Source organism: Amblyomma maculatum, chromosome 1, assembly GCF_055883805.1.
Source record: "Amblyomma maculatum isolate TAMU_Amacu chromosome 1, ASM5588380v1, whole genome shotgun sequence".
NCBI lineage: Eukaryota > Metazoa > Arthropoda > Arachnida > Ixodida > Ixodidae > Amblyomma > Amblyomma maculatum.
In genome coordinates, this window is record NC_139344.1 from 109,730,046 (window position 1) to 109,802,134 (window position 72,089).

The 72,089-nt window shown below is 43.8% G+C and overlaps 1 protein-coding gene across 1 annotated transcript; it reads right to left on the bottom strand.

Moving 5' to 3' along the window:
- Positions 1 to 3,609: 3,609 nt before the first annotated feature.
- LOC146203481 (cytochrome P450 4V2-like) lies at positions 3,610 to 43,007 on the bottom strand. The gene is made up of 11 exons (XM_084585704.1): positions 42,761 to 43,007; positions 42,178 to 42,290; positions 29,578 to 29,663; positions 26,843 to 27,030; positions 24,283 to 24,352; positions 24,074 to 24,200; positions 22,354 to 22,506; positions 20,519 to 20,692; positions 9,641 to 9,707; positions 4,608 to 4,781; positions 3,610 to 3,785 (listed from the first exon to the last, which is right to left on the bottom strand). Exons 1-11 carry the CDS (start codon positions 43,005 to 43,007, stop codon positions 3,610 to 3,612), a joined length of 1,575 nt encoding a protein of 524 aa, XP_084441830.1.
- Between the last annotated feature and the right edge of the window lie 29,082 nt (positions 43,008 to 72,089).

The window sequence follows — 72,089 nt, forward strand, 5'->3', positions numbered from 1 at the left end:
CATCTTTTTGCGTGATCAAGCTGAATGTATTCACCTAACGTCGGTAGGTACGGCTGAACAGCCATGCAGTTTTCCACAGCCTGCAAAGGCGTGCCTGCATGAACAAAAGTGCATTGTTAATTTTGCAATGAATGAAGAGTTAGTTCCAAACCTGCAGAATTAGTATTATTCAAAGAAAATCCTATTTTTCAGTATTCAGATCGTTCGCTGGACACTAAAAGATCTCATATGCTGATACTTAATGCATGTTCCCGGCAGTCACAGACACAGTACACTGATACGGCTGATAAGGTGAAAAATGCAGAACGGAAACTTTGCACTTCATAATTTTCATGCACGACACATTTATTGCGTGATTAAGCTGAATGTATTCACCTAACGTCGCTGGGGATGGCTCAACAGCGATACTTTTTTCCAATACCTGCATGCTGCTTCCCAGTGCCTGCAAAGGCGTGCCTGCAGGAACAAGAGTACATTATTGATATTCCAATGAATGGAGAGTTAAGAGCAATGCAAGCTTGGAAATTCCAAATGGTTAGCTCACCAGAAAAGATTGTAGGCACAGCATCTGGCCTAAGGCGTTTTCTTCCTCTGTAGTAGACCACTCAACCTGGTCTGCTGTGAAATGTTCCTGCATAGGATTATATGCAGAAGAAAAACATGAGCATGTACGAACACTACTGACTGATTTTGTATTTAAAAAAGGTCCATGTGCAACAGGTGATGCACAATGCAATCATGGTTGGTTTGTGGGGTTTAACGTCCCATAGCGACTCAGGTTACGAGAGACGCCAGAGTGCAATCATGAATTCAGATGACTGCATTCATGACCAATTTCTTATGATACCGCGCGATTTTCCACTGCTCTCGCAGGTGAATTTACGACCAGAACTTCACCCGCAGCTTCGCGGTGACGTTAACTGTAGCATACAGTGGCGAATCAGCGGCACCAACGACACACAACTGAATCGCAAGAAAGAAAATCGAGACATACAAATTACGGCAAAGGATGTAGTTTGTACCTGTGAAAACCATGGTCGACCAGAGAAAAAGCCGGCACAACAGGTAGTTTTCGTGCAAGTTATGAACCGAGTGGTTTAGTTACCTTCAGACGTACATTAGCTTCACGTTAAATTCTGCACTTCACTGTCGTTCGTGACCCCCTTCATTAAACGGGAATTCCAGAGTGAAAACAGTCGTACATCAGCGGAAAGTTCGGGGGAAATATAAGGAAGGGCAGTAAAATATTGCACGGGAAGTGGCTCACGAAACGATGAGGCTACAGTCAGTAAAAGGAGGAGATGCAGCATTATATAGCGCCAGCATATTATACTGCAAGAGCTGGTGACTTCTCAAGTGCGCCACAAGCAATTCGAACGAAGAGGTCGGCAGGGGCGCAAGCAAATTAACGTGTCTGTGAATCGCCCAAAAGTTAATAAACACAGAGATTTTACAGAAAACAAGCGCAAAAATGCATTGAGATGAAATGAAGAGAACTTACCTCGCATATTCGCGCTCCTTTCGGGGCTGCTTTTACGCGGCCCATGCGTAAACGCTATTGCAGTCGCAGACGTAAGACTAATCTTCCGCAGGACACTGAATAAAACGCTTTGTTTGTGCAGTTTGGCGCACTGCACCCCGTCATATTTGTAAATATCATGCTTCACTGCACACCCATGCAACTAGAGCGCACAAAAAAGGTGCGAGCACACTGGGGAAAAAACCGACGCGACGACAGCTGACGGCACTGCAAGCGGCGAGAAAAATGTTGCGCCTGTAAAGTTGGCTGCTGCTGTTGCGTTGTCAAGTTGACTCCTGCCGTTGTCAGATGGGAAGGGGGTTTGCACCCGTAAGTGCCGTGCCCCAGAGTCACACATAACTCATCAGCCCATCATCATCCACTTCCTCCGAATGGGACGTTTGATGTCATCGCCAAGAGCTGCGCAGGGATGTCAGTCGCGCAACTCTGCTCCCTAGGGGGCATATACAGGAACATTACGGTGCACGAGTGTGCGGGGCCATCTGTAGAACGCATGCGGTACTAGGTGCAGGAATAAAGTGCGATAGCGCGAAACTCGCGAATGAACGCAGTGGAGCTAACGCTCAAAAAACGGAGGCGGACGTGTAACAAGTTTGAGAACCAGGAATGAACCATTGCTCAAATTTTATGTAATAATGTGCAATATGTGCAATCAGTGCCGGTATATTACTAGTGCATTTTTCTCAATGCTTGCCTGCGTGACGCCCCCCCCCCCCCCCCCATGTAATGCTCACATGACCCTTTAGCATAGAAAAATTAAAACAAAAAACACAAGGCCCTTTTCCGCGAAAGGCACTGAGGCATAGCCCTTGAAGCCAGAAAAGTGAGTTGGGCTTGTTGGTTCACTTGTAATTTTGGAAACAGCCCTGAGATAGGACAAAAAAAAAGGAATATAATACAGACGCTGACAAGCAACTGCCATTTTATTTCAGAAAGGCGGAAATATATACAGCATCCCCTAAAAAAACAAGGATTCAATATCTCCACCGAATAATATTACGAGATCAGAGGCCGATGATCAGTTAAGAAATAAAACTTAACAATGGATGAATCCTGTTTCCCTTCGTTCATCCTATTTCATCGGGACATCACTTGTTAAATTTTATTTGTTCTGAGCAGAACACGTGCTTTTCATTTCGCTATATTTTTTTTTTTTTTGCAGTAACTGGGATCTTTTTTATTTTTCGAATGCAGTATATATTTGTGTATATTTCCCTGTTTCTAAAATGCCAGTTGCTAGAGAGTGCGCGTGTTTTAGTCCCTCCTTTTTTACGGCCTCATCGCTGTTTCTAAATGGTCGTCAACATCTCCGTTGTCGATTTGAAAGGCTTTGATAATATCTGGGCTAGATTTGTTCATATGCTTCTCAGGGATGCTAGTTTAGCAAATATTTGTCCCGCAACAGTAACTTAGTATTCATTTGTACACTCGTCTGCTGCAGTCGCAACAAATGTCAAGAACCGGTGCACAGAGGCACTCCTATGCCCTTATAAAAACGTCAAACACTGAAACGAAAGTTGAACTTGATTTCAGAAAAGTTGTAGCTTTTCTCAATTTGGAGCTTTCCTCTTTGCGGAAGGAGTCAGGGATATAAAATGATTCGATTTCAAATTCTCGGACAGCTAAACAAGTTTCTCTTAGACTTACTAGCACGATGGTATGGATTTTTCTCTCATCCTGACTTACGGCATGTACCCTTGGTAGCAATTAACCTAAAAACTCGCGGATGTTTTTAAAATTATCCATAAACCTATCAACTATTTCTTAGTTTAAAGCCCTAAGTTTATTATACCACCGTTGAGAAATTCAAGGATATCTCATGCGCAGTGGCTTTACAGAGATCCAGCGTCGACTCGTGCCGGCTGCTTGGCTTTCCTTCTGCACCTATGTTCAAGACTGGAATGAGGTTAAAAAAGGGTTGAAAGAAAGAGTTTCACAAAAAGAATTTAAAGAAAAAATATTAAGAGTTTTATTTCTGAGTTTAAATGCCCATAAAATTGACTTCATTAAAGGGTGATGGTGAAGGTTATACAAATGGAGAAGCTAATGTCTCCTATTATCGGTCGGGCTCAGCTTGAAGAACGATGTTTCCTTGGTGTTAGCTTGATATGAAGCCCTTGCATGGGTTTCAGAACAAGCTCCATAGCCAGCTGAAGTTCTTCGATGGGAACTTTCGAGGTAACTTGAAACCGGCGTAGTATGTGCGTGAGCAGGATTTTCTCTTCTCTCATTGCGAAATTTTGACCTGGAAGATAGACAAAAAGCATTTATAGATAAAACAACGGAGCCGTGCTCATTTCCAAATGCCTGGTTGGTTTGTGGGGTTTAACGTCCCAAAGCGACTCAGGCTATGAGAGACGCCGTAGTGGAGGGCGCCGGAAATTTCGACCACCTGGGGTTCTTTAACGTGCACTGGCATCGCACAGCACAAGAGCGCCTTGCTTTTCGCCGCCATCGAAAAGCGGCCGACGAGGCGGGGATTCGATCCCGCATCCTTGGGAACAGTAGTCGAGCGCCGTAACCACTGCGCCACCCCGGCGGGGTGTTTCCAAATACCTCTTAAGGGTGTCTATAAGTAGACATAAACGTACAAGTGGTTCGTCGACGGTTGCAAGGGTGCCATGAGTTTATTTACGTAATAGTGAGGATTTTTGACAGTAAGCTTTAAAGATTACCTTACTTCGTTAACATTAGAGTAACAGCAATGTGATGCTTTCAATGTAGTGTTTTTGAACAAAGCTTAAGGTACGTCACCGCATTTGCTCCATTGAGCACACTATGGGAAACATACATGCTACGTTTTAGTCATTACATATATTCAAGCTCCTCGCTAGTATAACCATCGCTTTGACGTGGATATGTAACAGCACTTGGTCTTTGGTCTTTCGCATCAAAAAGCGGCCGCAGAAAATTCTACTTGCCGTGAAAGTACACGTATCACTTCAGCGATAGGAGGCTACCAGTTTCAAATTTACAGCTCAAAAAGTTCACCGATCTGTGTCTGCGCTTGTGCTCAGTACAGTGCTATCACTCAGAGACCCAGTAACGGTATAGATAATTAACTCACCGATACAGTTTCGGGGTCCAGCAGAGAATGGAGCAAACGCGTAGGCCTGCATGTTTTTTGCATCCATAAACCTTTCGGGTTTAAAACTTTCGGGGTCCTTGTGATACCTTGGATGTCTCTGGAGGAAGTAGAGAGCAGCAACCGCCACGGTTCCTCGAGGTATTGTGTACTTTCCTGCCGAAAAAGAAAAAAAGAAGGCAATGTCGCCAGAGGTTTGCGGAATCACTGAATTGTTTCTCTTTCAGGGAAATTTGGTGAGCTTCAGGTATGCTAACTGAGACGAACAGGCAGCTTATTTACTTACTTTTATAAGTGAATCTCTCAGGGCTTCTCAGAATAAGCATTTATTGAGAGGTGGGCAAATGAAAGACGTATGAAATTCATCAGGTTATTTTCGAGAAAAGAGACGAGCGCAAAGGGAAATACTTTAAGAACTAGAGTAATGACACAGTAACGAAGACGTAAAGGGCTGCAGTCAGAGTCGAGCGCGAAGTTTTTGCCCAGGACCAACGGGAGGGCTTTGCGATTATTAAGCCCAAATGTGCAGATTATGCCTTTAAATGCGGCTTGCTCTGAAGGTTCAAATTTTCAGTTAAATATTTTTTTGACGTTTGCACTGTAACCTTTACACTCGTTTTATGTTCGCATCTGAAGCTCTATTATTTGAGCTGGAGCTACACCTAGATTAGAACTATTATCTACCTCTGAAAAATGGCCATTTTAGGCAAGCCGTTCACAAGCTATTTGATTTGCACTCTAGCGCCTTCCGGAATATTTGCAACACAATTGCTTGATGTTGGGCCTTCATGTAGTTTCTATGCGCTGGGTCTATTATGGAAGATATATATATATTATATATATAGTATAGTATAGTTGTATTACTGCATATATATATATATATATATATATATATATATATATATATATATATATATATATATATATATATATATAATAGTATAGTTATATTACTGCTTTTCGGTGACGAAAAGAAATCATGATCTTGATCGAAGAAATTTTCTACACGATTAAAGCGGCGCATGATCCGAAGATATCATGCTTAACGTTAGTGTTCTTTCTAGAGGTTGACAGGAAGATTCTTACTGCGTGTAATGGGCTAACCTCGCTGTATTTCATTCACGTCAAACGCAGCATGGCTAATCCAATATGGCAATCATCATAGGTGGAATAGTTTTATATGGGAAGTAATTATTCATTAACTTCTACAGAAGCAGAGCGATGCGGCAAGAAGGGAGTGAGTGAGTAATAAGTTTATTTTATTTAGCGTCCGGCAGAGTTTGACGCGACCGGGCCTAGGTCTCCCACATGTGTGAACGTGGATGCCGTGTCTCTTTGTCACCTCGAGGGCCTGCTGGACGGCCTAGAGTTGGTCGTTGAGGCTGGAGCTGCGCAGAGGAGCGGACCATCTAGGCGAGAGGTTATTGGGATTAACAAGAATCAGTTGCGTATTACAGTCCTAGGTTCTGTCTTTAATTGCCGCTATGTTTGTTTTGTAGACCTTGCACACGTGTTGGTGTTATATATTTCGCGAATAATCCGGTTATATTGCAGCGGATTTGGGCATGTGGTTGTTTGGAATTGCCTCCAGGCGACTGACTGCCTGAGCTCTGCATAGTTTGCTGGTAGTAGGCAAGAGAGGAGAGTTGAAGAAAATCCTCTTCCGGGGTTTAAATTTGGAGCCACCTCTTCGTGGAAGTCGCTGCATCATTTGAGCTATGATGGCTAGCAATGGTTTGGCGAGAGCCAATTATTGACAATCTTGAAATAAAAACTGGTTATCCGGTGTTTTAGCGTACTTCCTGAAGATGCAAAAAAAAAAAAAAACAATGGCAGTGGCTTAATTCAGCTATGTCAGGATATACGTAGCGAGAGGTACGTTTCTCTGGCTGAGCTTGTTGTGATCATGAATATTCAGCAATGAGAGTCAGATCCTCTTCTTTTGGTTCCCGTTGACTGAACTCTTTCATAGGCCCTATCTCGGCGGTTATGCTCCGTCTATTACGCTCGCCAGCCTGGCATCACTGTTTAGCAAGCCGTTGCTTTCTTTCCTCGGGTGTCTCCGCTGTTCTCTTCGCCTTCTTACTCTCATATTCACTTTGCTGCTGCTATGCGCCGCTTTTTACGCTCTGTCGGCGGCTGCGTTTCGATGGAGGCGAAACGGAGAGAGGTCCATCTGCTATGCGATGTCAGTGCACGGTAAAGATTCCCAGGTGGTTTAAATTACTCCGTAGCCATCCATTATGGCTCCTCTTTCACTCTTTCCACTTTCTCTCTCAACTTCCTTCCTTCCATTACAGCGCGGGTTAGGTGTCCACAGAGCGTGTGACAAATACTGCGCCTCTTCTTTCCTTTCAACCAATTTATTATTATTATTGCACTCTGCATACCTAGGCGTCGCCGCTTGCAAGGTGTTGTTCTGTTTGTGTTTCTTCACGTTGTGCTGCCTCGTATCATCTTCGACCCGCTGTGAGGCCAGGGCACGGCGCTCCGCTTCCTGACGACGTCTCTTGACTAGTCGTTCCTCTCTTTGCTCCGGTGTTCCCCCGCACGCTTAGCATTCTTCTGTTCGTTTTTCTTACGTTCAACGGCCAATTGCCAGGCGACAACCTCGGCGTCCGGCCAGTTGAGATTGCCCAATCTCTTATATCTCTGTCACACGGGTAGTTTCAATGTCCACTGAGTCGATGGAGATCGAACTCAATGGGGTTCGGCCACTGCCACACGGCGGATTTCAATGACAATTGTACTCGATCGGCATTGACTCAATGAGGTTCGCGAATGGCCATTGGAATGCCAGGGAACATTGAGAGCAGTCCCACATTCACCCTAAAGTGAAACACAAGATATCAACTTAAAAGAAACAAGCGATGTTCTGGATTAAATTATTTATACTACATTAAACAGCTCGTCAACTAGTTTTTCAGGAGTCAGAATGATCACTCTAGGGAATGTACGGTGTTCAGATGTAAACAAACTGACGCTCTTCTGGTGGTGTTCTGTAGCCGTGTGGCATGCTGCAGTATTTCGCTCATGTTCGCCTTTTACTACGCTTTGCGACAACTGAGACCAAGAAGAGCTCCACATGTGCTGATAACGATAGTAGCTATACGAACGCAGCGAAGAAAATGAATGCGGCGATTGCACATCATTCGTCGTTGTTCCGCCATTGCTTGCCTGTGGTGTTTGTGGGTTATGCTGAGCTGTGAGGTATTTGAATACCCTTCTCTGAGCGAATTCATTTAAATATAGCATTTAGTGCGATATCCGCCTCGTATTATCCTGCTTCATTTCATATTTTTACTCGACGCCATTAAGCCCGAGTCCTTTTCGGCGCAGTGTAAATTTTGTGGACAGAAGGCAAACTTATGCCATATGGTATGTTCTTGTCAATAAAATACCAGTATTGACATAAGAAATCAGCCAACGTGGGAAGACTGGGAGGCGGCCCTGTCCAGCTCGGACCTCAGGGAACAACGAGCCCTCGTCGAAAGAGCACGGGCAGCGGCTTTTACCTACGGTGTGCTGGACTAGGGACCCGATCAGCCTTCCTTTAATCTAAGCAAATGTGGCTTTCAATAAACGTTTTCATCATCATCATCATCATCATCATCATCATCATCATCATCATCGATGTTGTTACCCGTGGCGCCATCTGTCAGATCACACGCTAACTATTCAATGGTCATTGACATTTGCCGTGTGGCAGTGGTGTATCTCGATGACCATCAAAAACTTCAATGGACATCCCCTCAATGGGCATTCAGATTGCCCGTGCGACAGAAGTATTACACCGCTTAGCAGAGGCCTGACTTTCTTTATCATCGTTTCTGCAGCGCATAGCCGGACAAGGAAAAAGAACAGAGGAACGTACGCACGTACAGGCGCTTTAACATCGCTCTCTATGGAGAACTCCGGGCTAAGCTACGTTCACCGCCCCAAATTTATACGCGGGACGCTATTTCCTCGCACATGCGCAGTAGCGCGCGCTGCGTCTGCTCCAGAAGTGGCGGCCCCGATGGAGTGATGTTACCCGACTCCTGACATCACCCTGCTCCTGGCAGCTGCGACGAGCGGCCGCGGCGGCGTCGACGACGAAGCTCGCCAGCTGTGAGCAGTGACGTCCCTCGCTCGTCGAATATGCGCAGCACGGTCGCCCCAGAACCACCCTATAACCACGCGAAGCCAGCGAGAGTACGGCTAATCTAGCTCACGCTACAGTATGTACTATGAAATTAATTACTCATGGGCGTTAACAAATAATTACTGCGCGATTGACGTACGACCTATGTAACTCTATTCGTAAGCGATACTGGCTGAGTTTTTACGTTCATTTACCTATTATTATTAGATTGATTTGTGGCGACGACTCGCATCGTCCCCTTTAAAGTCGTCTTTCTCACGAGGTCATCGTGGTAGTTACCCTAATTGTAGTATCAGGGGACGGAGCCAATGCCGCCGCACCATGAGTGGCACTGTCGGCTTCATGACGGCGCACACGGGGAGGGGGAAGGATGGCTCCCTCTTTGGAAACGGGAACTGGACGCGCACGGTCGAATCCCCGTGGACTATGCTCTTACGAGCGAGGCCTTATCCACGAGGTAACTTATACCGCCAATTCGCTCGTCCGGCCTCAGGGCGAATGCCTGCACCAGCGTGAACGGACTTAGGCTCGTTATCTAGCTAGTGAGTCGGACAACTTCGATTCGTTAGCGAATCGCTTGCTATCTGGCTATCTGGCGTTGCTATCTTCTATCTTGCTAACTTGCTACCTGGCGTTGTTGTTATTGCAGCATTAAATGCATGTTTGGTGTTAGCACGTGTTGTTCTCCTGTTCCAAGTAACCAGGCCCGCCGTGGTCCGCGTGCGTTCGGTAGCGCGCTCGATCACGTTAAGTCGGCGGTTTGGTCTCTCAGTCAGGAATAAGCTTGCAGAAGCGCATCGATCTCCTTACTGAAACCTTATAGATATTTAGACATCTTTGCTAGCTGACTATAGAAGACAAACTCACTTACCAACTTTTATGTCTGTATCCAGACCCCGAGCAATTATTGATGCGGCTGGATAGAGCCTCAAGGACTCCTGGAGGGTAAAAAAAAGACATCGTAAAACGGGCCGGTTTTGCGGGAAGGTATGCTATAATACGTAGATTGAAAAAAAATATATATATACACGACCAATCTAAATGCCTTAACAGATTTTGAGAGCTCTTGCCAAGATAAGTTTCCTCTGATATTATAAACCGAGTTGTTTACCGCTTTCAATTTAAAGCACAACGGCCATCGCACCAGCGGCGACTAGTGGAGAGTGGAACTTGCGCTCCAACAGATAGTGCTGGTGGCTGTTTAAAAGCCGGTCATAAGATGCCCTGAGCAGAACCCTGAATTCTGAATGACTGGAACATGGTAAGCCATGCGAACAGTTTTCGAATTAGTAGACTTGAATTCAAATGCCATCAAAGAATAACCAAACATAATTTTATGAATACAGGCGACACATCGCTCGTAACATGAGGTTGTGTTCGTCTATTGTAGAATGAAGACTAATCCATATAAAAAAAAAAACCTCATAGTCGCCGAGAAATCTTTCCTTGGCGCAATACTGCGTCATTACGAGAGAGACGGCACCCGGTGGTTTAACGAAGCATAGTGTGTTATGCCAAGAAAATGCAGCAGAACCCATTTTACGTCATTTTGTCAGGCTTGCACGTTTTTTTTTTTTTACTTAAAGATTGCGGTATGACTGCGGCCCGCATATCCCAGAACTTCCCTGGCGATGATTTTTTCTAACTCTCACCGCGTAATTTCCAAGTATAGGGATCGTGACAACATTGATACAAATTTTTCGAGATCACTGCAGAATCTGCACTGGAGAAATGCGTAAGCCTGAGTGTTGCTGTGTTGTCCGCGAGATGTCTGAGTGGGATTCCGTGAGTGACAGATACTGCAGCTTCCCTTTCCTGTAAACCAATTATAGAACGCCTGAGGACATTGATGCGTTCAACAGATTGCTGGTTCTGTTCGGCAAGGGGCGAGCGATGTACCGTGTGCAGCAGCAACGCTCAGGCTTTCGCATTTCTGCACAGAATATTCTGCAGTTCTCTCAGAACTTTTCAGACTGCAGTTGATTGATTACCTCTCCTAACACACTTTCCAACCATTCCCACCCATTTGTGCACTCAAATCATGTCCTTTTCCGCTTGTTCATTTTCAAGCATTTAAAATTTCCCGCGACTGGAAGTTAGGCATACATGACTAGAAGTCTAGTACCACGTGACCCCCGTTGGACGTTGAGATCACCCCTCCTGGCTATTTTGATATCTGATTGATTTAATTGACTCTAATTACTTAACGAATTAGTTTACATCAGCCATTTTGCCATTTGCGCACACTTTCCTTGACTCTCTATCCGATGATACTATTCTTTTTCCATATAAAAATAGCTTCTTTTTTACTGATTCGAAAAGCTCATCCTCACGCTAAACCGACCTGCATGGTCATGCAATTCTTACGCATTAAAAATTTCGAATATATCATTCTGTTCAGCGGCAGGCTCCTTTTGGGTCAGCCACATTTCTGCACAAAATATTGCAGGCTCTTTACAACTTCTAGTTGACAAAATCAAATGAACGCCCTGTAATCTATGTAGTGAACATGCAATGAAAAAAGGAAGCTCGTATAATAAATTTAAAGCACATGATTAAATGATAGCTTCTTTTGGAATGCATTAAAAGAGCACATGCAAGGGCGTCTCTTGCTGGAGGTCAGGTATTTCACATTGTCTGATATTTTAACGGGCAGAGTTTAAAACGTCTGAGCACCTGACACGCGGATGCTTTCTTCTAGTGCTCAAAGGCCACACCCTTATAGAGGTTGTCCAGCACTTTTGGGCCAATGTTTTAAAATTGAAAGAAACTGTTGGATGCGAATGGAACCGAGTGCATAATGTTGGCACTAGCCTAGAGTTATTCTGGCTATAGTTATTTATTCCCAAATGATTGTTTATGTTTAATTGCTTAACTTTTTAAGTACTGACCGCAGACCTAGACTACGATACGCAAAGTTGGAGAGCACCTACGGAAACCTCTGAGTAAACTGTTTTCTGCACGAAATACTTCAGCTGGACCTTTTTCAGCGTTTCAAAGAATGCCCACGAAATTAAAAAAAAAAAGTATTCGTGACAGGGCGCTGGCACACCACTGTTGTGCTGCTCTAAAGCGTGCATTGGATGATCAAGGCGAGTAGCAGCGCGACTGTGACCCCGGGAAAGCGAAAGGGCTTTACTCCCCTGGTAAGTGCCTCGGCCTCAGCGTTTCGTCGCATGGCGGCGTAAACGCATGCTGCTTCGTGAGCAGTTCCTTCTTTGAAGTAGACTAAAAAAGCTGCTCTCTTCATTTCTTTCACGAAACTTTTGCAGAGCGGTTTTACGGCCTGCGGAGTGGAATGTACGAGCAAGGATGCCGCTGCGCTCGAAAGAAAGGCTCAGTCCAACAGCGGGTTTTTAGGGCGGTCCGCACGTCCCCCGCTTGTCTGGTTACCCCAGCGAGCTTCGTCAAAGCGTAACATGGCGGCCGCCACAAACAAAATTCCAAATTTTGTTTTTGTAAGACCACGTATATACTGTTAAAATAAAGAAACCAGTAATGTGAAACAATGCACTAGAAATCCAAATAATGTTCTTATTCATTAGTTTTAGTATAATAAAAGCAAGCGTTATTCACATTAGTTTTCGCGTAACTCCGCTATTCATCAGTAGGTGCGGCAGCTGAGTACTGCGCTCTACTACGCTCAATCGAGCGTTGTAGACGCTCCTTGGATGCTGCGCTTAAACTCGCTACGCACCGCTGCCGGTCTGCTGATGGGCTCTCAGAGGAGCGGAATATAAACCCACTCCGCTAAAAGTCTCGACAACCTTGGATCCTCTATCGCCCAGCCAGCAACATGCGTTTGTGTTGTCATGCGACATGAAGCGGAGGCCAAACTACCTACGACTGGCAAAACGCGCCGCCTCTTCACCGTCTTGTCACACCGCAGCCAAACTTGTTCATCTACAGCACGTTTGAGAGAAGCACAATGGCGGTGCGCAAGCTCCCCACAGATGGCTTTTTAGAGCGCAGCTCTCTGGCGCCCATTCTTGGGTTGTCGGCGTTGTCCCTCATAACCAGCTTCACTTTCATTCCCACTGTTCTTCCCTCCCTTACGGTGCGGTTTAGGTCTCCACAGAAACAAGTGTGACAGATGCTGCGCCTTTCCATTTCTGCGAACAAATTATCAAAGGCACGCTTCAGAGCTCAAGTTGAGTTCTACTTCCACCTTCCTTCCTCCTTTGGGGCGCAATTCATGTGTCCACAGAAACAAGTGTGACAGATGCTGCGCCTTTCCATTCCTGGGAACGAATTATGAAAGGCACGCTTCAGAGCTCAAGTTGAGTTCTACTTCCACCTTCCTTCCTCCTTTGGGGCGCAATTCATGTGTGCACAGAAACAGGTGTGACAGATGCTAGATGCTGCGCCTTTCCATTCCTGTGAACGAATCATGAAAGGCACGCTTCAGAGCTCAAGTTGAGTTCTACTTCCACCTTCCTTCCTCCTTTGGGGCACAATTCATGTGTCCACAGAAACAGGTGTGACAGATGCTGCGCCTTTCCATTCCTGGGAACGAATTATGAAAGGCACGCTTCAGAGCTCAAGTTGAGTTCTACTTCCACCTTCCTTCCTCCTTTGGGGCGCAATTCATGTGTCCACAGAAACAGGTGTGACAGATGCTGCGCCTTTCCATTCCTGGGAACCAATTATAAAAGGCACGCTTCAGAGCTCAAGTTGAGTTCTACTTCCACCTTCCTTCCTCCTTTGGGGCGCAATTCATGTGTCCACAGAAACAGGTGTGACAGATGCTGCGCCTTTCCATTCCTGGGAACCAATTATAAAAGGCACGCTTCAGAGCTCAAGTTGAGTTCTACTTCCACCTTCCTTCCTCCTTTGGGGCGCAATTCATGTGTCCACAGAAACAAGTGTGACAGATGCTGCGCCTTTCCATGCCTGGGAACCAATTATAAAAGGCACGCTTCAGAGCTCAAGTTGAGTTCTACTTCCACCCTCCTTCCTCCTTTGGGGCACAATTCATGTGTCCACAGAAACAGGTGTGACAGATGCTGCGCCTTTCCATTCCTGGGAACGAATTATGAAAGGCACGCTTCAGAGCTCAAGTTGAGTTCTACTTCCACCTTCCTCCTTTGGGGCGCAATTCATGTGTCCACAGAAACTAGTGTGAAAGATGCTGCGCCTTTCCATTCCTGGGAACCAATTATAAAAGGCACGCTTCAGAGCTCAAGTTGAGGTCTACTTCCACCTTCCTTCCTCCTTTGGGGCGCAATTCATGTGTGCACAGAAACAGGTGTGACAGATGCTAGATGCTGCGCCTTTCCATTCCTGTGAACGAATCATGAAAGGCACGCTTCAGAGCTCAAGTTGAGTTCTACTTCCACCTTCCTTCCTCCTTTGGGGCGCAATTCATGTGTCCTCAGAAACAAGTGTGACAGATGCTGCGCCTTTCCATTCCTGGGAAGGAATTATGAAAGGCACGCTTCAGATCTCAAGTTAAGTTCTACTTCCACCTTCCTTCCTTCTTTGGGGCGCAATTCATGTGTCCACAGAAACAAGTGTGACAGATGCTGCGCCTTTCCATTCCTGGGAACGAATTATGAAAGGCACGCTTCAGAGCTCAAGTTGAGTTCTACTTCCACCTTCCTTCCTCCTTTGGGGCGCAATTCATGTGTCCACAGAAACAAGTGTGACAGATGCTGCGCCTTTCCATTCCTGGGAACCAATTATAAAAGGCACGCTTCAGAGCTCAAGTTGAGTTCTACTTCCACCTTCCTTCCTCCTTTGGGGCGCAATTCATGTGTCCACAGAAACAGGTGTGACAGATGCTGCGCCTTTCCATTCCTGGGAACCAATTATAAAAGGCATGCTTCAGAGCTCAAGTTGAGTTCTACTTCCACCTTCCTTCCTCCTTTGGGGCGCAATTCATGTGTCCACAGAAACAGGTGTGACCGATGCTGCGCCTTTCCATTCCTGGGAACGAATTATGAAAGGCACGCTACAGAGCTCAAGTTGAGTTCTACTTCCACCTTCCTCGTTGGGGCGCAATTCATGTGTCCACAGAAACTAGTGTGACAGATGCTGCGCCTTTCCATTCCTGGGAAGAAATTATAAAAGGCACACTTCAGAGCTCAAGTTGAGGTCTACTTCCACCTTCCTTCCTCCTTTGGGGCGCCATTCATGTGTGCACAGAAACAGGTGTGACAGATGCTAGATGCTGCGCCTTTCCATTCCTGTGAACGAATTATGAAAGGCACGCTTCAGAGCTCAAGTTGAGTTCTACTTCCACCTTCCTTCCTCCTTTGGGGCGCAATTCATGTGTCCACAGAAACAAGTGTGACAGATGCTGCGCCTTTCCATTCCTGGGAAGGAATTATGAAAGGCATGCTTCAGATCTCAAGTTGAGTTCTACTTCCACCTTCCTTCCTCCTTTGGGGCGCAATTCATGTGTCCACAGAAACAACTGTGACAGATGCTGCGCCTTTCCATTCCTGGGAACCAATTATAAAAGGCACGCTTCAGAGCTCAAGTTGAGTTCTACTTCCACCTTCCTTCCTCCTTTGGGGCGCAATTCATGTGTCCACAGAAACAAGTGTGGCAGATGCTGCGCCTTTCCATTCCTGGGAACCAATTATAAAAGGCACGCTTCAGAGCTCGAGTTCTACTTCCACCTTCCTTCCTCCTTTGGGGTGCAATCCATGTGTCCACAGAAACAGTTGTGACAGATGCTGCGCCTTTCCATTCCTGGGAACCAATTATAAAACGCATGTTCAGAGCTCAAGTTGAGTTCTACTTCCACCTTCCTTCTTCCTTTGGGGCGCAATTCTTGTGTCCACAGAAACAAGTGTGACAGATGCTGCGCCTTTCCATTGCTGGGAACGAATTATGAAAGGCATGCTTCAGAGCTCAAGTTGAGTTCTACTTCCACCTTCCTTCCTCCTTTGGGGCGCAATTCATGTGTCCACAGAAACAGGTGTGACAGATGCTGCGCCCTTCCATTCCTGGGAACGAATTATGAAAGGCACGCTTCAGAGCTCAAGTTGACTTCTACTTCCACCTTCCTTCCTCCTTTAGGGCGCAATTCATGTGTCCACAGAAACAAGTGTGGCAGATGCTGCGCCTTTCCATTCCTGGGAACGAATTATGAAAGGCATGCTTCAGAGCTCAAGTTGAGTTCTACTTCCACCTTCCTTCCTCCTTTGGGGCGCAATTCATGTGTCCACAGAAACAAGTGTGACAGATGCTGCGCCTTTCCATTCCTGGGAACCAATTATAAAAGGCACGCTTCAGAGCTCAAGTTGAGTTCTACTTCCACCTTCCTTCCTCCTTTGGGGCGCAATTCATGTGTCCACAGAAACAAGTGTGACAGATGCTGCGCCTTTCCATTCCTGGGAACCAATTATAAAAGGCACGCTTCAGAGCTCAAGTTGAGTTCTACTTCCACCTTCCTTCCTCCTTTGAGGCGCAATTCATGTGTCCACAGAAACAGGTGTGACAGATGCTGCACCTTTCCATTCCTGTGAACGAATTATGAAAGGCACGCTTCAGAGCTCAAGTTGAGTTCTACTTCCACCTTCCTTCCTCCTTTGGGGCGCAATTCATGTGTCCACAGAAACATGTGTGACAGATGCTGCGCCTTTCCATTCCTGGGAACCAATTATAAAAGGCACGCTTCAGAGCTCAAGTTGAGTTCTACTTCCACCTTCCTTCCTCCTTTGGGGCGCAATTCATGTGTCCACAGAAACAGGTGTGACAGATGCTGCGCCTTTCCATTCCTGGGAACGAATTATGAAAGGCACGCTTCAGAGCTCAAGTTGAGTTCGACTTCCACCTTCCTTCCTCCTTTGGGGCGCAATTCATGTGTCCACAGAAACAGGTGTGACAGATGCTGCGCCTTTCCATTCCTGGGAACGAATTATGAAAGGCACGCTTCAGAGTTCAAGTTGAGTTCTACTTACACCTTCCTTCCTCCTTTGGGGCGCAATTCATGTGTCCACAGAAACAAGTGTGACAGATGCTGCGCCTTTCCATTCCTGGGAACCAATTATAAAACGCACGCTTCAGAACTCAAGTTGAGTTCTACTTCCACCTTCCTTCCTCCTTTGGGGTGCAATCCATGTGTCCACAGAAACAGTTGTGACAGATGCTGCGCCTTTCCATTCCTGGGAACCAATTATAAAACGCATGTTCAGAGCTCAAGTTGAGTTCTACTTCCACCTTCCTTCCTCCTTTGGGGCGCAATTCATGTGTCCACAGAAACAAGTGTGACAGATGCTGCGCCTTTCCATTCCTGGGAACCAATTATAAAAGGCACGCTTCAGAGCTCAAGTTGAGTTCTACTTCCACCTTCCTTCCTCCTTTGGGGCGCAATTCATGTGTCCACAGAAACAAGTGTGACAGATGCTGCGCCTTTCCATTCCTGGGAACCAATTATAAAAGGCACGCTTCAGAGCTCAAGTTGAGTTCTACTTCCACCTTCCTTCCTCCTTTGGGGCGCAATTCATGTGTCCACAGAAACAGGTGTGACAGATGCTGCGCCTTTCCATTCCTGGGAACGAATTATGAAAGGCATGCTTCGGAGCTCAAGTTGAGTTCTACTTCTACCTTCCTTCCTCCTTTGGGGCGCAATTCATGTGTCCACAGAAACAAGTGTGACAGATGCTGCGCCTTTCCATTCCTGTGAACGAATTATGAAAGGCACGCTTCAGAGCTCAAGTTGAGTTCTACTTCCACCTTCCTTCCTCCTTTGGGGCGCAATTCACGTGTCCACAGAAACAGGTGTGACAGATGCTGCGCCTTTCCATTCCTGGGAACCAATTATAAAAGGCACGCTTCAGAGCTCAAGTTGAGTTCTACTTCCACCTTCCTTCCTCCTTTGGGGCGCAATTCATGTGTCCACAGAAACAGGTGTGACAGATGCTGCGCCTTTCCATTCCTGGGAACGAATTATGAAAGGCACGCTTCAGAGCTCAAGTTGAGTTCGACTTCCACCTTCCTTCCTCCTTTGGGGCGCAATTCATGTGTCCACAGAAACAGGTGTGACAGATGCTGCGCCTTTCCATTCCTGGGAACGAATTATGAAAGGCATGCTTCAGAGCTCAAGTTGAGTTCTACTTCCACCTTCCTTCCTCCTTTGGGGCGCAATTCATGTGTCCACAGAAACAGGTGTGACAGATGCTGCGCCCTTCCATTCCTGGGAACGAATTATGAAAGGCACGCTTCAGAGCTCAAGTTGACTTCTACTTCCACCTTCCTTCCTCCTTTAGGGCGCAATTCATGTGTCCACAGAAACAAGTGTGGCAGATGCTGCGCCTTTCCATTCCTGGGAACGAATTATGAAAGGCATGCTTCAGAGCTCAAGTTGAGTTCTACTTCCACCTTCCTTCCTCCTTTGGGGCGCAATTCATGTGTCCACAGAAACAAGTGTGACAGATGCTGCGCCTTTCCATTCCTGGGAACCAATTATAAAAGGCACGCTTCAGAGCTCAAGTTGAGTTCTACTTCCACCTTCCTTCCTCCTTTGGGGCGCAATTCATGTGTCCACAGAAACAAGTGTGACAGATGCTGCGCCTTTCCATTCCTGGGAACCAATTATAAAAGGCACGCTTCAGAGCTCAAGTTGAGTTCTACTTCCACCTTCCTTCCTCCTTTGGGGCGCAATTCATGTGTCCACAGAAACAGGTGTGACAGATGCTGCGCCTTTCCATTCCTGGGAACGAATTATGAAAGGCACGCTTCAGAGCTCAAGTTGAGTTCGACTTCCACCTTCCTTCCTCCTTTGGGGCGCAATTCATGTGTCCACAGAAACAGGTGTGACAGATGCTGCGCCTTTCCATTCCTGGGAACGAATTATGAAAGGCATGCTTCAGAGCTCAAGTTGAGTTCTACTTCCACCTTCCTTCCTCCTTTGGGGCGCAATTCATGTGTCCACAGAAACAGGTGTGACAGATGCTGCGCCCTTCCATTCCTGGGAACGAATTATGAAAGGCACGCTTCAGAGCTCAAGTTGACTTCTACTTCCACCTTCCTTCCTCCTTTAGGGCGCAATTCATGTGTCCACAGAAACAAGTGTGGCAGATGCTGCGCCTTTCCATTCCTGGGAACGAATTATGAAAGGCATGCTTCAGAGCTCAAGTTGAGTTCTACTTCCACCTTCCTTCCTCCTTTGGGGCGCAATTCATGTGTCCACAGAAACAAGTGTGACAGATGCTGCGCCTTTCCATTCCTGGGAACCAATTATAAAAGGCACGCTTCAGAGCTCAAGTTGAGTTCTACTTCCACCTTCCTTCCTCCTTTGGGGCGCAATTCATGTGTCCACAGAAACAAGTGTGACAGATGCTGCGCCTTTCCATTCCTGGGAACCAATTATAAAAGGCACGCTTCAGAGCTCAAGTTGAGTTCTACTTCCACCTTCCTTCCTCCTTTGGGGCGCAATTCATGTGTCCACAGAAACAGGTGTGACAGATGCTGCGCCTTTCCATTCCTGGGAACGAATTATGAAAGGCATGCTTCGGAGCTCAAGTTGAGTTCTACTTCTACCTTCCTTCCTCCTTTGGGGCGCAATTCATGTGTCCACAGAAACAAGTGTGACAGATGCTGCGCCTTTCCATTCCTGTGAACGAATTATGAAAGGCACGCTTCAGAGCTCAAGTTGAGTTCTACTTCCACCTTCCTTCCTCCTTTGGGGCGCAATTCACGTGTCCACAGAAACAGGTGTGACAGATGCTGCGCCTTTCCATTCCTGTGAACGAATTATGAAAGGCACACTTCAGAGCTCAAGTTGAGTTCTACTTCCACCTTCCTTCCTCCTTTGGGGCGCAATTCATGTGTCCACAGAAACAGGTGTGACAGATGCTGCGCCTTTCCATTCCTGTGAACGAATTATGAAAGGCACGCTTCAGAGCTCAAGTTGAGTTCTACTTCCACCTTCCTTCCTCCTTTGGGGCGCAATTCATGTGTCCACAGAAACAGGTGTGACAGATGCTGCGCCTTTCCATTCCTGGGAACCAATTATAAAAGGCACGCTTCAGAGCTTAAGTGAAAGACGTGACCACACATGGTGCACGCTGCAAAGATATTTATTCATGAATATTGCTAGCGCCCACACCGAACTGCAGGGTAACATGTGCAGTAACCGAGAATACGCCCTCACAGAGAAAATGATGATATTTTGATGTAGTTTGCGTATATACAGCTGGTTCACCATGATAAAAAAAGAAACCTTCGCTTTTGAAAAATGTGTCGAATGAAATTGTTTCAGCATTAAGCCCTTTGGTACACGTGCCTGGGTTTCGCGTCCTAGCCGCCGTTGGCGCCGCCATCGCAGTTGTCCCTCGTAACCAGTTGTCTGTAATTGTACATAAGTTTCTTTCTCGAGTTCTTTGCCTCAATCTATCAAAAAGCTGAAAGAAGTGATGATCTGCTCTCAAATTTCGCATTAGGAAGTATAGTAATCGTCGCCAATTGTTTTTAATATTTCGTAGAATATCTTTTGAACGTAGAAAAAGGGACCACGTTAGACATTACCTATCGAAAGCAGGCTATTGAAAGGTTTCTAATGGTGCTATACAATTTGCCTATCAGAATCGGGGTCTACAGCCAATACACTTAAAATTAAGTGAGCAACCGCAATTAATCAACTAGTCAGGGGAAAACAAATATATTTTTTGAAGTGCCTTTCATTTTTTAAACCTTGGCTTAAGTTACGTGAGGCGTCCTGTATAGGCAAGCACCGTTAATATAATTAGTTGATCAACATTCATAAGACAACCCCTCCAACATTGCCATTACGCACCTTTACCACGCATTCAGTGTAGGTGAGATTTTTTAGGTCTTCAATGGTGATTGGCTTATCCCAGTCGTCTCCGCACACCAAGTCAATCTCGTCGTGAAGCTTAGCCTGGATTTCAGGATGATTTCCCAGCAGGTAGAGAGTATAAGCTAGAGATGTTGCCGTTGTGTCGAAGCCCTAGGCGTGAGAAATGGCAATAGTCATGGGTTGCAGTTATCAGAAAGTGACATCGGATGCATGATTCTCGGTTGATACTCGACGTACATTTAAAACGACGTACATTGGTCGAAATTGAAGCAACAAGATCGGTTTTGAGCCGTGAGTGCTTCTTTCAGTGGTAAATTTCTACAAAATTGGCGACAAAGCTGCCAGATTACGAAAACGTGTAACCGATTCATCCTTGTAAAATCTAGATACATCATGTACTCAAGAATAAAAAAAAAAAATGGTTCGGAAGGCGGGGAGAAGTGATAATTAATGGAGTTTCGCTTGTTTGTTTGACGTGACTAATTTTAATGCGGCCATATCGAATCTGCACTGTCTGTGGTAGAAAGGTCAATTGCTAATCGCACAGAAGAGATTTGAAGACAATGCTAAGCCCTTCGGTTTGGAAATGCCGACATAGTTTTACTCTTCCGTATTTGAACGTGACCCCCCCCCCCCCCCAGCGCGCAATTTTTGTTTTACAATATGTCAAGGATTGATGTGCGTTCCTACTAGTTAACTGTAAAAACAAAAGTTATTATCAACTGATATCAACTGAACTGTAGCATGTAGGGTTCGCCTTTCCGAAGGTGTACTCAGGATATGCAAGAGCGCATAGTGGAATGATACGGATTGATTTCGACATCATTAAGTCTTTAACGTTCACTGACATCCTACAGCATGCGGGCGCTTTCGCATTTTCTCTTCAATAAAATATTGTTACCGGAATTCGAACCCTTGACGTCCTATTAAAAACGCAAACGCTTTCGCTACAGTGGCGGGAATTATTCGCGAACGATATAAGAGTGTGTCAAATACAATGTAGGAACTGACAGCGAGAATTTTTTTATTTAATTTGTTTTTATTTTAAGCACTTATTTCCCCGTATTAAATGCGGACTGCTGGTGAAAAACCGCGTGAAATTCCCGTGCACCGTGCATCACCATGTGCACTGGGAACGGGCCGCTACCCCCGACATAAACTCGATAATTTAGAAAATAAAACCTCGGTAAAGGATTGCTGAGTTTAACGTGTGTACAATTTTCTGCACGCAGCATGTTCAGCGAAGAGCTACCGGTTGGTGACCACTGCCTGCAGGGTTCGGTATGGCCGGGCAACGACACGTCATTCCGTCCAGACTTGTGCTCGAAAAGCCGTTCTTCGTAGGCTTCGCCTCCAAGCAGCAGGGCTTGTACACTTCTGTGCTCATCTGATGTTCATCGGTGTTCGTACTACCACCTATAAAGACTTATTACAATGTTCTCCGACCGCGCTTCTAGCCATTGAAAGGTGGTTTGGACCAAGAGGTTACCTATCATAAACATGCTAACCATGTCAACAGTTTTGCAGCCCCACTATTACCTTAATTGAAGCAAAATACCGTGGTTGATTTCCGCTCCGATTTCGGCAAGAAAGCGAGCGGAAAAGTCGACAAGGTGCGAGCTGCCGCGCACCGAAGGAGGAGGACCTACGTGAATAACTTGTGCTCATCTAGAAATCCTGTTTAATCCGGGCAATTAGAGAAGCAGCGAAAAACGGCCCCATGAATTATTCGAGCGTGTTTGATGGGCACGAAACCATGCTCCATTTAATCGTCCTGTTCGTAACGTCGGCACTGCTACTAAAAGGCTTACCCCAATCAGTGCTGCGAGTAACTCGTCCCGTACTTCGGTTTCGCTGATAACGCCCTCATCGACGCACATTCTTATCAAAATTTCCAGGAAAGAGTTTTTCGAGATTGGGTCCCGAATGCCTTTCCGATAATCGGCGAACCTCTTTTTTAAGATCTGCAAAGAAACGAAAAGCTTATGTCAAAGGGCGCACTGGATTAGTAGAGCTATTACAATAGCGCAAGGGTGCTTAGCGAAAGTTAGCTCTTTACGCGCCGACTAATTTATGTTTATCTTCATCCTTACCTTCGATCACTCACACTATCAAGTACTGTGTCATGTCATATGGCAGAGGGACATTTTTTCAACCTCTGATTACCGTTCATGCTTCTTCTTCTTCTTGCAGCTGCTTATTTTGCGACCTGCACAGTATCGGCCACGAAGTATTGGCAAAACGTGCAAAAATTGGTACTCGCGAAAATCTGGCGTTAGGATATTTTATCAATTCAGGGACATTGTTTTGTTTCTTTTTGCCTTTGAAACTGTTTTGTAGAAAAAAAAAAAAACATGGCATTAAGATCTTGCGCTTCCAGTACCGTTTTCTGCTCTAATAGAGTGGTATAAAAGTGTGCGACTGCACGTCACCTTTCTTTTTGCTTCGGCAATAGCACCTTACAGTTTTGATCCAGAGAAATTACAGGGTCAGAAAAAAACTTGGCAAGCTGTAGAGGCTGCTCATTATTTGGAAGCCGCATTGTCCTTCCTCCATTTTTTTCAAGTGTTCACTCTTCATCTCGGCATCTCTCGCATCTTCACCTCGGGCATCTCTCAAGCTACCGCTGTAGCTTTTCGCCCGAGGCCCATTTCCTGTATATTACTGGAAATAAATTTTTTTTTCAATTCAATTCCCTTTTGCATAGCTATTGGGAGAGTGAAGCGTGGCTTCCTTACCTCGAGACACCGATTTGATGCCTCTGTATTACCAGGCTTCTGTGAGATTGCGCCTATAATGCCAGCAACTAGCACATCAAAGGAGGTGCTTAAAATCGGCATAGCGGGGCAAAAATTCAGGATAGAAGATATGATGGACCCAGAAATTTTGGACATTTTCTGGGAAAGAGCTTTAGAACTTTTTTCTTTACATATGGTTTGCCTTCACGATAACAATCAATAAATCTGCAAATCTTTCTTGATAGTCGTTTAGTTACTTTTAATTTTCAAAGCTCCCAATTGGTTTTAAGTTGCGCGCTTAGATACTCTTTGTCATAATTTAAAGATCAATATTTTTCACGCAGCGATCTTAGGCCATTTCTATCAAGATGTTCATAAAAAGCGTCTGGTAATTTCCCACAGACACCCCACCATTACTTTTAACATGAACCCCATCGCTTTGGAAAGCCTTAATTACTCGTTGTGGGTGCAGAACTAACTTCTGAAGCAACATTTTTCTGCGTATCGAAAGCTTACACCATTTATATCAATGTTCACATAAAAGGTATTTCATAGGGATCTACTGCCGCCTAAAAGAAGTTTTTGAAAAACGTGTCCAGTTGGTTATAAATGAGAGCTTTAACTAGATTCTGCGAGCGCAGGAAATCTTGAACAGCAAACGTTTTGTCGCGAATCGGAAGGTTAGACCATTCCCATCAACAAGTGTATAGCAGTATCTTAATATCCCACAGTTGCCTCACAACAGAAAGGTATACTCACAAGCCTGTACACTGTTAAGTATCGCGATACTTACGCCCGCGGCGAACTGCTGAGCCGCTCCCACGTGTTTCATCATCTCCTTGCGCTCGTTGCTGAACGCATAGATGATGTCGAACCAGTGGTGAAAGTGTACGAAGCGGTTCACTATGCTGTCGGAGATCCTGAATTCACAAAAGAAAATAAATGAGGGATTATAACATCTTCCAAACGCGATAGGATGGACGGGAAGATTATGTAACTTACGCGTCGTGAATTTTCAAGTAACCCACTCGCTCTATATCTTTTTCATCGTAATCAATGCCCATCGACGTTCCTGTGGAAGCAGAAGCAAAAGCAGAATTTTAATTATGTACATTGAAACATTTCATTTCAGCTAATTTTGACATTTTAAAGATAAACGGCTGCTTACTTTAGCTCTCTCAGCTCAAAAAGAAAAAAACAATATATGAAGGTAAATTAGTGTTCGTAATCATATTTAAAATCCTAGCTATGCGCAATTTTGCGAAGAATGCAATGATATAGTTCGAATAGTATATATAAATGGGATTTCTAGCTACGGCTCGTCACACTGAATATTCATGCGTCCATATATGCACTTCAATTTGAAAATGTATTACGCGATGTTCGGCCGAAAAGATGTCGCCGCTGCCATAATCTAGGATATAGGAGAACATGCCGGAAAGAATACGCACGTGAATTGGTATCAAAACTTCGACGGAACCCTTCTTTTGCAGCGTTCAAATTGTTGCCTCACCATGCAGTTCGATTCATATTTGCCATCCTTCTACTAGTCAAGTTCCATGCTAGTTGGCGGTTGGAATTCAAACTGGCACGATATGGGCTTTCAGTTGCATGATATTGATTTATGTGTAGTTGTTCACTCAGAAGTGACCAATACTGTGCCTTCATTTGTCTTCCAAAACAAACCAAATGAAGAGTGCTGTGCGATGTCAGTGCATATTGAAGATCCCCAGGTGGTCGAAATTATTAGTCCATTGAGCTCCAATACCCAGCACCTCTTTCTGTCTTTGTTTTTTCAGTCCATCGTTACAGTGTGTTTTGGGTTCCCACCGGACAGTGCGACAGATACTGCGCCTTTAAGTTCCTAGAAAGCAATCTGCATATATTTCTTTTTACTGAAGATATTTCAATTTCAAACACTGTGACAATATTTTAATGCAGAAAATTGGCGGAATCAAAAGACGATGTTAAAGGCGCTATCATGTTAGCTCTTAAGGCAAAGCTTAAGCGTCCTAATTCTTGAAACGGTAGTTGGCACAGATATATCACAAATATGTGAATCACACACAGAAAATGTAATGAAATGTAGACTAACACCGTGTTTATAAACAAAGGTGGCGCTCACGGACGCCGCGGAAGACTGGGTGTGAAAAGCGGGCTTTATTACCCACAAAAATACATGAAGCCAACGTTTTCAAAGCAGGCTTCTGATTTCACAGGGCTAAATTATACCGTCATTTTGTGCAGAGCAGCCATAAACGTCTTAGAAGAGATTTAAAGAGCATGAAACGTCATTTAAAAGGCGGACTATTTTCAAAACACCGCGAAATGTGCGAGGGTTCCAGTCGCGAGTACGACGAATATATAAATGCATATAACCAACACCTACCGTAATATTTTTTCTCATTTCGCAAAGCACCAATGTAGGCGACCGGTGCTTAAAGATTAGCGAGTGATTTGAAGAATTCTACAGCAAATATTCTATGTGATTTCTAAGGCAGTCTACTTTTAAAGCTCAGCTATAATTGTGGTTTTGTGATACCAGACATTCCGCCGAAAGGCTTAATATACGCTCTTCTGTTTCTCCGAATCGCAAAAGCCTCTCGTATAGCCAGATATGTGCTAAAATTTTACAGTAATACTGCAGTTCAATCTTTAAAGTCTAGACAAAGCTGCATTGAAAAAGCACTTCTCAAACGCCATGGCTAGAAAACGAAATGGAACGGTGCATTGCAGCAGGCAGGGGCGCAGACGACGCTCGATTTCAGCGCAGATGGCTCCTACGTTTTAAAGCGCAATCTGTATGTGTAAGTATGGTTTTGGTCGTGTGCTGCTGTACGCGGATTGTTTATTGTGCTGTTTGAGGAGTGTCTTCAGAGTAACGGTCATATTGTTTGAGCGGTAGTATTTAAAAGGGAATGCGCATCTCTGCGTGGCAGTGTATCGGCTTACACGAGAAGAAATATACCTTTGGGAGAAGCATGACGGACGATAATAAGCCTATCGGGGTTATCGCATGTCCGGCTAACAACAAACCTATATCGTACGATCTTAAATATAGACTGACTTCGAAAGGAGAATATTTCTCCAGAGCACTTGCAAACATTTGCCACTGGCCACGGTTATATCTGCTCTCTGACCTCGGAAAGATACGCCGGTAGGTTTTGCTTACATGTATTTCAATGAGTCGCGATACTGAGTCTCACGCTCTATCTTTGGCGCTTTTTAAAGAATACTTCGCCTTTGTAAAGAGTCTTCATACTTTTCCAAACTCCTCTAGGCTGCGCATGGCTATTCTTCACCGAGGAATGACATCATAGAAGCCGCGTGAACTCAGAAAACTGTTTTAAACTCTTTTGGTTTTGTATGATTACGGCGGCGCTAAAGCCTTTTTTATCACCCCAGTCAGTCCAGCCTGGTGACATCAGCGCCACCGATCTTGCTTGCGTCACAGATTGCTGTTGGTCTACAGCGAGCGTCCAAAGCGCTTCAACACCGGGTAATTCGCTTCATTCGGGCGCACTCAACACCGGTAAAGCATTGCAGCAACTGAGTGCCTTACCAAGCAACACGCCGAGGGCCGCTGTCCGAGCTATAGGCAGGACGTCGAAAAATTGCCCGTCATTGCAGGCCACTTTGCGCATGAGTCTCTCTCCTGCTTTGTTCATTACGGGAACGTAATCGTCGAGAGTACCGCTGTGGAAGGCGGGGTTTATGATCCTCCGACGGGCTTTCCATTTCTCGTTGGTCCTGTTGGTGAACGTGGAAAGAAAGAACAATCACTTATCCTTGCGAATCGTTGGCACGAGTGCGTCATGCTCTTGTTCAGCTGCTCTGATTCTTCACCTATACTCTGCAGCGCAACATTTTCACAGTAGAAACTTTTTGCTTTAATTGTACAACTGATATATGCGGGCAAATTGTGCGGCCACAGCACGGAAGCGTAAGATGGTAGCGATGCGCTACAGCGTGCGGCGCGCGCTGGATTGCCCACTGCCGGCAGTGGTCTTCGTGCTCCCTACGCAATGCTCTACTGCGTTAGGAGATACGATTCGGCTCATTCTTCAGAAAAGCGTCTGTCATAGCCTGAGTCGCTTTGGGACGTTAAACACCACAAACCAAACCGAAACATTCTTCAGAAAATCAAAGGATGGTCTCCAGACAGTTAAGACTAGCTTACCGACAGTTTTGTTTTCCTGAGATAAACTTTAAACTTTACTCATTTCGGCGAAGTTATATAATTTGCATCTTGCGTTCTTGCGTTTTCTTTCTTTATTTTACGTAAATATGGTCAACGTACTTTTCAGGGCTGTATTAAAACAAAATAGTTTTAATGCATATGGAGTCGTAAGTAGGACCGGTTGTTTTTACTTCTGTTGAGTACCTGCAGACATTTTTAATATCATGATGTAGTCCCTTCTTCAACAAATATCTCTTGTACTTATATCTCCCCATGGCATGTCACCAGCGTACGCTATATGAAGACTATGCATGCGCAAACAATTTCACTTTGCTCACAAGGTGTCTAAATGGCATATTTTTCACTCAGCGTGTTTAAGAATTTTGCGCTCAAGTGTGAGCAGCCCATTCTTGTTCGATGGGTACTGCCGGACTGGTCTGGAAGCAGACCAGTCGAAAATGGCACATTACATCATAGATAGAGAAAACATTTCAGCGTAGACTCAGTGTCAAATAGTAAATAGAAATGACATAGCTAAAAGACATGGCTCCATTTTTTAAATCTATCCTGCTGCCATTGAAATGTCAGCAGTAATCTTGGCAGTAAGTAAATGTAAACTTGTAACCTTGTCAGCTTTTTTTTTTTCTTTATTATTAAGAAAGCACAGTGATCCCACCATCTGAGCTCTGAGACCGGCTAACCCACATTCTATGATTTTAATGCACGTTTTACGAAACAGCGTATGCTACTGGTTCCTGCAAAAAGCCACCACTGCCGTAGAGGCCGTCGCAAAAACATCCGATTGGTTGATATGGTCGTAACGACTCAAGCACGTGGTTTGGTTCGAGAATTTTAAGAAAGCCACATTCAAATAAAGCTAAGCAATTGGTGGGGTTTCCAAATGAAGCCGAAATTGGCGAGGAGTTTGCTCTTACTAGGGAATTTAAGAAAATAGAACTAGTCCGTTAAAACATATTTGTAGCCATTGGGTTCCGACCCAAGTCATCTGCATGTTAGGTGGACACGCAGCGCATAGGCCACGAAAGCTCGTTGGTTTCAAGCGTGTTAGTGAACCCGTTTTGGCCCGCATGATGTAATAAAGTGTGCTTGGGATGTGTACCGATGATGCAGCAAGCAGAATGTTTAAAAGTTCAATAAAATTGATAAATTTTGGGGAATGAAAAATCGGCGTGAAGGGCACACCGTGTCTACTCTTGAGGCCAAGTTTAACCATGCTGCTCATTTTTACAGGCAACATCGGGCTTACTTTCTGTCAGCAGCTGAGAAAACAATTGAAATGTTCAAAAAGTCGCACACTTCAGCTTTATTTGTCATGCTGTAGGATCATCATCCCTTAAGCCCAAATATCGTTCACCGATATTGATTTTCCTGACATATCCTTAGCTCTGTATTGTTCATTTGCGCGGACAAACCTGGTCATATGTAATTTAATATAATTTATTGTAATTTAAGTACTTACTGTCGCCATTTTGAAGGCGCTGTTTTTTCGTTCCCATTCACCATGCATAGGCTTCGGGACAACGCCACAGTTCATCATAACAATGAGAAATTTTCACTCGCGCAGCGTTTCCTGTTACACTAGAGCGATCTTTCCGTGCACTGATGACAGGCTACGAAATACTAGTTAATTTAAACCTAAACATAGGTGGTAGCGTTGTTAAATTATCATGCGCGAATGCGCTTCAGATATATAATTCCTTCCTACTAAGGTTTGTGCGTTTACCACACCGTTCTGCTCCTATGGTTGCGTGTTCGTTTAGATACAGAATATAACGCTTAGACGACGGTATAGCTAAAGCGACGCGAATAATTTGAATGCTGCAGTCATTTTCAGGGTTGCGCAAAGACATCGAATGCACCATTTTTATAAGTGGTCTGTTTAATTAACACGGCTGTCCAAAATAAATACATAAGTTTCGTTTCGGTGACACCGCTAAGAAAACTGCCCCTTTCTTCAGTGTGCTGCACCCATTCATAGTTTATAAAACCGGCATGTGTAATACCTTAAGCATCAGTTCCCGTGTTCGATATACCAATTATACCTTATGCCGAACTGGCAAAATTTTAGATAGCAGTTTAGATGCGGCGGCACTCACAGGTTCAATATGCCTTGACCAATCCATGGTTTCATCATGTCGTAAAAGAATGCCTTGTTCACATTTTTTCTTTGCCCCAATACTGCCTGTGGAAGAGGCGAAAACAATGTTAGACTTTAGAATATGTGGTTAACCAGGTAATATATACTTCCTACTAACAAAATGTAAGGCGTTGACAGTGTGGAAAAAAAGAATATTGACTGTTTTGAAAAAATACCAGCCACCATTTATTTATTCCTTTATTTACATTACCCCTCAAGGGCAGAAGATGAAGAGAAAAAACACAGTTGGTACATGAATCCCGAATAGCACCTGAATATACAATCTTAGCTAGAGCTGCGCGCTGAACTGCGAATAGTTATTAATGCCAATACTTTCATGACCTAATTCTGACTCCGGGATGATGACCAGTGAGGTGAGGTGCATGAATAGGATGATGAATGAGGAGGTAATACTTATGGAACCGGGGGATGCGGAAAACCTTTATGTGCATTATGTCAGCGACGGGAGGGTGAGATTAGTGTTCAAGGCAGTTATGCCCGCTGTTCGGTTGTAGTTGGCAAGGATAAACGAGTTTTTCTGGACCATCTCGAGATCACTAACTAAGTTCACGTGAGTAGGATTCTGTATTGGTTGAAGCATACTGGAGTTTAGATCGTAATAATGTTTTATAGCCCAGCAGTTTCTAGTGAGAAGTAGCATACAAAAAATTGCGCCGTAAGTAGCCCAACATGCCATTAGCATTTTTAATTGCGCTCTCGGTATGAGGGGGCCAGTTAAGGTTAAACGTAATGTGGACGCTGAGACATTTGTATGAGGAGACTAATTCAAATGAAATATTTTCGGTGTAGAAATCAGGTGGGGCGGACGCTTTTCTAGATACACGCATGATTTTGCATTTGTTATTATTTAGCTGCATTACCTATGTCTTGAGCCAGTTGCCTATAGTAGTGAGGTCTGACTGAAGTGATGCGAAGTCGCTAGTTTAGTTTTTATCCAAAAATGAGACATTCATAACTGGAAAGGTGAATATGACAGTTCACTATAGAGTGGAGATCAGTCATGTGAATTAAAATCATACGTATGGTGTCCACAAAACGAAGCCTTGTGAAACTCCGGAACACACATCTGTAAAACTGGAGTCATAAGTGTTAGGAAAAACAAATTGTGAGAGGTTAATTAGGAAGCATTCAATCCATTTCATTAAGTTACATTTCTTATTCAGTTTTGATAGTTTGTAAGGTAGTAGTTGTGGCACACATTGTAGAAGGCGTTGAAATAACTTGAAAATATATAGTCAGCTAATGATGAGGGGTCTAGAATAAGGTGCAGTGCGTGTGTAAACAATGTTAACTTTATTTCACAAGCTTAAAGTCCTCGAAAACCATATTGTCCTGGCGTAAAAAATGAGTTCGAATCAAGGAAATTAACAAGGTTGGCGAATATTATATGTTCGAGCATATTACAGCAAATACTAGCAAGGGAAATTGCACGATAATTACTAGGGGATGTTTTCCGCCGGATTTGTAGACTGGAACTACCTTTTCTATTTTCCGCTCCTTAAGAAGCGCTGAATAGAAAAAAGTGATTGTTGTAAATATTTGGTTCAGTTCAGTTCAGGCGTTCAGTTGTGTCCGAATCTTCGTGACCCTATGGACCATGTCACGCCACGCTTTCCGGTCTCTCACTATCTTCATAACATCACATAGCTTCATCTGCAATGCCTCGAGAATGCCATCTAACCATCGCGTTCGCTGCCTACCCCTTCTCCGGCGACCCTCAACCTTTCCCAACATCAAATCTTTCTCCAGCGACTCCTCTCTTCTCATCAGATGACCAAAGTAGCTGAGCTTTAACTTTAGAATTTGACCCTCCAATGAGCAGTCAGGGTTTATGGTCGACAATATCGACTGATTTGATCTTCTGGCAGTCCAAGGAACTCTTAAGAGTCTTCGCCAGCACCACAATTCAAACGCGTCAATTCTTCGGCGGTCAGCCTTTTTCACAGTCCAACTCTCGCATCCTTACATCACAACTGGAAAGACCATAGCACGGGTTATACGGATCTTGGTTGGCAGACTAATGTCTCTGCTCTTTACTAGGCGGTCAAGGCTAACCATTGCTCTCTTTCCCCGAAGCAGGCGTCTCCTAATTTCATGGCTGCAGTCTCCTTCCGAGGTAATCTTGGCGCCCAAGAACAGAAAATCTGTCACAGCTTCCACTTCTTGTCCATTGATGCTCCGGGACTTGATAGGGCAAGACGCCATGATCTTCGTCTTTTTAATGTTCAGTTTAAGCCCAAACTTCTCACTCTCTTCTTGTACGCGCATCAGAAGTCTCTTGAGATCCAATTCCCTTTCTGCCATTAAAGTGGTATCATCCGCATATCTAAGGTTGTTGATGCGTTTTCCAGCGATCTTCACTCCAGCTGAAGACTCGTCCAGACCGGCCTTCCTCATGATGCACTCTGCATATAGGTTAAATAGGCAGGGCGACAGTATGCAGCCTTGCCTCACCCCTTTCTCAATCGGAAACCAATCAGTAAGACCATGCCCAGTTCTGACTGTGGCCTCTTGCCCTTCATAAAAGCTCCTGAGGAGACAGATGAGGTGAATTAGAACTCCCATCTCTTGGAGAGCTTGCCACAATCTGCTGTGATCTACGCAGTCAAACGCTTTCGCATAATCAATAAAGCAGAAGTAAATGGGTTTCTTGAACTCTCTTGCTTTTTCCATGATCCAGCGAAGGTTGGCAATTTGGTCTCTAGTTCCTCTGCCCTTGCGAAACTCAGCTTGCACGTCCGGGAGCTCCCGGTCCACATACTGCTGCAGCCTACCTTGCAGGATTTTTAACATCACCTTGCTAGCATGCGAAATAAGCGCGATCGTGCGGTAGTTGGAACAATCTTTGGCACTGCCTTTCTTTGGAATGGGGATGTAAACTGACCTCCTCCAATCCTGTGGCCACTGCAGGGTTGTCCAAATCTTTTGACATAATGTATGCAGTGTGTTAACAGCGTCGTGGTTGAGGTTTTGAAGCAACTCAGCTGGAATACCATCAATTCCGCTAGCTTTGTTCTTAGCAAGGCTGGCTAAGGCCCATTCAACTTCACTCTTCAGGATGCCCGGCTCGAGATCAGTAATCACAACCGTCCTATGTTGGGTTTACACATCCGGGTCCTTCTTGTACAGTTCTTCTGTGTATTCCTGCCACCTCTTCTTTATCTCTGAGGCTTCAGTGAGGTCCTTGCCTCGTTTGTCCTTTATCACGCCCAGCTTAGCACAGAAGCTTCCTTTGATATCTTTGATTGTCTTATACAGAGCTCTTGGGTTCCTTAATTGGCTGTTGTCCTCAACTGCTTGACACTGTATGTTCAAGAAGGCATTCTTATCTCTCCTTGCTATTTTCTGAAAATCCGCATTGAGAACCTTGTATCTTTCTCTTTCCCCCATACCTTTTGCCATCCTCCTTTCCTCAGCTATTTGCAAAGCCTCTTCAGATAACCAGTTTGCTTTTTTGCATTTCTTTTGCTTTGGAACTACCTTAGTAGCAACTTCTTGTATTATATCACGAACATCAGTCCACATCTCTTCGGGCTCTTTGTCTTCTAGATCTAATTCTTGAAATCGATTGCTCACTTCCACAGCATATTCTAATGGAATCTGATCCAGATCATACCTGAAAGGCCTTCTAGTCTTCTGCGTTTTCCTCAATCGAAGCTTAATTTTGGCAACAAAAAGCTGATGATCGATGCCACAATCGGCCCCAGGCCTTGTTTTTACTGCTTGTATAGCGCTTCTCCATCTCTGCTGGCAAATAATATAATCGATATGATTCCTGTACAGACCGTCCGGTGAAATCCATGTGTACAGGCGCCTCTTGTGCTGTTGAAAATGAGTATTCGCTATGGTCAGGTTGTTTTCTTGACAGAACTCTACTAGCCTCTGCCCAGCTTCATTTGGCTCACCAAGACCGAACTTGCCTGTAATTCCGGATATTTCTTCACTCCCGACCTTAGCATTCCAGTCTCCTATGAGAAAAACGACGTCTGATGATGGGGTGCGGTCTAAAAGGCATTGTAGGTCCGCATAAAATCTCTCAACGTCAGCTTCTTCAGCAGAAGTGGTTGGTGCATAGACTTGGATAACTGTTATGTTGAAAGGGTGACCTTGGATCCGAAGTGAAATCATTCGGTCGTTTTTGGGGTTGTACCCTAGCATTGCTTTGCCCATTCTTCTGTTTACTATGAGAGCGACCCCATTCCTTCTCTTGGATTCGTGCCCACAATAAAAGACATAATGGTCGCCGGAGTTAAATTCTCCCATTCCGGTCCACTTGAGCTCGCTGATACCCAAGATATCAATGTTCAATCTGTCCATTTCTCGCTTGACGATATCCAGTTTACCTTGCGTCATAGATCTTACATTCCATGTTGCTATGTGTTATATCTCCTTGCAACATCGGACTTTCCGGTCGCTTCCCGACACATCCACAACTGAGCGTCCTTTTGGCTTTAGCCCAGCCGCTTCATTCGTCCTGGAGCTACTAGGAATCGCCCTTTGTTCATCCCCAGTAACATGTGGGACGCCTTCCAACCTGGGGGGCTCATTTTCCGGCGCCATATGGATATTGGTATTGTGACTGGCCATAGGGTTTTCTTGGCAGGAAATACTGGAGTGGGTTGCCATTACCTTCTGCAGTGAATCACATTTTGTCAGAACTCTCTGCCGTGACCTGTCGATCTTGGGTGGCCCTACACAGCAGAGCTCACGACTTCATCGAGTTTCGCAAGCCCCTCCGCCACGACAAGGCAGTGATCCATGAAGGGAAATATTTGGTTAGAATCATGGAATAATAAGCTGAAATGATTTTTAGGAGCGTTGACTTAATACAGTTGTAACCTGGAGCGCAATGAAAACTGAGTTCGTATCTCTAAGAGAGAGATATATAAAGGAGATATCTCTAAGAGTACAGGATCCATTGCTTCTCACTAACCGTCCTCAGTTCGTATACGCCAACAAGTGTTCATCCGAAACGTCCCACGTTGTCTTCGGAGTGCCTCAAGGTATTGTTCTTGGCCCCTTACTCTTCCTGATCTACATTAATGATTTGTCAAATGATATATCGTCTAACGTTCGTTTATTCGCAGATGACTGGGTAATCTATCGCCCCATCAGTAGTACTGCCGATATAACCGCATTACAAAACGATCTAAATCACATTGAATCCTAATGTAGCAAGTGGTTAAAGTCAATACTAATAAAACATCCGTCATATCTTTTCATCCAAAACATTACTGATCACCACCTAATTACATAATTTGCGGTTCAGCAATCTCCTGTGCGTTCTCCTGCCAATACTTAGACATTAACATAAAGCACGACCTTTCGTGGTATGACATCTCTGCAATCACAAACGATGCTAACCACTCTATTGGCTTCGTTCGCCGTCATTTAAAACTTGCCTCTCCCTCTGTGAAACTTATGACATATCTAAAGCTCGTTCGAGCACAATTAGAATACGCATGCGCTATTTGGGACCCAGCTAGCACTCTCGAATCAGTACAAAATTGAGCTATCCGCTTTGTTTATTCTAACTACAGCTACTTCCCTTGTGTATCTAATCTAAAGTATCAAGCTACCCTACCACTTCTCATTCATCGACGTAAAATTTTTCGACTTTGTCTTTTTCATAAATTTTATCATTCACAGTTATCCAACCCCGTCAGTCTGCCCTCTCACCGGACTTGGCAACGTTTCAGCCACAACAGGAGAGTTTATCCACCATCTGCGCACACTACCGCGCCTCTTTCTTCATTTTTCATTCAGAGTGCGAAAAAATGGCATGATCTTCCCCCTCAAGCCGTGCTCCACTCCAATCCACAAGATTTTAAAAAGCCCATAAAGAAAATTATTTACCTGTGATAAATAATCTACAACTTTGATATTATGCCGCTATCCTTCATGTAATACCCCACACCTGGAGCCTTTGGGGTGTATTCTAAATAAATAAATATTGTTCGCCATCTTAAACAAAAAAATAACATCAATTCCCTTTTTGACTCATTTGCTTTCTCCATTATTTCACCATTTATTTAACGGGCCACTTGAGCACAGATAAACTGGAAAAAGCACAGTTTGACGTGTCTCCCGATTTCTGTGGATAAGAGAAACTACTCTATTATTAAAGCTCAAGAATCAAAGTGGATATCAAGACAAACCGCTGGTCTCTGTCTCTAGCTGTCCAAGTTGATTCTACTTCTTCGAAAATATCCATGTACCGATTGCTTTGACGCCTCAATTAGCTTAGACAGTATATTCTATGCAGAGTTACACGTAACTTTTCTTCAATAAAACTGAGAGTTGAGCTATTTGGTGCATAATTAAAAAAAAAAAACATGCAGCGCAACAAACACAGGACAAGCGAGTAGGTGAGAACAGCGCTGACTATCAACTGCATGATTTCTTGAAAGAACACGTATATATACAAAAATGCTCTGACAACCAAGTGCACATGTTCGCAGATAAAGCAACAATTCACTTCAACCATTTTCGTCAAGATATGAGATTTCTCGGGAATGATAGATATAAGATGGGTTGCTTACGCACGTGTGAGAATTCTTGTGAATGAGATAGGCATCTTCTAATTCTCGTGTTAATTTCTCTCTGTATTTGTACAGCACTGTAGTTTCTTTGAACAGGGAGTGCAAGGAGGGTGCAAAGGGGGCTTCTGGCTATATTCCTTGTGTTGTAGTGCCAGGCTCGATAACGGGGCTTTTTCTAGGGAGTTATCATGTTCTCGTAGCCTTATGTTATGACCCCTTCCTGATTGACCAATGTAATCTTTGCTGCAGGTAAAAGGCACTCTGTACACCACTCCTGTGTACGCAGGAAAAGCTACATTGTGTTTTACCTGGCATCCCCCACGGCTTGCACGTCGTTTTTTGTCATTATTTTTCGGTCTACCTTAGCGCAAATGCTGCCAAGTTTTATGGGCGCAGAAACCTTGGCCTGTACTCCATTCCTATGTACAACTTGCCGTGGGCGATGCGAAATTCCATGCATATATGATTTGACGCCAATATTTTTTTTATTGTACTGGGTGTCTCAGGGTCTTGTATTCTAGAGGCATTTACTTTTTTCAAGACCTTGTTGCATGCAAACAAGCTTACGTCATCTGGGAAGCCTGCTCGCCTGTATCTATCAATCTGATCTTTGAAGCTATTCATGAAGGTATGGTCGCAGGATTTGAAAATTGATGACCTATGCATGACACGGCTGTACCACACTTAACTAATTTGGAATGGCCAGAAATAAAATTGAGCAAAGCTTCTTCTATTTTGGTGCAAATGACCAGCAGACATGATTTTGTCTTAAATTCAACCTTAAATCAAGAAAGAGAAGAATATTACAAAGCAGGGTTTCGAATGTGAAGTTCAGGCCATTTCTGCTGTCTTGAAAAACTTTTAGAATGTATTCGACGCACGTTTGAAAGGTCATGCGCTTCTACGAACCGAAGGTAATCGTCCACGCATCTGAACACTTTTTTTTTACAAAGAGAGCAACATTATTATTGATGTCTTTGTAAACATAACTTAGATAAATTTCACTTAAAATTGGTGAAACACTCGACCCAATGCACACGCCTGTTTTTCGTAAATAACATTGGCCCTCAAGCTGGAAAAAGGTGGATTGCAGGTATAATAACAACAGTTTCAGAAAAGATGGCACAGAAATGCCAACATAAGTTTTGCTCGTCATTGTCATTCGTTATAAAATTTTTAAACACAAACCAAGAGGTGCTCATGCGGAAGTGAATAGTAGAGGTCTTGGACGTCTATAGTGAAGGCTTTATAGGCGCCTGGGTTGTAACACGACAGATAATCGACAAGAACGGTGGAATCCGACAAACGAAAAGGATCCTCTATTGTCAGCATGCCAAAACCGTTCTGCAAAAACTTTGACTCCGCATTTTGCCATGTGTTTCTCTCAGTGACGATACATCGAAATAGAATGCCCGGTTTATGTGTCTTAGCTGCAAAAACTATTTCTATAGAATTGATTTTTGCATTTTTTACCGAAGAATACAAGCGTTCCAATCGCCGACTGCTCAGTAACTTTAAAGCTTTTGTCTGATTACTTTTTACTGTGACATTTACACGCTTGAAATTCTTGTTGATGACTAATCTCAATTTTTCCTTGAACATGTCATCTGGCATAATCACGAAAAACCCTTCTTTATCGGAGAAAAGTGCCCTCAGTTTTTGGGACACGAGAAGTCAACCAATGGAGTTAAGCTAAGAGCCTTGTTATTTTATTCCTTATTAAAACTTGCGGCTTCAACGCAGTCTGCAATGCACCTAGGTCGCTCGTCCAGCGGAGCCTGTCAGGAAATGTTCCTTGCAAGAGCTATCTTCTCCAGTTTTTTAAGCGTTGGCTGTGCACAGAACTTCGGTCGCAGTCTCAAACCCTTCTGATATATTTCAGGCACCTGTTGTTCTCCCAAAATTAGTGCCTTTCCTTCCTGACGTGAAGGCTTCTTCACAAGTGTCCAAGGTTGAACAGAGTTCCAGAGAAATTCCGTGTTCCGTTCCGCAACTTGACACCCCTCTCGGAAGCGCTGCACTCGATGCCTCTCCTTGCCGCAGCCTTGTAGAGCCTGTGCCGTTGCCACCACTCTGATTAAATAATGCGTCACATCCTGCGGCTGTGACCTTTGGATGGTTGCAGCCCTCCACACAACACCTGAACTTCCAGTTGGCACATCATCCGTCTTGTACACCAGGAAGCCATTCAAGCTTTGAAAGCGCACAAAGCAAGTAGCGAAGCCAAGGCAGCCTGGTTTTCGAGAAGAACATCATTGTCACAGGAAATAGGGCTCAATGTACTAGAAATGAACTGCATTAAAACTGAGAGTTGAGCTAGTTGGTGGATAATTAAAAAAATAACAACTTTAAGTGAAATTCATCTAAGTCATGTTTAAAAACGTGTTCAGATACGTGGACGATTACCTTCTGTTTGTAGAAGCTCATAACATTTGAAAGTGTGTCGAATACATTCTAAAAGTTTTGCAAGACTGCGGAAATGACCTGAAGGTCACATTCGAAACCCCGTCTTGTGATGTTTTTTCCTTTCTTGATTTAAGGTTGAATTTAGGGCAAAATCACTTCTGCTGGTCGTTTGCACCAAAATCGAAGAAGCCTTTGCTCAATTTTATATCTGGCCATTCCAAATTAGTAAAGTGTGGTATAGCCATGTCATGCATAGGGTCATCAATTTTCAAATCCTGCGACCATACCATCACGAATAGCTTCAAAGATGAGATAGATAGATATAGGCGAGCAGGCTTCCCAGATGACGTAATCTTGCTTGCATGCAACAAGGTCTTGAAAAATGTAAAGGCCTCTAGAATACGACCGGATCCTGAGACACCCCGTAAAAAGGAAAATATTGCCGTCATATCGTATCCACATGGAATTTTGCATCGCCTATGGCAAGTTGGACATAGGTATGGAGTACAGGTTATGTTTTCTGCGCCCATAAAACTTGGCAGCATTTGCGCTAAAGTAGACCGAAAAATAAATGACAAAAAGCGACGTGCAGGCTGTGGGGGATGCCAGGTAAAACATAATGTAGCTTTTCTTCCGTGCACAGAACGAGTGGTATACAGAGTGCCTTTTACTTGCGGAAAAGATTACATTGGTCAGTCAGGGAGGTGTCTTAACATAAGGCTAAGAGAACATGAAAACTCCCTAGAAAAAGCCCCGTCATCGAACCTGGCACTACACCACAAGGAATGTAGCCAAAAGCCCCCTTTGCACCCTCCTTGCACTCCCCTTTTCAAAGAAACTACAGTGTTGTACAAACACAGAGAGAAATTAACACGAGAATTAAAAGAGCCCTATCTCATTCATAAGGATTCTGACACATGCGTAAGCACCCCATCTGTTATCATTCATCCCCGAGAAATCTCATATCTTTGCGAAAATGGTTGAAGTGAATTGTTGCTTTATCTGCGAACATGTTCACTTCGTTGTCAGAGCATTTTTGTATATATACGTTTTCTTTCAATAAATCATGCAGTTGATAGTCAGCGCTGTTCCCGTCTACTCGCTTGCCCTACGTTTGTTGCGCTGTGTGTGTGCGGGTTGCTTGCGTTCAATTTCTTAGAAATAATTTGCATAAAAAAAGTATAAAATTAAATCTAGGGGGGCCTTGCTGCAGCGAAATCATGCCTGTATTTTATTAAGTATATTAGTCATTTCAACACGGGTGTTCAGCAGCATAAAAGTGATGCTCTAACGAACCAGAAGTACCTTGCGAATAACACGAGGATAAGTACTACAAGCAAAACGAAAACCTGCTGCTGGTAGTGTTCTGATATACATGGCAGTAACATAGAATAACGTTAGCTAATTATTAATTACTATTCGAAAACAAGCATTGACGTTATACCTCAATTCGAGTTTCCGCTGTGTATCTATTTCTAGACTTTATCAGAGCTGGCGATCCCTATCAGGATTTTGATTTTGAATGCTACAGAATCAACTCGGTAGTAAGAGGCATCACGACCGCGCCAGAGGCGCATACGCCGCCATATCCGGGCGTGCCTTATGACCTGTTTCTTTTTTAGCACTAATTATAAACGTTTACTAACCACTACAACATTTAATTAGGCACATGCTTAAGGCTGCTGCTCCTTGGTGTTGTGAGGCATGCACTAGTGAGTAGGCACGTATGCATATAAAGAACAACGGAAGCACTCGACCCACGACATGCTGCTGGCGGGAGAAAATATCACCGAAACTTAATTCCGTTGTTTGACTGCAATGCAGCCCCTGTTCACAAACTTCGCAGCCTATGGCACTAGTAACTGCGGTCAGCGTGGGGCTGCAGAGAGGCGCGACAGTCAATGACAATAGTACTGGCTAGTTCTGAGGGAAGAAATGTTGAGAAATAATCCTGCTTCTCTTAAGTCTCCTAAGCACGCGCGAACAAGAATTCGTATGAGCCCAGAATGGCAGTCATGGGCGAGTTGGATTCTGAACATTTGCAGCAGATAGCGGATTGTATGGAAAGTAATTTTTTTTTAGTGAAGGGGGGGGGGGGGGGGACCGCCTGGGGTTCTTTAACATGCACTGACATTGCACAGCACACGGAGGCGACTCCGTTTCGCCTACATCAAAACGCAGCTGTCACAAGTGGGGGTCGAGCCCGGGTACTCCAGCACAGCAGTCGGATATTTTAACCACTGCACCACAGCGGCCCGAAGGGTGTTAATTTTTCGTATATATATATATATATATATATATATGTGTGTGTGTGTGTGTAATTGTACTTACTCGCCATGAGCAATAAACACCGTACAGAACTGGGGGTATTTGGGCTGTTTGCTGAGTATTCGAAAAGTAACACAAAGCACCAAAAACGCGAGGACAAGAAGAGGAGCCTTCCTAGTTCTTTTTCTTATTTTGTCTTTCTTGCTGTTTTGCATTATTTTTCGAATAATCGCCCCGTTTGCAATAGCGTTGCAATGCTTCATCATAGACGGAAGTCAGCTTTTAATTAAATGTATAGGGAACTAAATTTTACCCGAGGTACGAAGCTATTTTCTTGGGATATTCTACTTCTATTTGAGTAGGAAATAAACCTTTTTTTCCTAATATCTGTTGCCGAATTCACTACTTTATCTTATGTTTCCTATTCGGATTTGGGGAAGATTTATTTCGTAAACTTGAATTTGCTACATTTGCGATAGTTTCGTTTGCAGTGTTTGAGCGTTCACCACGCATTATATATGGCATTTCTCTAAAAGTATTCGCAGAATTGAACGGCGGCGCAACACGGAAACGGACACAGACAAGAAGGGGACACCACATGCACACACCCCTTCTTGTCTTCTTGTCCCCTTCTTGTCTGTGTCCGTTTCCGTGTTGCACCGCCGTTCAATTCCATCATGCACCAACTCGCCCCCCAGGCCGCTATTCTGAAGTATTCGCAGAAGAATGTGTATTTAAATCATATCTAAGAATGATCGCACATAAATGCTCAACAAACCTGATTTACTTTAAACAGCGGTCCGTTCGTTCGAATCTTTTTGCGCATAAGCTTTCGTTCGCTGGTTGCTTAAAAACGAGACAACATTACAGTCCACTCAGAAAAGCTGTTTTCGGCAGCGCTCGTGGCAAAGGTTGTAACGAGATGAAGTCATGCTAATTCTCCTATTATAGGGTCTCATTCGGGAAGCTGAAGCGGGTGTCTTTATTAACATATAACGGTACAGGCGTACTCTGCCGCGTGTGCCTGTTTAGGCTATGAATACCTTTCGCAAAACGGGCCCAATGTGAGCCTACAGTCCAGGTGTAACTTTGTTTTGGATAAGCCTTGTTGCTGCCTTCGGCTTTGCTTGTATATACAAACTCGCAAACATCTTCAGTGACGCGTTTATTGTAGACATGTTACTAATTTTCTCCCAAAGTACTTTGCTAATTTTATTGCACATTGCACCCACTCAGGCGCTGTTTTTGTATAGCTTCCTGTAGATCACATTTGTTTTGTTTCACATTCTATAAATGAGTGTTCATAGACAAGATTGAAGTACCTCAATCACAGGCGGCGTGGCGCCGAGCATAAATGCGTACGGTCCGAACCAGGCTACAGACACGTCTTGATCTTCAACAGACTTGAACAGGTCCTGTATATACTTGAATACCTCTGGAATGAACATCAGGAAAAAATATTTTCGGAAGGAGTCGAAAAAATTGAACTTCTTGCACCAAAGCTTGGCTTTCGATACCTCAAGGTAGGCTGAATTCTTACCTCCATGCTTTGCTACTGGTTTTGATAAAGAAACAACCAATAGCTACGTTCGTTTTTCCGGGACCCGGGATCTTCAAGTATGCGCACTTTTCATATAATTGTCAAGTAGCCTCTCAAAAAGTGACAAATATAGCTACCTCAAGAAAGAAAGGAAATTATTCCAGTTGTACATTTCTTCCCTACCCACTCGTGAAAAATCTCTAGTATTTGCATCTGTGCTTTATCTAAATTTCCTTTTCTTGTCTTATTTATGCAAGAATATAAACGCAATGATACCTTTATTGGGCATATAAGGCGAATACAGCAGCTCTAGTCGTGGAGTGCGAGCACACATAAGCGGAGAGTTTTGTGAGGAGTGTACTCACTGACTTTGGTGTCTAGTCGGGGATCCATTGCAGACAGCTGCTTGTAGAAGTCAAAAAACAGTGCGAATGATCTCTGAGGCCTGGGCACATCGCGCAAATGCCACCACATACGAAGCCATTGCACCCCACCACGCGAAACATGAATGATGAGTGCCGCTGCGATCGTTGAGGCGACCGCGGCGAGGACCCAATATGCTAGGCCCGCGACTTTGCCGAAAGTCGTCAGAGCTGTGAGTGTCGATATCATCCCTCACGTGCGCGAGTTTCCGACTGGCGGCTGAATCTGAACCGGAGATATTTAACCAGGAGCTAACTAGTGAGTAGTGAAACGGCTTGGAAGGAAGACGCCGGTACGAGGTGACGAATTGATGGTATACCAGGGGAACTCTAAGTGGACGAAATGAAGCAGCCACGTAAATGTTGGCTACGTCAAGGCCGCTGGCAAAGCGAGTTTGGTCGATCTACGGCGGAGAGGCACCCTCGTACGCTGAGGTCATGCTAGTTATCGATCCACAAGGCCGTTTGTGGTTATTAACGAGGAAAATGCGAGCTGGAGGAAAAACAACACTCCTTTTGGACTCTGCCTTGATGTGACCATCCAAACCTGTGATAATAAGACGGGGAAAGACAACGTGCTTCGAAAAACGGGGCAACTATTTTCGGATGTTTCGTCCCACGTTTTCTTTGTTTGTTTTTTGTTTTGAATGCGATCCTAAATTGTCTAGAGACAACTTTGTACAAGCTTAGTAACCCATGTTTATTCCATGCGGTTTTTGTTGCGGAAAACACATCGTGGAGGTTTCTAGGAATTCTTGATAAATTATTTACTTAGTTAATTATTTACCGTTTCTCTATAATTGTTTTCAATTCAATGTCAAAGGTTTTATAATTTATTGAAACACTCGTTTGATACGCATTTGTCTTGTTTCTGGCTAGCCACTCACAATATACTGATATGTTAGGTGCCTGGAAACTAAAATTTTTAATTTGTAACAAATGAAGATTTTTGCTTTTTTTTTTTTTGTCATGGCACATGTTTACTCACGTAATAGCACCGCCCCTCACTCAGAGTCTTCCCAGGTAACAGTCAAGCAGTTACCGACACTCGCTCACAAAAGCGAAAAAGAAAATTGAACAGCCGTCTTTAAATAAGGTTGTTTTTGTGTACCAAAATTTTTTTCTGCGTTCGATCAAATGACCACAGTGACTTGAAGCCTGACTTTTAGAGCAACCGCAAATTAAGCACTCTACATTCAGTGCACTCTGACCATATTTCACGTTGTTTTATCTGGTCCCGTTTTTGTCAGGCACCACCGCCAGATTTCAGACAGCTTGCCTTGCTGCAGAAACGTTAAAAGGGTCGAGGGGCGCCTTGGCATTCCACTGATTTTATGATGAGGCTATTTCGATGGCATGACAAAAAATAAAATTTTATTTAAAGAAAATTTTAACATAAACGTAGAGGTCGAAGCTTCCTGCAACGGTTGCTTGCTTCTGTTGTGATATTGATTGCATGCTTTTTTTTCCCGCGGCATTAAAAAGGTTTTCGGTAGAGCAATCGCGACTCCTCATAAATAATTTGTCGCATATTGGGTCGGGAATGCTTGGGGTGTTCATGTCTATCCCAGACCTCCTTAAAAAGCTTTGGTTTCGCATAAATAGGCACACGGGTCTGCTTTGATTGTGGTTTCTGTTAAAGGTAGCTTGCCAGGACTAGATATAAACGGCACGTCGCGCGCATGCATTATGCTGGATTGAATAGAAGCCTCCTTTCTTTTTCTAATGGGATCAGTAAGCACTCTATAGGCACTGACGCATTAAAAGAACTACATTGTTCATTCGTTATCCACTTTATAGGACATAATTGGAGAGGGTGAGTGTCTCCCTGTCATGACTGTAATCAGTTCATTTCATTCGTTCAGTCGTGTCCGACTCTTCGTGACCCTATGGACCATATCACGCCACGCTTTCCGTTCTCTCACTATCTTCCTAGTATCACATAACTTCATCTGCAGCGCTTTGAGGCTGCCATCTAACCATCGCTTTCGCTGCCTACCCTTTCTCCGATGACCCTCAACCTTTCCCGACATCAAATCTTTCTCCAGCGACTCCTCTCTTCTCATCAGGTGACCGAAGTAGCTGAGCTTTAACTTTAGAATTTGACCCTCCAATGAGCAGTCAGGGTTTATGGTCGACAATATCGACTGATTTAATCTTCTGGCCGTCCAAGGAACTCTCAAGAGTCTTCGCCAGCACCACAATTCAAACGCGTCAATTCTTTGGCGGTCAGCCTTCTTCACAGTCCCACTCCCGCATCCATACATCACAACTGGAAAGACCATAGCAGGAGTTATACGGTTCTTGGTTGGCAGGGTAATGTCTCTGCTCTTTACTAGGCAGTCAAGGCTAGCCATAGCTCTATTTCCCAGAAGCAGGCGTCTCCTAATTTCATGGCTGCAGTCTCCTTCCAGGGTAATCTTGGAGACCAAGAAGAGAAAATCTGCCCCGGCTTCCACTTCTTGTCCCTTGATGCTCCAGGACTTGATAGAGCAAGGCGCCATGATCTTTGTCTTTTTAATGTTCAGTTTAAGACCAAACCTCTCACTCTCTTCTTGTACGCGCATCAGAAGTCTCTTGAGTTCCACTTCACTTTCTGCCATTAAAGTGGTATCATCAGTATATCTAAGGTTGTTGATACATTTCCCAGCAATCTTCACTCCAGCTGAAGACTCGTCCAGACCGGCCTTCCTCATGATGCACTCAGAATATAGGTTAAATAGGCAGGGCGACAGTATGCAGCCTTGTCTCACTCCTTTCTCAATCGGAAACCAATCAGAACTGGGCAAACCATGCCCAGTTCTGACTGTGGCCTCATGCCCTTCATACAGGTTCCTGAGGAGACAGATGAGGTGAATTGGAATTCCCATCTCTTGGAGAGCTTGCCACAATCTGCTGAGATCTACGCTGTCAAACGCTTTCGCATAATCAATAAAGCAGAAGTAGATGGGTTTCTGGAACTCTCTTGCTTTTTTCATGATCCAGCGAAGGTTGGCAATTTGGTCTCTAGTTCCTCTGATCTTGCGAAACCCAGCTTGCACGTCCGGAAGCTCCCGATCCACATACTGCTGCAGCCTACCTTGGAGGATTTTCAACATCTCCTTGCTAGCATGCGAAATAGGCGCGATCGTGCGGCAATCTAGGCTAATGCTTGTATGAGCGTCATCGAGGGCCGCAAAGCGCTGTGCTAAAGCATGGTCGCTGTACAAGATTCGGTGGACTCTTCAGGGAGGTTCCGAGTGAGGAAAACCATTTTAAGGAACATCTCAGGTTCGAGGTGTGGAATTAAACATGTGGGAGGACGCTGTTGTTCAGAATGTCAGGTGCATGTCCACCTCATGAGTGGTACGGCCGCAAAGAGCTGCTATCGAGTGAGTAAGAGTGTTGAAGGGAGACAATCAGCTCTGCTACAAGTAACGGACGTTGCGTTATTCCCACATGAAATGCTGGTAACAAGCCTAACGCCTCTCATCCGTCAGTAGCGTGCGTGCTCAAATATCGCGAAGATAATTTCATCGCAGGCGATACGCGGCTATTGCACTGATAGTTGTTTTCTGCTTTTTTTTTGTGTTCTGTTTCTGTGTATACTGTAGCAATGTACTGTGTGCAGCACTGAGCTTTGTGCTTCTTGTCAGCAAATGACAGCATAGGTTTAGTTTGTCCCTATATTCTTGCCAACTATGCAAGCACAGTTATGCCTAATGAGTTTCACATTACTATGTACACCCACCCTCAATGTACGCAGAAATGAGGCGACTGAATTCAGTTAATTTTCCCACCTCTAACGGAAATATTTCGGGCGAAAAAATGCTCTTTTCCTGCTTGCAAGTAGAACAAACCATTTACAAACTGTTACAAGGAAGTAACAGCGAAACATCATATAATGTCAAATAATTATAATGCGGAAAATAATGACCAAAGAAAAAAAAGTATTCATTTATTTATTATACCTTCATGATACTGATATGAAAAAGAACTGAACAAGGGTAAATGGGGTACGCCTCAGTTCCAGATGAGCCAACGTTTTGACAAGTGGACTTGTCTTCCTCTGGGCATAGCGATCATCACTGGCAGGGGTTTAAATATGCTTTTGATTCCGAAGAAGAAAGGCTTGGGAGGGGAAAGCGGGTGTGAAAGAGTGGGGAGGAGAGGATGGGTGAGAAGAAAGTGGGTCATGAAGTGGAAAAAAAAATCTTTAGTATGTACTTATCAGCCATGGAACCAGAATTTGTTTCTAACAATAATACGCTCACAGAAAACCTCTCCATATTCTTAAATCACCAAATAGCAGACCTCCCGACCCAGCTTCCTTCGTTTGTGCAGGACAAACCTCACTTTCTCCGAATTATTGAGCGTATTAATAACACCACCAATCTTGCAGATGATTATATACTTGTCACCACTTGACGTCGCGGCACTCTACACTAATATTCCTATCAATGAAGATATCGACGCCCTCTCCCAATTAATAACCAACAACCACCATCCGCATGCCTCTGAAGTTTATTTCTCGCTTCTTAAACTAGTCCTAACTTTAAATTATTTCGAGTTCGATTCATCCTATTATTTTCAGATATTTGGAATCAGCATGGGTACTCCATTCGCGCCGACTTACGCGAATATATTCATGGGAGTTCTAGAATCCAATATACTAAATTAATTCCCGGAAAAACCACTTATATACCTTCGCTATATTGACGATATTGTCATGATATGGCAGCACGGATCAGAATCATTTCAGTCGTTCGTCTTGAATCTGACGATATTTTCATGATATGGCAGCACGAATCAGAATCCCTTCAGTCTTTCGTCTCGCATCCTAATAATCATCACACTATCATTAAATTCACTTGTCAGTCGTCGCAATTAAAAGTCGACTTTCTCGACACCACGGCGTCAGTGGAAAATGGAAAACTTAAAACTTCTTTGTACAGAAAGCCAACGGATAAGCAACAATACCTAGATTTTACGAGTCATCATCCGATGCATTGTAAGCAAGGAATATTTGTAGGACAGGCGACACGGCTTAGAAGAATATGTAGCGATGATAGTGACTGCCTAAACGAACTACATTATTTGAAAGCAACACTAATCCAGAGGAACTATCCCGGTAACTCCCTTAATACGGCCCCCGAAAAAGCAAGCACTTTAAACCGCAACGGTGTGCTCACGCAACGACCAAAGGCCAACACCGAACGCCATCCTTATTTTGTAACTAAATACTCCAATGCCCTTCCAAACATAAACAATATTCTGCGGAAATACCATTCCATGCTAACGTGTAATGAACGTCTCAAGAAAATATTTCCGGAGGCACCAAGGGTAACATACAAACGTAACGCGAACCTCAGAGATATTCTAGTGCATTCTAAACTCGACAACAAGCATCCAACAAACACAACCACACCCTTGCTGTCGACCTAGATGTAAGACGTGCAGTCATATACAAAAAGACACCACGGTTAAAAGCAATGCAGGCGATTTCTCTTTTCACATAAAATCGGGCTTTAACTGCACATCTTCAAACGTTATCTACCTTCTAGAATGCTCCTTTTGTCATAAACAGTACATCGGAGAGACAGGACAACCAATGAACATACGGCTTAATGGACATCGGGCAGACGTAGGCAAAAACCTCCCGAAAGCAGTTTCCCAGCATTTCAATTAGAAAGACCATAGGTTCGAAGAAATTAAATTATATATTCTCCAGTCAGGCTTTAAATCTGCAAGGGACAGAAAATATAGAGATGCGTATCTAATTCATAAATTTAGAACATTGGAACCAGCAGGAATAAATATATCTAAGGGAACGTTAGAATCCCTTAGGTATATTCCCTCTCCATCATAAATATTCGGGAAAACAATCTCACATAGCGTTAGTTGTACAGTTTATTCACAACGCATGTACAGTACTCACGGATTGAAATAGGACACTCGGAGCGCGTGGCCGTCGCTGCATGCAAGGCAGTGTGGTAACAACAGGCCGGCTTATTGGCGACCGGAAGGAGCAGTTCTGCTTTTTAGATGTTGCCCCCTCGCGCTATACCACAATGCAGCACCTTGGTTCCATGAGCATCCACGGGCGGCGCTGCATGCAGCGACGGCCACGCGCTCCGAGTGTCCTATTTCAATCCGTGAGTACTGTACAGCCTATTCCCTTCCACAATACCATAACCCTACACGTTCCTCTAGACACATTTCCTCCTTACCATTTGTTGCTTGAATTTGTCCTCAAGTATTTTTTGAATTTTTATTATTATTTTCCATTTTTTTATTTCTTTTTTCTCATGTCATTTGCGGTTCCCTGTGCGCTTATTATCCTGTGACTGTATTTCTCCCCCCCCCCCCCTTTGCAGAAATTTTTAAGAATTGTCCCCCTTAGATATATGCCTTATCAGGGCCCTTAGCAAACCCTCCCTCTGTAAGGTGTATCTGCACCAAACCCGCCTAAGTGGTGACTAATCATCTACCCGGTACTGTGATTTTTTTTTTTTTTCCTGGTACTGCCGCTTTTACTTCTTTTGTAGGCCACAGGATCTCTGGTTCCAGGTTGAGATACATACTTAAGATTATTATTATTTTTCACTATGCGGTTATTATCCTGTGACTATGTACTCCCCCCCTACCCCCTCCTTTTAAGAATTGTCCCCCTAGATATATGCCTTATCAGGGCCCTTTGCATAGCCTCCCTTTGTAAGGTGTATCTGCACCAAACCCCCTTTAGCCCCGCCGGGGTAGCGCTGTGGTTACGGCGCTCGACTACTGTTCCCAAGGATGCGGGATCAAATCCCGGCCTCGGCGGCCGCTTTTCGATGGCGGCGAAAAGCAAGGCGCCCGTGTGCTGTGCGATGTCAGTACACGTTAAAGAACCCCAGGTGGTCGAAATTTCCGGAGTCCTCCACTACGGCGTCTCTCATAGCCTGAGTCGCTTTGGGACGTTAAACCCCACAAACCAACCAAACCCCCTTTAGTGGTGACTAATCACCTAACCGGCATTGTAGTTTTTCCTGGTACTGCGGCTTTTACTTCTCTTGCAGGCCACAGAATCCCTGGTTCCATGGCTGATAAGTACATACTGAAGATTTTTTTTTTCCACTTAATGACCCACTTTCTTCTCACCCATCCTCTCCTCCCCACTCTTTCACACCCACTTTCCCCTCCCCAGCTTTTCTTCTTCGGAAGCAAAAGCGTATTTAAACCCCTGCCAATGATGATCGCTATGTCCAGACGAAGACAAGTCCACTTGTCGAAACGTTGGCTCATCTGGAACTGAGGCATACCCCATTTACCCTTGTTCAGTTCTTTTTCATACCGTGCAAACCATCTTCTTCCTTTCGTTTTACCTGAATCTTCATGGTACAGATGTACGTTACAGAGGGGAGGGGCGCATGCAGGATATATATATATATATATATATATATATATATATATATATATATATATATATATATATATATATATATATATATATGACTAGCAGATTATGACTAGCAGCTTACCGGTATCGCTCAAGAAGAAAGTATGCAACAGTTACATCTTGCCTGTACTTGTAGGCAAGGAGACACAATCTCCCCAGTACCATTCACAGCTTGTTTAGAGGAAGTATTCAGAGACTTGGAATGGGAGCAGTTAGGGATAAGGCTAGATGGAGAATACCTCAGTAATCTGCGATTTGCTGATGACATTGCCTTGCTAAGCAACTCGGGAGATGAACTGCAAATAATGATTGATGACCTAGACAGGAAAAGTAGAAAGGTAGGCTTGAAAATCAATATGCAGAAGACTAAGGTAATGTTCAACAGCCTTGGGAAGGAACAGGAGTTTACATTAGGTAGCGAAATACTGGAAGTAGTAGGCGAATATATCTACTTAGGACAGGTAGTAACCGCAGATCCGGACCATGAAAAGGAAATAACAAGAAGAATAAGATTGGGATGGAGCGCATTTGGCAAGCACTCGCAGATTATGACTAGCAGCTTACCGGTATCGCTCAAGAGGAAAGTATACAACAGTTGCATCTTGCCTGCACTCACCTATGGGGCTGAAACGTGGAGGCTAACCAAGAGAGTTCTACTTAAGTTGAGGACAACCCAGAGGGCTATGGAACGAAAAATGGTAGGGGTAACATTAAGAGATAGAAAGCGTGCAGAGTGGGTCAGAGAAATAACTCAAGTTAACGACATTCTAGTGGAAATTAAGAAGAAGAAATGGACATGGGCAGGACATGTAGTGCGAAGAGAGGATAACCGATGGTCGCTGAGGGTAACAAACTGGATTCCAAGGGAAGGAAAGCGTAGCAGGGGGCGACAGAAAGTTAGGTGGGCGGATGAGATTAAGAAGTTCGCAGGGGTCAAGTGGATGCAGCTAGCACAGAACCGGGTTAAGTGGAGAGATATGGGAGAGGCCTTCGCCCTGCAGTGGGTATAATCAGGCTGATGATGATGATGATGATGATGATGATGATGATGATGTACTTACCTATGGGGCTGAAATGTGGAGGCTAACCAAGAGAGTTCTACTTAAGTTGAGGACAACCCAGAGGGCTATGGAACGAAAAATGGTAGGGGTAACATTAAGAGATAGGAAGCGTGCAGAGTGGGTCAGAGAAATAACTCAAGTTACCGCCATTCTAGTGGAAATTAAGAAGAAGAAATGGGCATGGGCAGGACATGTAGTGCGAAGAGAGGATAACCTATGGTCGCTTAGGGTAACAAACTGGATTCCAAGGGAAGGAAAGCGGGGCAGGGGGTGGCAGAAAGTTAGGTGGGCGGATGAGGTTAAGAAGTTCGCAGGGGTCAAGCGGATGCAGCTAGCACAGAACCGGGTTAATTGGAGAAATATGGGAGAGGCCTTCACCCTACAGTGGGTATAATCAGGCTGATGATGATGTTTTTATCTGAAAACAAAGCACATAAAAAAGAACAACGAGTTACATGTGTAATTAAGACGACCAGCATAGGTGCAAAAAATAACAAAATATAATAAGCAACACAGTATACAATGAAGATAAGCAAATAACAATACAATAAGTTTTAATACTAGGCCAGAAAGAAAGCTTGCAGCGTCGATTTAAAATTTTCTTCTTCAGTTATATTTGTTAGAGATGCATACAGGTTATTCCAATCATTACAGGTGCGGGGAAGAAATGAGTTTGAATAGGCAATTGTGTTTCAGTGCGGAATGTTTACCTTTCGACAATGTTTACATTGTTGCAAGAGTTAAGAAGTCATTAATATAAGCAACTTCTTATTTGGCTTCAAGTATCAGGATGAGCATGGAAAGATTAAACACATGTAGGAGGTATTTACAAACACTAGTAAATGCTCACTAATGCGTGTGTTACGCTGTAATGCAGTCATGTAAGGGATGTAAGCGTTCGTTGAAACTTTAGAGCGAGTGGTACTTGCTTCAGGGCTGCGTAGCAAGTCCTCCGCAAGATTCTTTATAGTCCGGCACATCGGATCGGCCAACACCAGAAATCTGCTTATCGTCTGGTTTCCCTTCACTTATTTAATGCTGTATTTGACAGGTTAATTAGCTAATATCATCTAGTTTTTTAAGTACGCTGGATGAATAAATACTGCCTCGTACCTTAGATAAATTGCTACTGTTCGTTGGATACAGTTTTGAAAATACCATTGGGATGTTTTTGCAATATTGCTACATGATAGCTTTGATTTATCTATATCAGATGTTTCAGTGAATAATTTCAGAAATTACATAAAGTAGTGAGCTCAAAATAGAAATAAGTATTTGCAGTAGTAAACTGCAAGCCGCGGTGAACACAATAAGCTGCAAAACATTTCCAATTGTCCATGCAATTAACAGTAACTATACTAACGTTTCAATTATAGTAGGCAGGTGCCAATGCCGAGCTTGAATTCACGAGCAGCATGATCTGAAAGCAATTTCTGAAAAAAAAAAAAAAGTCATTTTGTAAAGCCCCGCTGCAAAGAGGAAATCCGAAATTTTTACACTCGAAACCCAAGCTGAGCGCGCGAGATGCGGAGGAAGCTCGGTAGAGGAGTGACTTCCGGTGAGGACGTGCCAAAGGACACGCTCCCAAATTCGAACTTCCTGCTCGGCTACGACGCGTCATGTATTTTATTTAGCTCCGCAGACGCCAGAAATAACGACCGTGCAATTTACGATTATAGAGGTCTTTAGAAATTCAATTCAAAAATATTCTGAAGTTTAAAAAATAAGACTCCTTCGAAACTTCTCTTGTTTGTTACACAGGGCCTAAGAATCCTGAAAGTATTACTTTGCATCTCTGCTTGGGCCAGCAAGGGTAGTTTTTGTGCTGCTCAAAAGCAACGTTTTTGCTTAAGATACGGTGTTTGGTATTTTTTCTTGAGCATGTAGACTATGTTTAACTAAATATTTTTTTACTGCTTACTATTTCATGCACTGTAGCCGTATTTTAAATAGAGGCCTCTATGCTCTTGAGCGCTTAAAAAAAAAATTGAAAGTCTCTAATTTTGCGTGTTTTTTTGTACTACATTTTCCCTGTTGTGAGCGATTTGAAAACTAACTGTTTTGTCCTAAAAGCCTCAGTGCTGAGCTTCTGCAAAAACTTGTTCACTGCATTCTTTACCAGTTGTGTCACAAATTAAAGTTGCCATCAGGACATCAAAGCATATTTTCAAAAACAAGAAAGTACACCAGTAAATATAATATTCAAGCGCAGGCACATTGTGAGATATGTTTCAACCACATATGTCGTGGTCGAAAATACGCTGTATTACGCTGGGCTTACATGGAGATAGACAGTCTTTCTCAACATTCTAGAACCCAGATGATTTGCTTCTCAGCCACACAGTATGCCTAGAAAATTATTCCTGGTGTCCGAAATCTCCGGAAGGTAAGATTTTTGTCACGTGCTCTGTAAGGGGAGTACTTCCATTTTTTAAGTCGTAACTATGCAGCTCGTTCGGCCGAAAAGCTGTCGGCGTCGCAATAGCAGATCTAATTGTCGGCACCGCGTGTCAGAAATAATCGGAGCTGCGTAAACAAAATCGTATCATGGTAAATTATGGTTCTAGGGATTGACGATTGATTGGAGCGCGATCCGCGATAACGATTGTAAGAATAATTGTAATAATTAAATAATTGATTAACTGATTAATATTATAATTGAAAAAAAAAACCGAAAAATGTGAAGAGGGTACTCAAAGGTGTCGAAATGCTCAAAATGAAACACAAATTTGTGTTGATGCTAATTAAGTAAATGTAAAGTGTGTAATCTATCAGTTACGTGACTTAAACAATACGATATGAAGGCGCACTGAACAAGGACAAATAGGGTACGCCTCTGTACGCCTCAAATTGAAAAATTCATAAGGGGTTCAACATTTTTGCTTGTTGTTAGTGTAAACAATGAAAAGCCAATACTTGGTGCTTGGTGATACAAGCTTAAAAAAATTAGATTATGTCATTGATCCTTAACTGATCGAGACAAATAAAAAAATGACAAATGTGTTTATAGGCTTCAAACTGCTAAGAATGTTTTCTGATGCTAAATATCGGTCTATAATGAAATTGAAAATGAAAGGAAACAAAAGTAAAGAAATAAAAATACAAAATTCAAGAAGTGAAAAACATCGTCCGTGTGTGTGAAACGCTTCGCGTGATACTCTTAACGGGGTAGCATAAGTGACGGCCTTATTATTTCCAGAGGAATACCCCTAAACGAAACAGGCTTCCTGCGCTCTAAACTTTTGACAAAAATTGTACTTGGTTGCTAGAAGTTATATCCTGGTGAAGAAATGTTTCATAATAATTCCTGAATTTTATTTGGAGTTATTCTTTCGACCGGAGCCCGGTATTTCTTAAGACCGAAGGTACAGCCTTGGTCAAAAGTCCTGAAGCGAAATTATGTTTGTCTCAGCTTCAAAATGAAGCCGTCAGAGCGCCATTAAAGGTTAAAAATCCGTGAAATGTAATGAGACTGTTTATTATCGCCATAAAAAAGCATTTCCCATGGCATTTTATACTCAACTCGGGCTTTCAATGATGGCGCGACGGCTCCATTTTGCGGCTGAGATGAAAATCCTTTGGTTTCAGGACTTTTGACCAAGACTGTACATTATTCTTGCTCCGCTTCCTAAGGCGTTGACAACTTTCTGCCACCTTTTCTCTTCTTTTCTGCCCGCATGCGGGACACGAGGCATAGATATGCAAAGTTGTTACATCCGTAGTTGTTCCGCCACCATTTCTATTGTATACGTACCTTACTCAAGACCGGCGCCTATGAGAACAGCTTGGCGCTTTGAGAAAGCGCCAAAAATAGGCACAAGGCGAATTTGTGCCTATTCTGACCTCGGTGGGTATGCGCGTTAAGTGTGCGTTGTCTGTTAGCCTCTGTGTATACTTCTTCGGTTGTTCGTATTTCGATTTTTGGTTCAGCTACGAAGGCCACAGGAAGCGAAACAAAACCATATACCTTCAGTACATCTTCCTGGGTGCAGTATTGTCGCTGTAATCACGTTAGCTGCTTATACGGTACAGAATAGACAAACTGCTTGCTTATTTGCTGTATTAGATATGCAAGAGATGCTATTTAAAAATCGTGCATTTTGGGAAGGCAACTTTACGAACTAAAACATATTTACTTTTCAAACTGCATTGCGATAAAATAATAATGTGGACTCAGCTTTTATGTTACCGGCTTTCACTTTCTTCATATATTACTATATCCTATAATATTATATTGACCATATAATATTGAATCCGCCTTGTACAATGTACGTGCACAGACTGCACTGAATCGGCCGTGGTGCCCGCTTTTCGGTGGAGACAAAAAGCAAGGCGTCCGGAGGCTCTGCGATGTCACTACACGTTAAAGAACCTCAGGTGGTCGAAATTCCTCCACTACGGCGTCTCTCATAGTCTGAGTCGCTTTGGGACGTAAAACCCATAAAACAAACCAAACAAAACCAGACTGCCTGACGTATTTTTTAATTTTGGTCCATCAGCTAAGGAAACTGAGGAGCGCTCGCTATCAGTCACAAACAAAGGGAGCCAGCAGCCACTGACAAGAACATAAGCCGCGGGAACTTTTTGTTCTGTTCGGTGATAAATAATATGAAATCCCTTAGAAAATTTATTACAAAGTGCCCGAGGTAACAACCGCACACCATTGGTGAGAACCTGTGCAGGCGGGGCCCCCCGTGCCGCTGCTGGCTTCCGATGCCGCGTCACCTCCTCTGTCCGTTTGGGCTGGACGGGAGGCGCTGCGTAGAGCGCTAGTTTTTCTACAGCGCGCGTTTTCTGGCTCCATATATAAAAAATTTCGTAAGGCAATGTGCCGAGGAAATTCGTGGTTTAGGAGTTTTAAAAGCTGGTATAATCAGTGTGAATGGCTGGCTGCAATCCTATTATAATTGCAACCAGGCGCTGATTGTGTAAGTAAAACGTTTCTTTTATGAGAAATTTGTTAACAAAAACAATTGTTAACATTCTTGACTATTTGTTTGTGGTTCACCATCACATACATTACGGTACTACAGAAGTCATCCACGTAGCTCAAAAATTCGGGTAAAGAATTTATTCGCTGACTTCCTTGAAATGACTGGCAAAAAATTCTAGAGGGCACTTTGGACCACTAAAGTGCGATGAGGCGAAAGCCATTATAGCGCGGTGGATCGTAGCCCTCCACTACGGCACCTCTATCTCCCTCTCTTCTTTCACTCTCACCTTCCTCCCTTACTGGCGTGGTACATGCGTCCGCGGAGAATTGTGACAGATACTGTGCCTTTTCTATCCTGTACATCAGTTTCAAACGCCGTTGATGCCTGCTGTACTAACGCCTCCTAGACACCTGAGTCTGCTTCTGTTTGCTGTGTGGTGCGCCGTTCGGGGAAGCAGCAAATGAAAGCGCCACATGGACGCCAGGATCGGACGCCCGGCGTGGTCAGCTTCGTATACGCATGGATCGCCTGGTGACGTCATCACCTGTCCTGACGGTACATCGCGCGCCCCTTGTCGAACACAACCAGCATTCCATTGAACGCATCAAACTTCGCCGGCGTTCTAGAATTCGTTTACAGGAAAGGAAAGGAGCAGTATTTGTTCTCGCTGAATCCCGCTGTCATCCTCACGGTAGACAAGAGGGCGTGACGCAGTTGATAAAGCGCTGGGCTGAGGATCCAAGGGATGGAAGCTCGATTCCCAGGGGAGACAAGGTTTATTAATTTATTTCTAACTCTCAGTCTCGAATGCGTGACACAACCTGCTGTCGACAACGATGAGGCGTTAAAGGCTTTCGCCATAATAGGTGCGTGCGTGTCTGTGTGTGTGTGTATGTGAGCGCGCTTGCTTGCAAATTTCCAAACACGATTTTCACATTATCATGGCATGACTGTTTCGCTAGGTTTCCGCTATTGCGGCAGATGACAGTGAATTTCTGCTCATGTACCGCACATTTTACAGCCCATAACAGCGGCGCCTTTTGGTGTTGCCTCCTGAGCGACCGTGACCACGACGGCTCTAAAGGTGGCAGAGAAAGTTCAGCGCTACGATGAAAAGCCTGTACCCTTTTAACGCTCAACGACGCTTGGTTTGTAATCTACCTGCCCTGCAGGATTAAGGCTGCAGATATTCAAGGATATTTCCTCTTCGTGTGTGGACGCTCAATGACAGCACTAAAACTGCCTCGGCCGTGTCCGCTTCATGTTGGCTTGATACTGCGTGCATTCGAGCCATGTGGGTGGCCGGGGACCACACAGATGGCGCTATTTTGGCTCGTCTAGCTATAGAAGGCCCGCCAAGATCAGGCTAAACATCACACAGCTGAGATTCGCCAACGACGATAATACCTAGGTCGGTGGTTCACCTTTTGCCTACAGCGCGCTGTAGAAGCCGGCGCAATTGTAAGCGAATAATAGATTCGTGATGGTACAGTGCACAACAGAGAGAGAGAGAGAGAGAGAGACCCTTTAATGAAAAACAGAGAATTTAGCCGACGTTGAGATTTCGCTGATATGCTACTCTGCGTAGGAAAGGAAATTGGGGAGGGAAAGATGAAAAAAGAACAGTGAGGAAAATAACAGAAACAAAGAGGGAGATAATGTGCGGCCATTAAATACTTTCCAAGATGCATCGTGGAGTAATGGTATAAAATGAAATGATGAAAACCATAACCCGACAAATGTGTTTGTAGAGTTCACAGCGTGAAAACTGCCTTTATCCTTTAGTCAGCTTTTTTTTTTCTTTTGCGAGGTAAATTTCCAGTTTGTCAAGAAGTCCAATTTCTTTCAAATACGTAAATAAAAAGTTTATTGCGAGTCTGTTGTCTAGGGCCGCATAAGGGACCTAAAACACTGTTTATTGTTAGAGGCACTCTGGAGAGCATCTCCATGCTATATTCATATACGCTTCTCGTCAGCATACGCAGGGCACTCAAGCAGCATATGTTCTACAGTTTCAATCAAACCGCAGTTTTCACAATGCGGACTGTTCATTTGACCGAAACGGTATCGCCAGCCATTTGTATATAGGGATAGTTCAGGCGAAGTCGGTGGTAAAGAGTTTCTAGTTAGCGAGGAAATTTCGAAGAAAGTCTTGATCTTAGATACGGGTCAACTGAGTAAAGAAATTGGTGCGGATGTGTCGGCAAGCTCCAAAGTCGATACTCTGCTTCAGAAGTAAATTCTTTAGTCAGTTAGGATGCATCAGATTTCGCGAAGAAAGTCTGAATGTATATCTGATGTTGGTAGCCTTTACGAGCCGCTTCATCTGCTTTTTCATTCGCTTTAATGCCACAGTCAGCGGGTACCCACTGAAATATAATACAGTGACCTGCGGCAACAGCCAAATGATGTAGATACCCGATGTCAAAGAAAATAGGTTAATGATTGGTTATCTTCAGCAGCTTAAACAGGATTTGCAAAGATACTCTGGAATCATTGAAGGTAATTCATCGCCCGGGGGTTTGGTGCAGGATATATGAAACAGCTTGTTTAACGCTATGGAGCTACGCTGTTGTAGATGATGCCTTCCGCTGTAGCCGGCAAGACAGGACCTGATTTGTCGAGGGCACATAAAGGCCACCGGAAGAAGTGTCTTGAGTAGTTGAACCGTCGGTGAATATGTGGGTGTACTGCTTATATTGCTTGGCTAAGTAGGCGAGAGCGGCTTGCAGAATTGCAACGCGGCACAGAATACAAGACAAGCGACTGTGCATGGCTTTAGAGACTGATACATTGGCGATGATGATGTAAAAATGATTTCAATGTTAATTTTTGCCTCTATAAGGGACTGGCAACGACTCACCTGATTATGACGTCGTTCCCAATAAATAAACGTCTGCGCAGGGACAGCGCGCAGCCGGCATCACGTTTTTATATATTCATTGCTTATCGCCTCCGCCACGTGGCATTATCATTAGGTTTTATGATATGCCAGTCATCAGAACACCGTTCTAGAATAGTAAAGGTCATGCGCAGTGCTTTTTTTTTTGCATTCTTTGGTATTTCTACCTGGTGTTGTCAGGTTGTATACGCAGTAAGCATGTGAAGTCTTCGTGCACGCGAGGACTTCAACATCGTCACATATTTTGGTGGAGGTTTGGAACCGATCCTATCCCACGTTTACTCCCTTCCACTCCTCCAGGCCTTCAGTAATATGCCTCTCGACAGCCATGCACACCGTAATAGCAGGAGAAATCAGGCCTGCCCTCTGAGCACAGTTTACCACCGCACCTGCCCTTCAACCAGTCATGCAAGGTGCGGCGTACTGCGCCCAACACAACCTGCGACCAGCCATCGGCCATTCCACGGCAGCCAGCTCGTAAAAATTAATGAACTATTACGCAACTCTCACTAATCTGCAAGTATTAATTTGTCATTAATTAGGAATTCTTATTTAGACATTATGTAATTAGTCAGTCATTATGTAGTAATATACTATTTATTGACATATGACCATATAAAGCGGAATGAATTAGTAATTAATTATTAATTATTTACACAACTATAACTAAGTTTTAATTAATATTTACTTGGTCATTATGTAGCCATTAATTAGTTATTGATTCATTACTTAGTCATTGATTGACATATGGTCATATAAGGTACGCATTCGCGCATACTGTAATGGTACTCTGTGATTGGTCGAGACCTCCATGTCGTCATCCCGTCTCGACCAATCAGAGCCGCCGCAAAAGTGTGACACTTTTGCTGACGACAACGATGAGTCAATAAAGGTTTTCGCCTTAAAAGTGGGACATCTGTGCCATGGTCACTGGACTGCCGTGTGTGCCAGCAGCCGGAAGCTATAGACCATTGCTCTGTGTTTTGTTGTGGTGTTGTGCTTGTTTGGAACATTCCTCAATTGACTCGAGAAAGAGAGAATGAAGTCACCAATATATTCTAAAATCTTTACCTCGAGTCGAATCTTACATGTTTCCACGTTACGTTTTCGTATTCATGGGATTGCTTCGCCATGGAGGACCTGTATATGATAAATCGCCACGCGCAGTCACCGCGCTCTTCGAAAAACCTGTTCAATTAGAAATTACGAATTCGCTTTAGGACGTCAAACATTATCAACAAAACCAAACCTACTTAGGCTCAGAGCTTGCCGCGCATTTCGCAACAGCATTCAGGTGGTACAACGAACAAAATATTTCATCCCTGTCATAACTTTCATAATTTTGCACTAGTTCAAGAAGTCGCCAATCTCAGTCTCTATCTAGGGACTTGTATTTATTTAATTTAACTACAACTACCAATATAAACTGTTGGTTGGAGCCTAAAACTGTCACCCACTGCAGCAGTTTAGCAGAGGGCCGTTTTCGCAGCGCAGAACTGATTAAAAGCATTCTGGTCGCCTCCTTTGCCTGAGCTGTGAATTTTGCCTACTTTTCTATAGTTATCTGGGATGGCTGACTTTGTTACGTTTAATTCTGTTTCTGACATTTTCAGTCCTTTTGGTTGGGATTCTAGCCCTGAAGTAATAAAAAAAAAACAAAAAAAAAAAAATCAGGGCAATAAAACTGTTCGCACGTGCGACGATACAACAGTCCTTGATTTTTATGTTGTTTTGGCGGCCAAACGCGTGTCTTTTGCGCCACTCGTGTCCGACGCAGCTGATGACTCAAAAAGAAAATAGACGATTCGCAAGCTTTGAAATACACCCTGAAGCTGTCAGGCCACACTGTGCAAATTTATTGAGCGGTCGATCCGGTCATTTGATATAAGATTTTCTTGATATTGGTTCCCTTCTAATTTCGGTTTTGTGCGTGCGGTCACGTATGATCGCAGCTGATGTTTTTTAATGCGCCTTCTTGACGTAAGCGCCATGATTGAAACACATGCTCTCTTATCTCTTGCTTTTCCGGGTAAACCTTGGTCTCCCGCAAACATGTGCCAAAGAAATAATTGGTATCTTGTTCTTATTGCCAAATGGGGAGGCCGTTTTTTTTATCCTAAATTTATCCAGAAATGCAGCGTCCAAGATCCAGCTATCTGCAAAGCACTCGAATTGAGAAGAATAACGAAGTCATCGATGCTACAGATAACATCAGTAATTACCCCTACTGTACACCGGAAGGAAAGACAAAGCGGCGTTTAAATGATCATCTTCGCGAAGTTGTCTGAAGGGCATCCCCTTGGCACACAGAGGTCAAGTTACAATTTGATGCTTGTGTCAAATGACAAAATGGCATATTATGAAAGAGCACTGAACAAGGGTAGATAATAAGGGTTCGCAAGACGAGCCGACGTTTCGATAAGGGGACTTCTCTTCATGTGGGCGGCGCGATCATCCCAGGCAGGGGTTTAAATACGTTTTTGCTTCCGAAGAAGAAAAGTCAAGAAGGGGGAGAAAAAAAATAGGTCTAGGTGTCAAAACGTGTTGCTTCGGTATGAATTTCTCAGCCTGGAACCGCGGATCCTGTGGCCTGGAAAATAAAATAAAAAGCGACAGCGGCAGAGAAAACTACAATTATGGGTAGATGGTGAGTCAGTACCTAGAGCAGGCTCGATGCCGACACACCTTTCGTGAAAGGGGAAAGGCGTTCAAAAGTGTCCTGCTACAGAATACATCTGCAGAGGAACAGTTCTCAAAATCTCTCGGCAAGGAGGTGAGAAGGACAAAGAAATAGCATAACAACAGATCAAGGAAACCACAACTGCCATGCCTTAAAGAAAAGAAAAGGGTTCAAGGACCAACCAAAGTAGGAAGTGATAGGAAGGGTGTAGGCAAAAACGTCCCGGGATGATTCCGCCCCGTAAAGAAAGTCCCCGGAAGAAAAGGCTCCTGAGGAAGCGGCTCCTTGGACAAAGGTCCCCAAGAACATAACCTTCTAAAACTCACTTGGTAAAATAAAGATGAAAAGTTTATTGCACTCTTTGACTTCGATAATAGATGTAGGTATTCTACTGGGGCTAGGTCCTCTGGATGCCAGATTAGCAGCCTTGAGTAACCCCTGACAAGAGAAAGCGCTACTGGAACACTCTCGCAGATATTTCAGTGACAAGGGTCAACTGTTCCGGTGGCTACGGTCTCCATTGCCGATGGTGATAGAAAAATTAGGATGGCCACCCTGAAGCACCGTTCGCAATACGTCCGCCGCTGAAGCTGGTGGTCAGCGTGCTAACAAAACAAATACGAGGCCGCTGGCGGAGTTACGATCATGCAGTGAAGTGAAGGCATGGAAGAAAAGACTCCTACTACAAGTCGGTACTTCAATCAGTGACGTTGTTGAAGTACCAAATGTTCCAGATACTCATTTGCCTTTGGTCACTCTTTTCCGCTGCCATCATCTTTTTACATTAGCATACATCATTGCAACTCGCCATGTAGGATCAAAGTCTATTTCTTTATAGCACAATGAGGAGCTACAACGCGTGCAACGAGAAAAAACATCGAAAAAAAAAAGAAATCAAAGCAGGTTCAGGCTAAAATCTTAAAAGGAGATGCAAGGTCAAATAAGCAAACATGCGCGACATCTTTATCGTCCTCTTGCTGATTTAAAGGCGGCCGTTTTTCACACTTTGTTAGGTTAAACACCCTTCTTACGAAGCAATTCACCCTTGAGAAGCCAAGATCCAGGTTAGGCAAAAAATTGACGTTACGATGCATTTGATTTCACACGTTTGGGGAAATTCAGCCGTCCCAGATGGATCCCTGTCTAAGCGGAACACAGCATTTGTCACTTCTCACATCGAATGAGAGCGCTCCACTATGGAGGCGGATTCTCCGAAAAGAGCAGCCGAATGCAAAACGAGCCTATTGGCGTGCCGAATGCGAGGTCTTTTTTCACAGTGCTCAACAGAGGACTCAAAAGCAATCAGTCAAGTCAGCACACAGGAAAGCCCTCGACGAGTCAGTATTCATTGCGGTCGTCTGCTCAAAAGATGCATTTACGCAACTGACTTGCTACCTCTCTCATATTGAAAGTTAGAATACCATATTTTTACACCGCCATGGGTTCTAACTCCTTTTTTTTTTCAAAACTAGCAAGAAGTGGAAAAAGTTATCGACTTTAACCTGAAACGTTTAGGAGCGCGCTTGATAATGGTATTCATTGATGTATTTCGGGTGTTTGTTTTTCTTTTTTTTAACATTTCTGTTCGTGTTCTTATTAAGTTAACAAGAATTTTAAAAATAATGTTGAACTACTTATTCTTTACACATGTAAACTTAACATAGTCCACCCAGTATTTAGGTTTTCCGCGCTTATCATCATCAGTTGTAACTCCATCTTTTGCATTCCTTTTCACTTGCACCTTTAACTATTGCGAGTTTTTCTGAACTTTCGTATTGTAATGACCCATCTCCTCTCTAGTGTACCCCGTACCTTGAGGGTAAAATAAATGAAACGAAATGAAATATTGCGCTTGCTTGAGAGCCCTCCATTGACCGCTTTTGCTTCCTCCACTCACTATTGTGACCTACCTGTGCGTTTTCTCTATCATCCTCTACCTGTGCCTCTTTTCTTGATCGGTCACATCTCCTACCCTCTGTAAGGGCTTATGACAACTTCTCCACCCTTCGCCTCCTCTCTGAGGTCGTCCTCTACCACCATCTCGACAGATGAGAGAAAATCAATGCCAAAATGGAGGTCAGTTTACGAACGCTTAGATTGCAAAAGTTTCGAAGCCCGGAGGCAAAGGTTGTGATAAATGAAGTCAGTTTGCAGAGTGCTGATTACTGAAGAAGTTTTGGTATAAACGTTGCAAGTGGTGATTTTTTAAACGTGCCCGGCAGTGAGTCTTGGGGCTACGTGAAGTACTAACTGGACCTGAGCTTTAAGGGCCCCGTTCTCGAGAAACTCCGGCGCTGGCGTTGTCGTCAGTGTATCTGCTGTGAAGGAGAAATTATTAGCATTACTCCGGTAGTTGGTAATCGGCAGGTGACGGCACGGGGCACTGGTTGGTTGGGTGGTTGTGGATGTCACGGGATAAAATACATGGTAGTGATAGCACGAGCTTGAAATGATATGATGAGTTAGCAATAGGACACTTCGCAACTCCTGGATCACAAATCACGCGCTGTACTCGTAGGCCACACGGGTACAATGGGACGGCTTGGGGAAAGTGGAGATTTAAATTTATACCGGGTCCTCTTTCACATAATGTGGTAGCTTAAGACTATATGCCAATATTATGTGGGACATAAAAGAGACCGGTACCAAACTGTATTTGTATGACCGAGGATCCGCAAGGGAAGAAGCAAATGGGAGTCATTAACGGTGTCGCGCCATAGCCTAAGGGCGGTACTAAAGTGTCCCCCAGTTTTTGTCCGCTATCAGACCTTGAAAAAATATGTGTTAAATGTTTCCGATGAACGAGTTGAAAGGAATATCGCCGTATTTTGCCTACTAACATTTTTTTTGCACGTGTTGTTTATCATTCTGCCAATAATAATACAGAGTTCACGTCGACGACAAAAACATTTGTCATCTGTAACCTAGCGAATAACAGAAATCGCCTTATTCATACGCTTGTACACGCCGCCGGTACAATTGCGTATGGACCCATGCGACCATCACAGCTCCTCTGCGGAAACAGGAGAAAAGGACTAAGACCAGAAGCGTGCGCTGTAATATTATCAACGCACCTTTAAGCAGGAGTTAAAGGGGCTACATGTATCCAAGGAGTTATTTCTGAGATCATCCCTACACTCTAAATACAGTAACCTATAATGTAACTTTTAGACGTCAGTAACCTATGTAGCAAAGGTTACAAGTCCCCAGTTTTCATGTTTTTGTAATGTTTTATTTATTTTTGCACAGAATAAAGGTTACAACGATCTATTTTCAAGCATTTCAAAGGTTGCCATCAAATTATTGCCTAGTAAATTTTGCACAGTAACCTATGAGCAACTTGGTAACCTATGTGCCGACAAGACGGGAGATATGCCCATAGAGACACGCATGCGCACACATGCGGTGCCTCACCTACTTTTTTGAAAAGCGGCGTCGTTTGCCGAATGGTTTGCTGCGTTGCACGCGGGGGTCTGGGGTCTGGACGGCAGGGAACCCGAACGTTACGACATGGTGGCAGCTTCGCCGTTACCGCAGTCAGTTCGAGTGCTTCAAAGTTCTCATGAACCACGCCGTTTGCTGGTGGCGTTTCTTGTGTGCATTGTTTGGGGTGATATAGAAGTCTTTGGGCCTGTGTACGTACTACAATATCGCCAATGTTGCTAAACAGAAAGAGACGTGTGAGATGTGCATCGCTGCAGCTGCAACGAACCATTATGTGGCTGTCAGTGGTACGTCTTTGCTCGTCGGACGGCTTCGCAGCTACCATGATTAATTTTTGACTGCTGCAGCAACTGTTCAATTGCTCACGGCAGAATTATGGATATAGGTGAGTGGCTCCTTTTTAATCTAAAACGCCGTAACGACTGCGTAGTCTTCATTTATTCGTTGCTTATCAAAACGTGTATTTTCTCTGCTCATTTGTAAAGTTCGTTCTGTAACTGAATTTCGTACCTAAATCAGGTTCAGTAGCTTTCTACTAGTACATGACTGACTTATCCCGTGAGAGATTATGTTGACGAGTCTAGTTATCTGTGATATTGGGTCGGTTCGGTGGCTCGGGGCGGTGGTTCGGGTCGTTGGGTACAATCTATGAACAGTACAGATTGGTAATTCACCGCTATAGTTTTGCCCGATCGCATGCGTGTGGGCGCGTTGATTACATGTGCGTTTACTTATGCTTTGATATGATCACGCTTAAAATGCGCGGCTATACCTCTGTTCTCGATTAAAATTCGGCAACTTTGCACGTCTTTTCATTCTTTGTCGATTGACCTTTTCGCCGTGAGCGTATGGCGCTGCAGCCATGCACGTGTAAAAAATAATGAATGTGTGGCTGTACCGAACAATAGTCTGTGGATTATGCGATATGTCAGACAGCCTACTGATGTTTCAGAGTAGAAGGGTCGGCATGCAGTGACACTATATACCGTGACGAAATTTCACGCTTCTTGCGAATTGATTCCTTCTTGTGTTTTACTTCGTATCCTGCCTAGGTGGTTTACAGAAGAGAGTGGAATTTATGAAGTGCAACAGCATAGTTAACAGCATTTGCTTGAATAAGTGGGTTGAATACACAAATGCCTAAAACAAAACGCAAAACAAGCACTTGAAGACGCAGGAAATCCTTTCAGTGAGCACGATAATGTTTAATGCAAATCGTTATAGTTCACTTGAGTGCTTAAATTTGAAGTCTCGAGGAAACCACGGGAGATGGGGCTGCATCTGATCGCTTCGTGACAGACTGTTTGTACCAGGCTCTTATTTCACACCTGACGCCTCAGTTGCCCGAATAGCCTTATACACGAGCTCGGCGAGCTTCCTCAAATTGTGCGACTATAGCTACTTTCCAACCTTTGCTAGCTTAACTGTCGCATTCTCGCTAGTTTACAGGTTGGAATGAAAAAAAAAAAAAAAGATACGAAAGCTTAGACATCTGGGAGTGCCCGCCTATCCGTCTCGTGTTCTCTTTGTACCGTATATGTTTCACTCTGGTGGGAATATCAGCCATGCTTTAGGGACGAATTGCTGTTCACTGACTAATTTAACATTCCACAGATCCCACTGCCTGAAGAGTTTCAAGTGATTGCACTTCATGTATATCTGTGCTGAACACACTTGGGTTTACGCTGGAAGTAGTAAAGAAGTAATCTCAATCAGCAACGGCAACCCCGTACTCCCACCTTCTACTTGGTGACGTATTACATAAAAAAACCTCGACTATCCACCAGCATTTTCCGCCATACTCATCCTGCTGCTGAAAATTGCCCTGCTCGACACTGTACTGCCACATGGACTACTGATTCATGCTCCTGATACTGATTCATGCTCTTGAAAAAGAATAATGCGTTCTAATTTACTAGAAAGAAATGTTTTTCAAATATTCACTTTCTAATATGTTGAAGTATATGAACACAAGTTGATGTACTTATGCGAGTGTTGTCAAGGTTATATCACTGTTAATGCTACAAGTTATTACTCATGTCATTGTGCATTTTTGTTTTTAAGTGACTGGAGGAGTCACGAAGGGCTTTTGTTTACATTATCTAGTGAAGTTGTGCTGAATTCCTAGATGTTACGCACCTCTGAAAAAGCTCTTAGGTACACGTATGTCTGTGTGCTGTTTAGTCAAGATGATAAATTGATTGGTTGATGATTAGGTTTATATTTGGCCGAAAGTTTTAAAAGAACTCATGTTATCTGTACAGCTTTCATCCCTTTTCTTGATCTTTTATTGCACTCATTTAATTCTTTCTTTTAAAAAGTGTTATAATATATGTGATCACAAAATTGCTTTCTCTGATATTTTTATCATTTATATTTTGTGTCAGTTGTATCCCTTACACAATGTCAAGTTGACTTTGCACTTAGTCTTGAATTATTGGGCTTTTATTTTGTTCATTGTAGTACTACAATCATAGTGCCTATTTTTTATCAACATTGCGAAAAGAGTGATATGTTGTAGACAAGCTCTTTTCGAAGCAAGACTTCATGTGAGCTGCTTTATTGAGCTGCTTGTTCAACTTGGTTCTGTTTGAAATGACAGCAGTAATACTGTAATATGGGCACATATTTCAGTGCCTTGCTTTGCCATTTATTGCCATATATTTTTTTGCAAAACGTTTGTAAAAGTAGTGCCTTGAACATACCTGCATATGTTACATTCCTTTGTTTTCCTTCAATGTACATATTATTGGGGAAGATTGATGTTATGTATTTCCTCTAGTCTTTAAAATATTGGAGTCCATGAATAAATTGACTATCATTCCGATGTTTGTCATTTTTCACCTTTCTAAACCATTCTCTTGTTTGGCCAATTTTTGTTCCATTCAAATCGAAATCCAGCAGACCTCTGTATTTTTATCACCTTCAGCAAGTTGCAATAAAAGTTTTGCCATATTTAGGCCAGCTATTGTGGCGTACAAAGGTTACACATTTTGAGGCATGTAACCTATGCCTAACTCGATGAAGTATACACTTGTAAAGGTTACAGCGCTAAACAAAGCTGCGTAACCTATGCATAAAAAGAAGTAACCTTTACCGTTTGTAACTTTTACAAAGGTTAAAAGTGGAAAGGTTACACTGTGTAGCCTTTAAATTATAGGTATACTTCGATGTGAAAATGTGCACCGTTACGAAGGTTATCTAAAGGCTACCGTATTTAGAGTGTAGTCTCGAATAGCAGTTCTATTCATGGCGTCACTGCAAGTGTGCCGTGACAAGGGATCGAAAAATTCTAGGGGGACTTTGGACCACTAAAGTGCGCTGAGGCGAAAGCCTTTATTTCGCGGGGGTCCGAAGCTTTCCCCTATCGCACCTCTTTCTCTCTTTTTTTATCTCCCACCTTTCTTCCTTCCCTTAAAGTGCGATGCAGGTGGCCGCGGAGGATTGTGACAGATACTGCGCCTTTTCATTGCTGCAAAGCAATTTGAAACGTAGCTGATTCCTGCTTTACTGTGTCTTCTTCTGTATGCTGTTTGTTGCGGCGTTCGAGGAAGCGCGAAATGAAAGACGCAGCATGGATGCCTGGATCGGACGCCAGGCTGTGGGAGCTTCGTATATGTGTGAATGACATCATGATCGGAAATGAAGTTATGATGACGCCAGCTTCCTCTGGAGGATGACTCGGAGAAAGCTTTCTATTCTTTCTCCAAGAAGCTGAAAACCTGTTTCCATAGAAAATTTGCATTAAGATCGTGACTTCTAACTGGACCGCGACGGTACGGCCCATAAACTGCCTGGACGTTCTGCTCCTTAGCCGATTCGGAGCGCTGTCCGAATCGGCTAAGGAGCAGAACGTCCAGGCAGTCTACGGGCCGTACCGTCGAGGTCCAGTTAGAAGTCAGCGCTCCGAATAGCCGACTGAAATTCGCCATGTCACAGAGGCCGAAACGTGACAACGCATTCCCGAAAGTCACAACTTTCTTTTCCATCTTTTTTGCCTTCCTCACAAGTAACCTTAATGTTTTGACGGTGGTGCAAGGAATTAGTGTTTGCAAGAACAAAGGGACAGCACCTTGTACGCGACGTCAGATTGCGGAAGAAAACTAGAGGACACGTCATATGCTTTTGCTAACCCATACAGTTTGCTAAGATTGCAATTAGAAATCTTCGAAGATTAGCACGAAATAGGTAGTGATAGGACGCTGTTTTTTTCCAATGTTTCATCGGAGGCACGTTCATATTTCTCCCTTTTTCATCGCTCGTATATATCAAGGGTATGAAAACATGTAGTAAAAATCTCACAGACAGACTTCAAACACAATCTGCTGAAAACATTTCTTTTAAACCGCGCAGGTCATGCGAACATAATGACAGAAAATGTCCGTCGAGGTGATGTAAGCTTACGCCTACAATGACCACGCAAACATGGATGCATCGCAAGCCCGTAGATGAGTCGTTCAAAACAACCTAATCCCACAAGCTGCGCACTCTCGCTGCGTTTTCAGATGAGACGAAACCCAAACCTGATACGACTCTGCAATATGGGAAAACAAATGCTTAAGTTTACCTAGATCCATTTGCTGCGCAGCCTTCCGGTGTGGTGTTGACGCTGGCAATATTGGCGCGTGCGCGTAGATTACACGCCAAGTCTATGACGTCTATGCGGCGGCACGTGGGAAAAATTCGTAAACAAAACCGACACTCGTACTATCTCCTCTCTCCCTGCTGCTTCCTTCGATTTTAACCTTAAATAGCCTCCGCCGTACGCGGAAAGCGTTCAAGGCGGTTAGTGAAACTATAGGGCGGGCATTAGGCATGAATCTGTTGATCTTTTTAGCTCAGTAGAACTATAAAACCCTTTTTGTGAACAAAAGCTGATGTATCTCTGAAGCATCTAGGCTCTTATAATAGCTACGCTGGTGTGTGTGTGTGAGCGGTTTGTGTGAAGTAACAAGACCGTAGGTCATGGCTGAATTGTCAGAAGCTACAAACTCAGTGCTCGCTTTGGGGCTCACGTAAAGAAACAAATAAAATCTGATAACTCCTATGGAACTGACTATGCAGTAGTTCTCATGCGCTTATGTGCAAACTATTGTACACTTTCAGCCCGCTAGATGACATCAAGGCAGTTTACGAGTGAATGTTGAAACCTGCAGGACAAAAACAGGTAAAGCCGCGACCCTTTTTCGCGACAGTGTCTTGTAGCGATAGTATCCGATACGCTGCATCCGATTTGTGTGTGCCTATTGCTGGCACTGAGGTGACCGCGCTGCTCGATACCGGTCTTGGGTATTCTGTAATGAACAGTGCACTTGTTCAATAACTTAAAAAAAAATTTCGACGAATCGGACAGGGACCCACAGTCGCACTGCTGGCCGGTAACTGATTCCCCTGGGGGAGTTGCCTGGCAGGAATCGGAATTAGTGATTTCGCAAGCGTCGGTGAATTCCTCGTGCACACTAAGGATTTCACAAGCTTAATGAGAAATTTTTCTGCACAGTTGAAGGAGCTGCGATTGATATTCAAGACGTACGAGTCGTGTGTTTGACCAAACGGCTGCTGATCGTTTTGACATCCAGAATGCCTGCAGCAACTCTCTGCGTACCGTTAAGAATGACGCCGAACTGCCACCCCTAGTATTCCCGCGCTCGTGCGGAGGACATTTTACGACTACCACGATACGAAGGCCTGGCGGAGAGCCATCCGCCGCGGCTGCTTAAGTTGAGATTCCAACTTGCCTGAAATCACGTCCAACTGCGCGATGACTGCTGCACTGGCCTCCTCACCAACACTGGAAACGAATTCCAGCCCCTCTTCCAAGGCATAGCGGACGACTTCCATCACGAAGTTGCTTAGTTCCCAAGTTTGGGCGCAGTAGGCGGATCCGCTCTAGACGATGCTGACCCACGCCATGTTCTTCAGTCAGTCAAAATATATGGTACCTTGCCAGACACTTTGGTAGAAAATCTAGGTTAGTTGTGGCCTTATTTCATCTACTAAAAAAAAGGCCGTTGATCAAAAGGTGAATGTTAAAAACTGTAATTAGTATTGAAGTTTTGACTAAATATTCCGAGATTTGAACTACGGAGAGCAATATGTCGATTTCTGCCAGCTGCGGCGAACTGATTTCTTTGTACGCATTTGGTTCAAGTTATGTGAAACGCCGCGTACTCAGGCAACAAACGCACTTGATACCCTTATTCGTATGAACGACGTATATTACTGGGCAGCTCTGCAGGCAGGTGGCATCGGCAGGTGAAGGAAATGAAGAATTGATTTTGTACCAACATACTTCAATCATGACGAATAAAAGTAAACAAGGGGTATAAACATTTTTGCAAATCTTTTCTTCCGTTTTTTTTTTATTTTTTCTGATCGATTTGACACAGAACATCTCGCTCCCCCGGTCTCATTTCTCCTTCACGGGCACAGTATATCCCACGTTCAATATTTATTTATTTATTCAATACCGCAGGCCGTTACGGCCCAAGCAGGAGGGGCATACAGATAACATCAGGATACATACTGAAGATGGCAAATAATTTCAAAACACTTGTTCTTTGGGCAATAAAATATGAACAAAACAAGGACTAAACAAAATGCAAACCGAGCCCTTCATTAGGGAAAGTCATGAACATAAACAAACAGATGAAAGGCAATTAATGAAATATCCAAAAATGAATTATCAAACATGCAGTAAGGAAAAAATATTCTAGAACATCTATTCTAAGTTGAGTCAGCTGCAGAAGATTTGAAGAGCGTTTAAGAGATATTTAAGAAAACAATCCGATCGACCTGTACGAAAAACATAATATTTTATTTGTCCTTGGTTCA

Bases quoted from the DNA above. Each gene is read 5' to 3' on its own strand.
- LOC146203481 (XM_084585704.1), bottom strand. From the start codon at position 43,007: ATGATATCGACACTCACAGCTCTGACGACTTTCGGCAAAGTCGCGGGC. The intron at 24,353-26,842 runs GTAAGGCACTCA...CTGCTTCCACAG, and splicing joins GGCCCTCGGCGTGTTGCTTG to GAACGTCGATGGGCATTGAT. The intron at 24,201-24,282 runs GTAAGTTACATA...TTGTGAATTCAG, and splicing joins TACTTGAAAATTCACGACGC to GATCTCCGACAGCATAGTGA.